The 68224-nt window shown below is 45.9% G+C and overlaps 5 protein-coding genes and 5 long non-coding RNA genes across 11 annotated transcripts; all 10 read left to right on the forward strand.

The window, feature by feature from the left end:
- The first annotated feature begins 7529 nt into the window (after positions 1 to 7529).
- Positions 7530 to 9666, forward strand: LOC146756125 (obscurin-like protein 1). Its single transcript, XM_085524940.1, has 3 exons — positions 7530 to 7849; positions 8494 to 8662; positions 9400 to 9666. Coding segments are annotated over exons 1-3 (420 nt in total). The 5' UTR covers positions 7530 to 7599; the 3' UTR covers positions 9401 to 9666.
- Positions 9667 to 13998: 4332 nt separating this feature from the next.
- On the forward strand, positions 13999 to 18641 carry LOC146756126 (GTPase-activating protein CdGAPr-like). The gene is made up of 5 exons (XM_085524805.1): positions 13999 to 14068; positions 14253 to 14334; positions 14605 to 14731; positions 14929 to 15074; positions 18613 to 18641. The coding sequence occupies exons 1-5, from the start codon at positions 14018 to 14020 to the stop codon at positions 18639 to 18641; spliced, it is 435 nt and encodes a 144-aa protein (XP_085380931.1). The 5' UTR covers positions 13999 to 14017.
- A 5983-nt stretch (positions 18642 to 24624) lies between these two features.
- LOC146756127 (uncharacterized) lies at positions 24625 to 28925 on the forward strand. The gene is made up of 3 exons (XR_014937608.1): positions 24625 to 24878; positions 26156 to 26348; positions 28402 to 28925. It is a non-coding gene; the product is annotated as an uncharacterized LOC146756127 (long non-coding RNA).
- Positions 28926 to 31376: 2451 nt separating this feature from the next.
- On the forward strand, positions 31377 to 33591 carry LOC146756128 (obscurin-like). The gene is made up of 3 exons (XM_085524938.1): positions 31377 to 31476; positions 32370 to 32638; positions 33331 to 33591. Exons 2-3 carry the CDS (start codon positions 32440 to 32442, stop codon positions 33576 to 33578), a joined length of 447 nt encoding a protein of 148 aa, XP_085381064.1. The 5' UTR covers positions 31377 to 31476; positions 32370 to 32439; the 3' UTR covers positions 33579 to 33591.
- A 1449-nt stretch (positions 33592 to 35040) lies between these two features.
- On the forward strand, positions 35041 to 36141 carry LOC146756129 (obscurin-like). The gene is made up of 2 exons (XM_085524806.1): positions 35041 to 35324; positions 35969 to 36141. The coding sequence occupies exons 1-2, from the start codon at positions 35075 to 35077 to the stop codon at positions 36139 to 36141; spliced, it is 423 nt and encodes a 140-aa protein (XP_085380932.1). The 5' UTR covers positions 35041 to 35074.
- A 2996-nt stretch (positions 36142 to 39137) lies between these two features.
- On the forward strand, positions 39138 to 41081 carry LOC146756130 (uncharacterized). Its single transcript, XR_014937624.1, has 3 exons — positions 39138 to 39481; positions 40613 to 40685; positions 40813 to 41081. It is a non-coding gene; the product is annotated as an uncharacterized LOC146756130 (long non-coding RNA).
- A 659-nt stretch (positions 41082 to 41740) lies between these two features.
- Positions 41741 to 42580, forward strand: LOC146756131 (uncharacterized). The gene is made up of 3 exons (XR_014937621.1): positions 41741 to 41845; positions 42116 to 42242; positions 42440 to 42580. It is a non-coding gene; the product is annotated as an uncharacterized LOC146756131 (long non-coding RNA).
- A 2105-nt stretch (positions 42581 to 44685) lies between these two features.
- Positions 44686 to 46686, forward strand: LOC146756132 (uncharacterized). The gene is made up of 2 exons (XR_014937622.1): positions 44686 to 44778; positions 46391 to 46686. It is a non-coding gene; the product is annotated as an uncharacterized LOC146756132 (long non-coding RNA).
- Positions 46687 to 49060: 2374 nt separating this feature from the next.
- On the forward strand, positions 49061 to 51692 carry LOC146756133 (uncharacterized). Its single transcript, XR_014937620.1, has 3 exons — positions 49061 to 50032; positions 50734 to 51036; positions 51526 to 51692. It is a non-coding gene; the product is annotated as an uncharacterized LOC146756133 (long non-coding RNA).
- An 8154-nt stretch (positions 51693 to 59846) lies between these two features.
- LOC146756134 (uncharacterized) lies at positions 59847 to 68051 on the forward strand. 2 transcript variants are annotated; one of them, XM_085524847.1, is made up of 19 exons: positions 59847 to 59972; positions 61068 to 61140; positions 61268 to 61388; positions 61574 to 61653; positions 61859 to 61984; positions 62255 to 62334; positions 62603 to 62714; positions 63025 to 63114; positions 63355 to 63459; positions 63643 to 63795; positions 63953 to 64104; positions 64372 to 64519; positions 64685 to 64822; positions 64942 to 65118; positions 65375 to 65530; positions 65682 to 65783; positions 65901 to 66003; positions 66242 to 66301; positions 66568 to 68051. In XM_085524847.1, the coding sequence occupies exons 3-19, from the start codon at positions 61286 to 61288 to the stop codon at positions 66714 to 66716; spliced, it is 2034 nt and encodes a 677-aa protein (XP_085380973.1). In that variant the 5' UTR covers positions 59847 to 59972; positions 61068 to 61140; positions 61268 to 61285; the 3' UTR covers positions 66717 to 68051. The 2 variants fall into 2 exon arrangements, with proteins under 2 accessions (XP_085380973.1, XP_085380972.1); XM_085524846.1 differs by lacking the exon at positions 59847 to 59972 and adding an exon at positions 60417 to 60695.
- Positions 68052 to 68224: the final 173 nt, after the last annotated feature.

Below are 68224 nucleotides of genomic sequence, written 5' to 3' on the forward strand. Positions count from 1 at the left end.
ACTGAAAGCCTTTTGCTGTGTATGCTCATGCTGCAGTACAGCGCTTGTGACCTTTAACAGCACATTCACATTCCTCTGATCACAGGCTCCTTAAGGTTGATTAATACCCTCTAGTCCAACTGCTCACCCATCACCACCATTATGCTCACCATCAGCAGGCTAAAAACTTAGCAGAGATGATAGATCAAGCACAACACTGGATTTGGGATGGCTAGAGATTCCTAAGATATTGAAGGGTTGCTTGCAGGTGGTGTTGGCTCAGGTATTCACCCTGCATCCCACCTCCTGTTCTGTTTGGTTGAGAATCATGCATTCTGCAATTTCACTTTGTAATTCAAAGACCCTGGCTTTATCTGTTGAAAAACTGATCTAAAACAAGCCAAGAAGACTCCGTTGGAACTGGTGGATGCAGAACAAAGGCATCCCCAAAGGACAAGTTGCACTGTTTGATGAACATTATTGGATGAGAGTTAAGCTAAGATTTAAAAAGTTCTGGGGCTGTCTCTGAGCATCAAATACAGAGGAAGCCTGCATGATTCCCTGAGAATGGATACCTCCTACTTTGGTGTAGGGTGAAGGGAACACTAGCAGTAACTCCTATCACAAAATGTCACGTGGCTCAGACAAAAATGCCATCAAGAGGGGGCTTAATTAGGAGCAACAAATGGTCACAAGATGGTCTTAGGGCAGGGAAGTAATCTACCTATGTGATACTGATTGATGCTATTAGTTCTTAACAGCTTGACTCTAGAGGGGCTGTTCTTCTTTGGTGACCTAGTTTTAAAAGAATAGATGGCTCCTGTCTATTACAATTTTTAATGCATTATTTGTTCACTGATGCCATAAATGTGCCTGGCATAGCAATTGGCCTTGGTATATCCAGTGACTGAAAGCAACAGTTGTTGCTGTAAGAAATGCAATACTAAGCTTGGTCTGCCTGTAGCTGACAGCCATCAGCTTGCTCCTCAGGCAGGTTCTGTCTGGATGGAATGAAGGGCATGAAATACTGATGTGCTCATCAAACGCTGCTTGTTAGCTTAGAGACAAGGTGTTGAATAGGTTTGTTCATGCATTGAAAACACGTTACTTATCTGCCTTCATTTTAGCTTCAGAAGAACACGTGCAGAATACAGAATTGATTAAAAGAAATAAGAACTGTCTGCATAGAACTTACTCTTTCCTTACACAGGAGAATCAAGCACACGTTTGTATGTGAGTATCTCCAGAGGTGAAACTCGATCACCCAAATGTAATGAGCAGAGACATTACAATCAGTTCTAACTGTATCTTCATGCTGTGCTGAATAAGCCTGAGTCAGGATGTAAACCACTTTCTCTTTTTTTCTTCAGATGAAGCCATTAATGTTGTCAACAAGCCCAAAATGACTCCAGAAATATCAGTCAGTCCTTCTGAAGACCTGGAGCTGGTGTGTGAGGTGTCAGCTGCAAGCGGAGCTGTCGTATGGAAGAAAGATCAAACAGAGGTGAAGCAGGACCAGAAGACAACCATCATCTCCCAGGGGACGCACCGCAAGCTCATGGTCAAAAATGTGACCCTGAAAGACCAAGGGAGCTACAGCTGTGAAACAAAAGATGACAAAGCAACATTCCAAGTGAAAGTCAGAGGTGAGAAAATGCTTGGAATCCCAGAGATAAAGTAACGCTTCATTTGGTGTGTCTTGCATTTGGAGGATCAACTGACAGCCTCTCTGGTGCAAAACATTTTGGCTCTAGGACTTTCTTTGTCATCTAGTCTCATAGCAACACTTTCCTACATGTGCTTTTCCATCCAGGAATGAATTACTGCAACAAACCATAGGCAAGGAGGGTAACTTGTGCAGCTCTTGTAGTCAGCTGGTGTCTGCAGGGTTACAGTGCAAGAGCACACCAGGCATGCAAGGAGTGAGAAAAGGGGAGGTGTTTGAAGAGATCTGGTTACAAAATTTGAATGACACAATGAGGTGGAAAATGCCACTAATCAGACTCATAAATGGCCTGGGTTGCAAAGGCCCACAGTGCTCATCCAGTTCCAACCCCCTTCTTTCTATGTGCAGGGTTGCCAACCAGCAGCCCAGGCTACCCAGAACCACATCCAGCCTGGCCTTGAATGCCTGCAGGGATGGAGCATCCACAGTCTCCTTGGGCAACCTGTTCTAGAGGGCCGTTCCCTTCTGATTTACTGGAAATGTAGAGAGACATCAGAAGAAAAAAAGATAAGATAGGAGGTTCAGCAGTGCATGCAGGTGTTCTAAATCTCATGTCCAAATCTGCTATCAGACTGCAAAATGTTTAGCTTTGTGATATGATGTGATATGATATGATATGACATGAAATGATATGTCTATCATTTCCCAAGGCAAAATAGAGGGGAAAGTATTTTCCTGTCTTAGTGAGGCATCACGATGCTCCCTGTGAAGTGCAAGTATAATGAAAACGGGCAACTGGAGTAAGCTCTGCAGCAGACTACAGCAAAACTGTGTGACTCTTGTGATGTCCCTGCAGAGAAAGAAGACGTGTTTACAGAGAAGGACAAGATACAAAAGGAGATGAAGGCTGCACCAACAGAAAATGCCACGCTGAGCTGCGAGGTGGCCCAGGAGAAGATGGAGGTGAAGTGGTACAAGGAGGGGAAACTGATCACCTGGAGCAAGAAGTTCAAGGTGGAGTCAGAGGGCAAACAGCGTCGGCTGGTGGTGAGCCAGGTGGAGAAGAAAGATGCAGGGGAGTACAGCTGCGAGGCTGCTGGCCAGAAACTCACCTTCAAGATTCATGTCACAGGTGAGACAGGTGTTGTCTGAAATACAGCAGAAAACAGTAAAGTAAAATCTAGTTTCTATTATACAGTGATCCAGTTGCAGTAGTCTGTGCTGAGGTTTTTTCCCTAGACTTGATTGCCTGGGTTTGTAGAAAGTATTTGGTTTTAGTATGGCACAAAGACCTGTTTCAGTCTGTCTGTAGAATAATAATTACTGATATATGTACAATGGAAGCAATATTCAAGATATTATTCAAATCTCTCCTGTGCCTGAGATCCCAAACTGTAATTCTTGTTCACCGAAACATTTGACTAAGATAAGTATGTGCAGTGAGGCTGGAGTGCATGTTCTACGTGCAGCCTTTTGTGGCAGGAGAAGCAGGAACTTCTCCTAGTAGTACACTGCCTTTTTCCTATGCCTTTATGTTGGAGGCTGCATCTGGATAGGTGAGTCTGCTACTCACAGTAAGAGACCTGGTAGAGCTGACTATTCCCAGAGCTCAAAGTAAAATAGATATCTGCAAATCACACACAAAGAACAAAGGACTGCATTGGTGAGCATATTTCCTTTGTGTCTTTGACAGTCACAGTTGTGGCAATGGTAGATGCCATGAGGAGTCTGTTCAGGAAGCCAGGAGTACTGTTCTGGGTCATGAAAAGGCAGCCAGTGGTTTGACTATCACACGTTTATGTGTTTTGATGTTTCACAGTGGGTCTGAAGTAAAAGGAACTCAGGTTTTGGTTGCCTGCAGGACAGATGTTCTTTTGGGTTCAATATGTTTGCATAGTGACTTGCAACCATGGGACTGGTGTTCAAGGACCCTCTTGGTTCCTTCAGTTCCTAGGTTCTTTCTTGCCTAGATTTGACACTTAGTTTCAACAGAAGAGCTGATATTCTCTAGTGAAGGCTATTAGTTTGGGCACAAGTGGTAACCTAAACCTGTTCCAACCTGTACATACAAACCTGCAAGATGGTCTCATTTCAGTCCCTCAGTCAATACTTTTTCTTTTCTTCCCTCAGAGCCAAAACCTGTGTTTATAAACCAGGAGAAGGTGCAGAAAGAGGTGCATGCTGCCCTGGCAGCAAGTGAAGTAGCTGTGAAGTAGCACAGGATCCAACCGAAGTAAAATGGTACAAGGATGGAAGACTGCTTGCCTCCTCCAGAAAGTTCAGAATGGAATCTGTGGGCAAAACACGGCGTCTGGTTGTGGAGCAGCTGGAGAAGAAAGATGCTGGAGAATACATCTGCGAGGCTGCTGGCCAGAAGATGACCTTCAAGTTGGAAACAACTGGTGAGCATTTGCTTTGGGAACACTAAGCAGCTTTGGTGGGATGTGGATGTGGGGGAATGGGTGGTTTCATTGACATGAGAGAACAGGCAGTGATGCTGTGAAACCAGATGGATGATGCTCAGCCTGGCCATGTGCCTCAGAGCTGTTTGCTCAAGGAAGCCAAGTGTAGTTGTGGGTTTGCTCTCAAGAGCACAGTTTGGTAGGGATGAGTTGGCGGTTGGACTAGATGACCTTAGTGGTCTTTTCCAGCCTTAGTGACTCTGTGGTTCTCTGCTTCAGGAAAGACCTACTCGCTGACTTACACACGTGTCCAAGTCAAGGATGCCGCAGAAATAAAATCTGTAGCAGAAAAGGCAGAATCTCGTGCCCATCTTACAGTGAAAGGTAATTATGCTTCTGATGATGATTTTGCTTAAATTATCTTATGTTATAAACCAGCTAACATCCTTTGCTTGAATGTCAAGGAAGTTAAACACCACCATGACCTTTCACAGAAATAAAAGCTCCAACCTACCTGCCTTTCTGCCCACAAAATATCCAGCTTGTCTTTTGGGATTTACTTTGCTAAGTAAAACAGGCGATTTTCTTAGGAAGTTGATTTTCTACCTTTAGACTTCAGATTTGTGTTTGAACGTTGAGGGATAAAAACATAGCTTGAATTTTTCTTCATCTTCTCTGTATGTTTGAAATGAGCACAGGTTGTGTTTTTTTTTTAATATATACAATGTTAGGGTATATATATGATGTTAAGTGTGGTAAAGAAAAGGGAGACATTTGAGTTAGCACAGTACTCAAGAGTTCAGTCCCCAGCTTTGCCACTGTTACAATTATAAGGGCAAGAACATCCTGGAAAATGAATTTCTCCTAAGTAGAGTCATTACATTTGAGCTACAGAGACCTTTACTAGGAGAAAACTTGTTGTTCAGAGCTACGTTGCTGTATTTAACCAAAGTAATTATCAATGTCTGTGTTTCACTGATCCTCTATTCCATTTCGTAATGCGAGGAGTTTGATATCGAGTTGGGAAGGTCATGATTTGATTTGGATGTTGGACTGGGAATCAGAAGATCTGGGCTCTCTTCAGGTTGTCAGTCTTATTGTCTGACTTCTTAACAACTTTCCTTTCTTTCTACTACTTTTTTAATGATGTTTTAAGGCATTTTGAGCTGATAGGTGTAGTGTTCATGTGCAGTAATGCTGACATGAGTAAGTAGGGTGATAATGTATGGGTTTTTTATATTCCTTCTAAATCTCTGCTTTCTCTTGTTCCATCCTTCTTAAAGAGCAATCCATTAATCTAGTAAAGGAGCTGTGTGATGAGGATGTGACTGAGCCTGAAGAAGCCAAATTTGAATGCGAGATATCCATTCCTTCTATGAAACCTCCCAAGTAGTATCTGCGTGAAGAAATCTTACAGGCTGGCAGAAACTTGATTATGCAGCAAGAAGGCACCATCCACCGGCTGACCATACCGAAAACCACCACTGATATGACAAGCACCATTCAGTTCTCAATTGGCAAATCCAAATCCACAGCCAATCTGCTCATCAGAGGTAACGTATCCTGGCTTGATTTACATCATGAAGATGAAGAATTAATTACCGTACAGTCTTCCTTCACTGGAGTCTTTGAAATATTGTGTGTTTTCTGGAGGGTCTGCTCCATTTCCTTTTAAAAGTCGTTGGACACTAAATGAGACAGCTGCATCTCAGTAAAAGATCTGTTTGAATAGTTGTGATGTGCTTACTATTCAGACCTACAGAGCTGAGGTTTTGTCCTTGGCTATACCAAAGAAGTCAAATCAGGTGGAATTAATTGTATTTCTGAACTAGACAAGTTTAAGTTTGGTAGCACCTAAATTTGATGCAGTTTGTCATTGATTTCATCTGAAGGAAACTTCCAGGCTTCTTATCTGCTGTTGTCCCCAGCGTAAGAGTCTCCATTCACATCCTAAAGTACTTGTTATATTTTCAACTCACTCTTATTTGAAAAAAAGCCTCAACTGGGAGCAATTTAATAAGCACAGAACAAGAGCTGGACCTTGCATTTAGTAGATAATATACAGTATTACTTTATAGAAATGTAGTCAATGGCATTCCCTATAGGCAATCGTTTGTTTTATCTTTAGAGTGGTTCAAAGAACAATTGTGAACATGGAATTAATTGGAATGGAATACACGCAAGAGACTTTCCTCTTCTTCCAATTGTCCTCATCCTTTCTTCTCTTCCACCCCTGTTTTTCAGATTACCATTTACAAATCACCAGGAAGTTGGAGGACAAGACAGCTTTGGAACGTCATTCTGTCATCCTGTCCTGTGACTTCAGGCCTTCTCCAAAGGTTGTGAAATGGTTCAAGGGCCACCCACCCATCGAGCCCTCTGAGAAGTACAAGATCAAGAGGGATAAGCATTCAGCAGAGCTCAAGATTCTGAAGCTGAAGCCCGATGATGCTGGTGTGTACAAGTGCAAGGCAGAAATTGCAGAGACTTAGGCCACGCTGACAGCTGAAGGTATGAGCATGGAGGGTGGCCTCTTCCATGTCCTATTTCACCTCAGATTTCTCTTCTTAAGGTTCTTATTTTTGTAACAGTTCACCTTGTTTCCCCACAGCTCGCAATGTAGAAGTGACGAAGCACCTGCATGATGTGGAAACTGAAGAAGAGAGCTCTGCTGTCTTCTCCTGCGAGCTGTCCCATGATGACGAGGACGTGGAATGGTTCCTGAATGGCAACCTCCTTTACACCAACAATTACAATGACATCAAGAACGTTGGCAGTTGCTGCACACTGACAATGAGTCAGGTTAAGCCTGAAGATGCTGGCACAGTGACAGTGAAGTCAGACAAGGTGTCAGAAATCGCGCGCCTGAAGGTGATAGGTGGGTCTGGTCACAACCCTCCTGGATGTAAGAGATGCTAAGGAGCTCCAGTTCATTCTATTGTGAAGCAATCCTGCTTCTAAAGCTCACCTCTCTGGGGTGACAAGTTATCAGGGGCTTTCTTCTAGTGGAAGGTTCCATTGCAGCAGATATCAACGAAGGAGGATGGTTTTGGTGTCCTGCCAAAGCATTCCATTGTTTTATCATCATTTTACTTAACACAAGAAGAGTTACAGGAGCAATTTTTTTACTGCTTCAGTGCCATGCAGTGTCAATGCTGTTGTCTCCAAGGATTTATGACTGCAGGGAGAGATCAGCTTATCCTCTTAATCCTGTGGCCTGCTGTATGAGCTCTGCTCCATGTGAGGGCAATGCCAGCTCTCCAGCTTTAGAAGAGCTGCATCCCAATTTTTTCATATGATATCAGTCCCACCCAGAGCAATGCAGGCTGTCCCTCCTGTTCCCTGTATTCTCCTACTGATTAGTTCAGAATTCCTTAAAGCGCATTCTGTCAAGAGACATGAAACCGCTTTAGGTTCTATATTGGTGTTGTCAGTACTGGTAAAGATTTATTGATCTCTCCTTAAAAAGCTGAAAGCAACTGGAAATGTCTCAACTTCTGTATCACGTTGTTCTGTTTTGCCTGTTTAATTGCAGAGAAGCCTGCTGTCTTCATGAAGTCCTTGGATGATGTTTTTGGTGAGGAGCGGGGTGTGATTAAATTGGAATGTGAAGTCTCTAAAGAGAAGGTCAAACCAGTGAGGAAAAAGGACGGTGATGTGCTCACTTCTGGCAACAAGTATGAGCTGGTACAGTCTGGGAAGACCCTATGTCTCCTTCTCCATGACCTCGAGAAGCCAGATGCAGGTTTCTATACCTGTGATATTGGCACTGATGTTGCCAAGTCAAATGTCGGCGTTCAGGGTAAGTACTGTGGAAAGTGAAGGAGTGCTAAAAGCACATTCAGTGTGGTCACTATGTCTTACACCTATTCCCCCACGAGCCTTAATAGTTTCTACAATAGAACTGTATTTCTGCAATTTAGCGCAGTGATGTCTGGAAAATTCCCATTGCTTTTGAAGTAAATGTATCTCCTTTTGCCATGAAAATCACAAAAAACGTCAAGAATGTCCTGGAAATGTTTCCTTTCTAAACGTCCCTAAAATGGAGAAATGGTTTGAACACCAGTAGGGGTAGGATGGTAACAAATTAGCTAATAGAAACATTTAATGTCTTGTCGTAGGCAAAACCCTTTTTCTCACGCAGCATCCTAGAGTTGTCCTCTCTGTTAGGTTTTTCCCTCTGTAGCTCATTGAATCTTCATTGTGCTCCATGGACTGAGCTGCTCTCCTTGTAGTTCTTCCAGAGCAAAGCCAAGAGATTCACGTCTCTTTTTTTTTATAGCTTTCTGGTAATTCTGAGAGGAGAATGTCTTAGAGAATACATCAGTGAGGAACGCAGCCATGATCTGCAAATCCTGAGTTCAAACACCAGTACTGCTACTCACATTGGTCACGAATGCCTTTTCTCCATCTAAACCTCATACTAACCTATCTCTTATCTTCCAGAGCTGAATATTGGCATTAGCAAATGGCTGAAAAACACTGAAATCCAGGAGGTAGAAGATTGCACTTTTGAATGCATTCTGTCCCATGAAAGCATTGATGAGTTCAAGTGGACACTGAATGGAAGCAGAGTGGAAAGTGGTGGGCGATTTAAAGCTTCTAACGTGGGTTGGTAAGAGACTCTCCTTATCAAAAGTGTGACTCCTACTGACTCTGGGGAAGTTGTTTTTATTGCCCGTGGTCTAACCTCCAAAGCCTCTCTGTCTGTGAAAGGTAATGAGATGGGAGAGATTCTGGGGTCTGATTCCTTCAACTGTCTTCTGATAAGATTGTCATGAGAGCTAACTCATAATATGGTTAAAGTGAATAGCAACCTTCTACTTGAACCTTGAAGCACTGAGAATTTCTCTTAAAAATAAGTAAAAGGAGGAACCATTTTACACAAATGTGAGAAATACCCAAAGCACTGGGGTAGTGTTGGCAATGAGCATCTCACTACAGCTTGTTCCATTACCAGTAAATCAGGAATGATCTGTTGAGGCAACTGTGGGAGCAAATATCCTCTAAGTATAAGCTGAAGGGATGGCCTTCACATCATCTAGCTGTACAACAAATTCCTATCTAGAACATGTGCATCTGAGAGCATCATCTGAGGCTCCCAGTGTGATCAGTGGAGAGAAGGAAGAGGCAGTTTTCAGACATGGTTCATCATCCTCAATGGGGTAGATTTAAGAGAGAATTAATGGTGCCTGGAATTCTATTGTCTGTACTTTACAGATTACTGCTGGCTGTAGGATGGCGTCTGTTGCAAGTGCCTCTCTAACTTATCTCCAGCATGTAGATGCGTGTATTTTGAGAGAGGCATCCTACCCTAAGTGTATGTTACTCAAAAAGCATGTTTTCTTTCAGAAAAACCTACGGAGGTAACAAAACAGCTGGAGGATAAGACAGCAGCAGCAGGGCAGGACATCAGCCTGAGCCGTGAGCTGTCGAAACCAGATGTGAACATCAGGTGGTACAAGGATGGCAAAGCAATCAGAAAAAGCCAGAAGTACGACTTGCAGCAGGAGGGAACTGGGGCCATTCTGATCATCCATGACTCTACTGCCAAGGACAGCGGGGAGTACACCTGTGAGACAGAGGACTCTGAAACAAAAGCCAGGGTCACTGTGCAAGGTGAGTTGAAAAGCACACTGGGGATGGCATGTAGAGAAGTCGAGGTAAATATCTGCAGCCTGTGGGTGATGTTTTTCTCTTCTGTTTCCTTGAGCGGGATCAATTCTTAGTTTTCAGAAAATATGGTGGATTAAAATATTTTAGTTAAAATAATCTCTAAACTGAATGATAAATGGCATGAGAAAGCAAAGCTGAGAACTAAGCTCCAGAAGAGAAAACAAAGTCAAGTATGGCATATTTAGAGACAGGTGAAGAACCCTTGAGCGCACTGAGGAGTACTAGCATACTCTGGAATGTCTCTTGGGCTCCCTACAGCACACATACTTGCTCTGGGGCATGTCTGGATGTCTGTAGAGCTAATTGCAGGGCCCTGAGAAACCTCTGGGGCACATTAGGGGGCACTGGTTTCCATGTGAGTGTTTCCAGGTTCCCAGAAGTCAACAGGGAAGCCTTTGGAGACCCCTTGGGAAGACTCAGTGGGGCCCTAGAGTGATGTAGCAGCTTGTGTTGGTTGCATCTGCTTGGCAGGGAAGCGATTTCCCTGGTGGGAGCTGACTGACTGGGAGGTGATTCCCTTGGTTTAATTAATTTAATTACCTGGATTATAATTAAAGAACACTGTTCAGCGTTCAATCAAGATTATATTTTTCCAAAGTACTGCAGTCGTGCATCTGTAGCAGCTTTCCTAAAATATATCGAGTTTATTCAAAATTCCAGTGATGCTCCTAAAGCACTTGAAGTGCATTTTCGGTGGCGAGTGACAAAACAGCTCTGAGAGAATCATCATCAAATCAGAACATTGGAACGGTAACTAATAGCAGAGATTCTGATAAGAATATTTAAATTTTCAAATTGCCTTTTTCTATAGTTGTATTTCACCAAGTTTCATCAATATGCACACTGAAGAGCTGACTTGCTATGTTTCTTTTTATAAAAAATCATGTGTTACAATTGAGAAAAGAAGGTATAGCATGTAACATCCTCCAAGTAATGTGCAAAAAACATTTCTTCACAGTTCCAATTAATGTCTTATGTTTTGTTCAGACTCACTAAATGATGTATTTCAGGGTACATCACATGGGAATATAAGAAGATTATTCAGAACAGGAGCTGCAGAGCAAGATGAACAGCATGTGAAGGTAAGGCCGGGAACCAAGGACACAGCTTTTGTGTCACTCAGCCACCTGTGGCAGAGGTCAGGATTTCAGCAGGGATTTCTGCAGACGTTCCTTGAACACCCCCAGGGTGGGTGACTCCACCACCTCCCTGGGCAGTCCATTCCAGTGCCTGGCCACCCTTTCTGAGAAGTAATATTTCCTAATGTCCAGCCTGAACCTCTCCTGCCGCTGCTTGAAAACATTCCCTCTAGTTCTATCAGTAATGACACGAGAGAAGAGGCCGACCCCCAGCTCACTGCAACCTCCCTTCAGGAAGTTATAGAGAGCAATGAGGTTTCCCCTGAGCCACCTCTTCTCCAGGCTGGACATTCCCATCTCCTGCAGCCTCTCCTCATATGGCCCCATTGTGCTCCAGACCCCTCACCAGCTTTGTTGCCCTTCTTTGAACACGTTCCAATGCCTCAGTGTCTTTTTCTCAGTGAGGGGCCACAAACTGGACAGAGAATTCGAGTTGTGGCCTCACCAGTGCTGAGTACAGGGGGACAGTCACCTCTCTTCTCCTTCTGGCGTCACTGTTTCTGATGCAAAATGTATGTAAGTGTCACATGTGTGACATCCTTTTTGATGGAGTTCTGTGACTGGAGTTCAATGGATTTGAGAGCTGACTTGAAGCCTGTGGGCATCACCCAGGAGTTGGGGTGAGAGGATGAGGCGTAGGAACAGGAACCTCTTTGGTCGTTATTAACTCCCAACTTTTTGGTCAGGAATCTCTGTGTGTTTCTTTATCATGTAAAGAACAGAGTCATTGTGCAGCTTGTGAATGAATTGATTCACGCCTGCTGATTGGTGCTGTTCTCTACAGGGAGCTGTAATGGAAATGGACACTTGTGGTCCACTGTCCAGCCCCCTCCCGTGTTGGATTTTCTGGGCTTTGAGACACGTCTTCCAGATGCACTTTGTGTTATTTCTGATGTGTTGACCTGTTGAGCTCCAGCCCCAAAGGAGGATTCAAGTACTACCATTGGGAATGTAGTATTTCTTGCTAAACAGAATTCGTGTGCACCCTTGTCTTTCGTCTGCACAAAGGATCTTGTAATCATCTCTGTCTGTGTTTCTTTTAGACCCAGAGATGGAGCAGAGAGGAACACAGACTTGGGTGAATCTTCATTCAGGAGCAGGGACACGTCATGCTCATCTGAGGTGTCTGGCTGACAGCAAGAGCAGAGAGGTAAGTTTCATAGGGTCGTGTGCCCATTTTATTTTATTTTTCATTCATGATGCATAGAGGCGTTCCCCAGACAAAGTGAGCATTTCTCAACTGGACTTTCTAGAAATGAGCTAGGCAGTGAAAATGGGTTTGAAGCATTCCTAAGAGCCCCGCAAGAGAATGCTGAGAGTTAATCTGGCACCCTCCTTTGGAAACGTCCGTTGTCTGTCAGCTCTTCAGCTGTGCCCTAACACCTCCCATTGCGCTGCCACACCAGGATAGAATTCCAAGCCCACACTGAGTCCTGGAATGTTGTGGTGCCATGTTGGAATCAGATGTGACCACGTGGTCTTGGCTCCCCGCCTTGTGGGGGGTCATGGTGGACCAGGCTGTTGGCCGTTGGTGATGTCATAAGCAACTGGAATGAGGGGAGGAGCGGTGCGTTCTGTGTTCCTTTGTGGGTGAGCTAGTGGTCGGAGTGGTTGGTTGTCTTGTTGTTCTTGTGCCTTTTGTGCCGTTAGTTAGTTAGTTTTGTTAGTTAGTTAGTGTTGTTAGTTAGCGTTGTTAGTTAGTTAGCGTTGTTAGTTAGTTACTGTTGTTAGTGCCGTTAGTTAGTTAGTTCCGTTAGTTAGTTAGTGCCTTTAGTTAGTTAGTGCCGTTAGTTAGTTAGTGCCTTTAGTTAGTGGCTTTAGTTAGTATCTTTAGTGCTTTTTCTTCTCACCGTCGTGTGCAGCAGCTTGTAGGTAAGCTGAGCTGACGTGGGATGGATGGGTGGGCAGTGAGGTGTTGAGAACTGCTGGCTGTTTGAGCTCACAGCACCGTATTGCTTACTCTTGACCATCAGACGTAATTTTCCCAGGTACACACGTTCCAAAGGGGGTATCAGTAAAGTTGGCACCTGTCCCGTGCTTCTTCCATTGTCTTTGCTCAGTAGTGGAAGCATTGTAAAGTTGCTGGGCGGACAGGCATCACGTAGCCTGAGACTCAGCATGTCTTGCAGCAAGTGGGTGGGACAGTTGTGCTGTGTGTGTTATTCCATGACTGTCTTAGCCCTGCTCACTGACCTGCTCTTTCTCTCTCCTCTCCTCACCCTCCGCCCACTGCCTCGGTGCAGCTTTTGCTCTCATTCCATCCGAGCAAAGCGACAACTGCTGCAGATAGCTTGAGGTGATCTCACTGCCAGGTACGTGCCATTTTTTGTCCCCCCGCATGGTTTTGCCGCAGGGTATGCGCGGGTAGCTCTGAAGAAGTCTGTCCATACTGTGCTGTGTGAATAGAGAAAACAGAAGTGTGTTTCTGCTCTGTTCCAGCTGTTCACACTTGCTGTGATGGGTGCTGCGTGCAGTGGGATCAGCCGTGAGCCTGAGTTGGCGGCGACGGAGGTACAGTATGAAGCTCTGGCCGGTCTTTTTTCCCTGTGTTGAGCCATTAGAAGGAGCTGCAGGTGTACTCTCCTGCAGGAAAGAATGGGCCAAAAAGGGCCTGGCCACTTGTCTGTGCCAGTGCCATTGCTGATTAGTCTGGGTAGAGAGAGATACATCTTTGCATGGCCTGGCAATGCACGCCAGAAAGGGAAATAACTGTGATGAGACGTGCAGCTCCTTCTGAAGTGCTCCTGATAAGGACGGAGCGCATTTGCTGCAGCTTTCTTTGCAGATGTGCTCCTCACCTTGAAATCCTCCTGGTTTGTCCTCATCTCCTGACCACGGCCTGTGCTCTGTTTTGCAGGCTGATAACATGCGGGAGCCGCAGCTGGTGCGTGCTATGTCATCTTTAAACGTACCAGCGATTGCGGCAGCCCATGTTATTAGGAGCTACGTCGCCCAGGGGCCGGATGAGCTCTCTCTGGAGGTAAGCAGTTCCAGGCGTTCCTTGTTGTTGTGCACAGAATTAGTATAGAGTGTGAACGCCTCGGGAATACTCTCATATTTTGTGTCGTAGAAGAAGGCTTTTGTTTTAGCTGTGCTGAAGCTGGGATTGATGTTTCAATCTTTTGCAGGTTGGAGACATCGTGTGCATTGTTGATATGCCACCAAAGGAGATGAGCCCCTTTTGGAGAGGCAAGCGTGGCTTTGAGGTAGGCACACATTTTTGACTAGAGAGCACAGCTTCAGTAGAGTCGGGAATCTCCGGTTGGAGCTGCTCTGCCTGCACAGGATGGCTTCTGGATGCAAACAGTTGCCCTGTGTCGGTGTCAGAGGACCTTCCCTTTGGCTCTGGGCTTGGGCTAATGCCCACCTGTCTTTTTGTTCTTATTACAGGTTGGTTTTTTCCCTGGTGAGTGCGTGGAACTCATCAGGGGAAAACTGCCCAAGTCCATCCTACATTCATTGCCAAAGCCAGGTGCGTATTTTACATTTGACAATGCGGGTTAGTAAAATGGGGTCTGAACGTGGCTTTCAGGGGGTTCATTAATGCCCGAGTTGAGCAAGCTTAGAAAGAGAACTGCATTAAGCTCCTTGGGCACCTCCAGGGATGGGGAAAATCCGTTCTTGCGTGTCTTTGTTGGGAACATGCTTTCTGTTGTTACGTGTTCTGTTGAATGTGTTGCACTCGGCCTCGTCCAACCGAGCCAGGGCTGAAATGAACTTGTTTTTTTGTTTTGTTGCGCAGAGCCAAAGAAACGGGGCAAGTTCATCTCCTGCCTTCGTTCCCTGTTGAAGGCCTGCCCCAGGAGAGCGAAGCAGCCTGAGCCTCCAACATTCTCGGGATCCATGTCCCTGCTTGACATCGTTGAGAGGTATTTAGCCAGCAGGACTTGAGGGCTGAGCTGTAGGAATGGAAGCATCCTCTGCTGTTTGAAACAGAGAGCTTTTCTAAGCTGTGTTTCAGCAGAAACCAGGCATTGCCAGGAACAGGCAACTATTGGCAAGGGTTCGGTGCAGCTCTTCCCTCACCCTGCACCACGACTGACAGCATGCTCTGTTTTCTCTGCAGAATGAGTTCTCCCAGTAAGAGGGCAGAGTCAGCAGCTTGCAGTTTGCGTTCCTGCTTCTGCCTGGGCAAACCATCCCCTGTGGCCAAACGCCAACTGCAGAGCAGTGCCAGGGAGCCCTCTGAAGCTGAAGTCTTGGTCCTGGCAGGTAAGCATGCAAATCCAGCTTTCAAAACACTGCTTGTCAGCAACACAGGTAGAATTCATGCTTTCAGTGGGCTTGTACATCCTTCTGGCATTCAAGCCTGTGCCTGACATCTTCAGTTGACCCCTCTCTTTCCCAAATGAGTCTCTTGTCAACACAAGAGCTGGACCTGCACGAGGATCACTTTCAAGACAGTGACACTGTTGCTAGAAGCCTATTTGCTTCTGCCCACCATCACTGCATAGCCAAATGTCAAGAACCTGTTTCATGATTCATCTTGTGAAACTTTGACACTAACTGCTGTGCGTCTACTCCTTCCTAGGTGACCCGAGCCCTTGTATATCTCCAAGACGCCAGGCATGTTACGATGCAGCATCCTGTGATTCCATCAATGAAGAACTGTTACTAAGCACAGGATGCTGCAGTTCAGATGAAAGCCTTCCGTATAACATCAGTTATAAAGAGAAGAATGCCATCATCGTTGAAGCTCTCGTTCATCCCATACCTGTTGAAGCTGCTGACCTGAGCCTGCCAGACTCCTCAGGCACCAGCCTGAACCGAGTGCCTTTCGAGGACAGCCCAGCCCAAGCACAGCACGAGTGCCCCGACAGCAGCACAACCATGCAGGCTCAGGTCAGCATTACAGAGGAGAAGCCAAACATCTTGGAGGGGGAGGTAGAATCAGGCCAAGAGTCCCAGGCTCCGGGCAACAGCACGACTTCTGAGACACTCTCGTCAGACAACAGAGAATGAGTCCCATCTTTCCTCCAGACCTCACACCCCCTCCTTTTTCCTATTGAATAAAGGCACGCTCGTGCTCAATCAACGCCTTGACTGAATTCTGAGTTTTCATTCGCAGAGATTGGGATGAGTACAAGAAACAGCAAGACAGCTCAGCTTGCAACGCTCTGGCTGTGGGGTGCGTGCAGGGACACTGTAACCATACAGGGAAAGGCTTCCACTGCTTCCTCAAGCTGTAGTCCAGCCCTGCTACTGCTCTGTGGCACAAAGCCCTGAGGGATGTTCCATATTGTTAACCTAAGTGAAGCCAGCTTCATGCACTGTGTTTTGTTGTTGCTGGGTGAGAGGGGGATGCACGTTGGTGAGAAGATGAGCATTGCTGGATCTGCCACGAGTGTCCCTTCTGCCTCTAAGAATATGTCCTAAGTAGGATGTGAGCACTGCTGGCCCTTCCTCATTGCACGTGCTTGGAGGATCTTCAGTTCTTGCACATTTCAGGATGTCTGTCAGTGACTACGAGGAAATTCTCAAGTACTAGGAATTCCATGAAACAGTTGGAACGGGTAAGTGTCATCTTTGTACAGAAACAGCACGCCTAACAGTCTGTCTCACCACTCTAGAATTAATCTGAGAATAGATTAACAGCTCTTGTCAGTTCTCTAAGTCAGGTTTCATTTGTATAAATTTGAAATTCGTTTTTTAAACCAGTTGGAAATTGTAATGTTATATTAGAGAAGAATTCACACTCAACTTTAAGCATCTGTGTTTTGATTTGTAGCTGGTTTTGCCAAGGTAAAACTCGGGCGGCATCTTCTTACTGGTGAAAAAGTTGCACTAAAAATCATGGAGAAAGTTACTGTAGGGGTAAGCCAAAAGGCATTTAAATATGAGAATATCTTCTGTTGGAGTTGTGGAGTTCTCAAGAACACGGGGGCAGGTGGGGTGGTACATACGAATGCAGCCTACTGGTCCCATTGCCTTTTGAAAGATGCTGTAGAGCTGGAAAAAGTTTAACAGAGCACCACAAATCTTGTTGCTGGTTGTTCAGAGGGCAGAATTCTCTGGCTTTAAAATGGAGGAAGTTATTACATCATTACATTACATTACATTATTGTTACATTATTACAGCAACTTTACCAAAATGCCAATGAAAATGCTGAATGTTTTACTTTTCATTTTTCACAGCTCTGTTTCAGAATTTCTATGGGAGTGATGTCAGTCATTGCTGAGTTGATGTTGAATTGTGTACTGTCCCGTGTGTGCTTGTTCTGTTCCACAGCAGTCAGATGTGGTACCTGGTATGTCACAGTAGTTAGCGATTTCATCGCTTGCTTTTATGGTCTCTTAAGGATGACTTGCCTCATGCTAAAACAGAAATTGATGCCATGAAGAACTGAAGTCATCAACATGTTTGCCCATTGGATCACGTAAGAGAGACATCAAAGAAATATTTATAGTCATAGAGGTAAGAAATAGTTTCTGCTTTCTGTGCTGTCTTTCTTACTTATCTTTCTCTGATACTCTCTAAATGCATTTTCAGATAACCTTATCTTACAGGGAAGCTGTTTGATTGCATTGTTTCTAAGGACCGCCTTTTGGAAGAGGAAGCTCCAGTCTTTTTTTGACAGACTGTTTCAGCAATTGCTTCTGTTCGCAGTCAGGGTTATGCCCAGAGACCTCAAACCAGTGAGCCTGAACTGCAGTCAGTCTTCCATAAATAATAATGAATGTGTTTTTATTTTTCTGTTGGCAGAGAGAGTTACAGTACTCCACTCCATTCCAGTGGACTGCAGGAGAGAACTGAAGGGGGGAGAAGTAACACAAAGTAGAACTCATGGGTTGAGATAGAATTATGTACTGAGATAGAGAAAAGGATAATAGTTATGATGAATGCAAAAGCAATTGCTCACCACCTACCAATCAGTGTCCAGTTAGCCTCCTAGTAGTGGAAGAGATTTACATGAAGTTATACCCCCTTCAAAACTCCTTCCACAATATGTCATATAGTATGGAATATCCTTTGGCCAGTTTAAGTCAGCTGTCCTAGTTCTGTTCCTTCTCACTTCCTTGGGCTCTCAGCTGAGATTGACTGTGGCTCTGTACAACGCTGCCTGGCAGCAACTGTAAGCATCACTGCACTATCTCCATTGTTTCTCTAGAATGAAAACGTAGTATTATATCAGACACTGAAGAAGATAATTCAGTCCCAGCTGAAACTCAGACAATAACTTGTGCTTAGGATTCTTTCCCTACAGGAAATGTTAGATATTTATTGCTATGTGGTACTCTGTTCTGTAGCTGAGCTGGATTTTGTTATCCTTGAAGAAGTATCTTCCTCTGAAAGGGGAGTAAAACATGATGCTCCTAATGAGCGGAGCAGAGACACAGATCTGATCTGAGTGTTGGTTTCACATTTTTGTGATGCTCTTTGCTGCAGTTTGTATCTCGAGAGAAGCCCTTGTGGTGTCAGTCTGTTGTGTAACCTGCTCTAGTTTTGTGCCTCAAGGAAGAGTGATCCTTTAAACAAATGGTGGCTATACAGAGGGTATGGGGTGAGATGCATTCCTCTGGCCCCATCCAATGGATTTTCTGTCACTGAAGTCTTGAAGCACAGGTTAGGTACTGGAAGGCTTGAATATTTCCTCACCAATAGGTTAGAGCTTGGCATTTTGTAAGCTGCTGGTATCACTCAGTAAAGCAAATCATTACAGCACGAGCATTTTCCTAGGCATCTTATGAAATCCCTCTATCTAAGGAACCTTTCCCCTCTGAAAAATGAATCATTGTCTGTATGTTTTAGAAGCAACTGGCTTCCAGCTGAGAAGCTAATGGATTTATGGGCTTGGACAGGAACTGGGTGTGGAGGTGACTTGTAGAGATTTGTGCCTGAACCTGCTGCTCTGGGAATCGTGAGACCAAGTTTCTCAAGAGCTTTTCCCACTCTCATCATCACTTTCTGCGAGGGATGAGGCTGCATGTTCTCTCTGGGTAATATGTTCAGTGCTTGGAAAGCTATTTCCTTCTATCTAGTCTGCTGTTTAGGTGTATGACTGTTTCCTGTCACAATCCCATCGTGACCTGCTGGCCAGAGCCTCAGTCAATCTTCATACGCACCCCCTCTCCCCACCCCGTAGGCATTGAGAAGCTGCCATGAGGTTCCTCTGCACCCTGAACAAACATCTTTCTCCCCAGCTTCTCTTCTCTGAGTGGGAGCTTCAGACCCCTGCACAGGCTGGATGTCATCCACAGAGTTTGTTTCAGGTTGTTATCCTTCCTGGCCAAAAACCAGATACAGTATTGTAGATGTGGTCCAGTGAGTGTTGAAGCAGGAATGACTTGTCCTGGTCTGGTTGTGCTGCTTTTTAATGCAGCTGATGATCTTGTTGTACTTCTTTTCTGTCAGAGCACACTGCTGGCTTGCATTCAGCCTGTGGTCTCTCACCACTTGTCCTCCTAGTCCCCAGGTCCTTTCCAACAGATACAAGCTAGTATTTCCCACCTGGGATATTGGAAGATGGGAACTTGCCAGCAGTCAGTGAAGATCTCTGAGACAGCGAGAGCGAGCGAGCTTTGAGTAGACTGGGAACCACTGTCCACAGCAGGAAATAAGAGAATAGAAAAGATGTTTCCTTGGGCACTTGGGTGGAAATCATTCCTGACTGCTTTCTCATCCACCGGGAAAATCTGCTGATTGACAATTTGAAGCTGATAGACTTTGGACTCTGTGCAAAGCCAGAGGTAAGAGGATGTGTTAAATCAAATACAATGTGCCCCCAAGTAATGCATGTTTGACCACCGTATGCAACAGGGGCTTGTCCAAACAAACTCCTTAAAATCAAGCTGTTTCTGTGGCTGACATGTCATTGCATCTTGTTTGGATTGGCCTGAACTGTATGAGAGTGGTTAACAGATTGCTCAGAAGCACAGGTAGATAATTTTCTCTAGCTAGACTCCCTGTTTTTGTAGTCTAAGCTGTAGATAATCTTGTAGGTATATCACCTGTCTTATGCAAGGGTCTGTAATAGGAGCATGGGGTTGGTGTGCCTAAGGAACCCTCTAAGGAACTGCATGTAGGATGAGATTGTGGATAGAATAAAATGACTTTTGCAGGTGACGTACAAATCCTGTGATTGCATATGCTTGAACTGAATTGTTTCTTGATCTTCAAACTGATTTCCAGAATCCTTTATTAACATGTAAGATGGGTGCTGGTAAGAAAGAATGGGAAGACTGCCTTACTGATTCCAAGAGAATTACTTGTCCTCAAATGATTTTTCCTGGCCAAAGTTAGAGCCTCTCACAGGTAATCGAGACCAACAGGCTGTTGTTGCACAATCAACAGGCACAATCTAGATGATCAGCCGAGGAAAATAAAGCATCATGCCAAGGGTACTAGATAAGTGAGCAGCTTGAGATCTGCACATTTATGTGATACTCATGGTCTTAGACAATATTTGTTTAGTGAGGTCGCATTGAATGAAAACAAAATCTAAGATTAATGAAAATATACAAAGGAGAAGAAGCCTCTGAGGCTTCTGAAGTGTTATGACCAGAAGACATAAACTCTGTTTTTGAAAGAGCAATTTGCTCTGTTAATTATCCATCATTTTTGTGCAGTCTGTTTTGTCAGACTTGTCTTTAGCTTCCAAGTTGTATGTGAAGACTTGTTTGCACTGTAATGCACAATGTACGAAAAATTGAGAGATGAAAATGTGAAGAGTTTTTCTATCTTTGATTTCATGTCTGGAATTTTGGAACCCACTACTTGCAGTTGTTAATCTGTCCAAACTGGTCTGGTTTGCAATGCCCTCATACTTCTTGAAAAGCTCTGCTGTTAAAGGCAGAACAATTCCTACAAGTGCCATGGCCCCACTGTTGTTCTAATTCTTGTTTCTTTGTTTTCCACACGCTGCTTTTCAAGCCTCCTTTTTCTTTACAGTCCAAGTGAGAATTGCACTGTGAGGTGTCTGAACCTTGTTGTGCCTCTACATAAAGAGAACAGCAGCAAAGCCTGACAGGTGACTGTGCTGACAGCTCTCGTAGCCAGTAACACGTAACTGTGCTAAATCCCTTGTGATGGCTTTGATTTCATTTTTGCCAGTGAAATCCTTGTAAAAGGAACTGCAGCAGTGTGATGAGCTAAGGTGAAGATGCTGGTTTTAGCAGTGCTCTAAGCTGAGTGGAAGGGCAATTGAATGAGGGTTATATGCTTTCTGTGGACAATAAGGTTGTGGTGCTGTTGGGGTGGGTCCAGAGGAGGGGCCACTGTGATGATCAGAGGGTTGGAGCAGCTCTCCTATGAGGAAAGGCTGGATTGTGGCTCTGGGCAGCCTGGTCTGGTGGTTGGCGACCCTGCACATAGCAGGGGGTTGGAACTGGATGATCTTTGAGATCCTTTTCAACCCAGGCCATTCTATGGCTGTACAGTTCCATACTGGAACAAATATAAAATGCTAACTATGTAAAACATGGAGTCAAACCTGTGTGATTTGTCCACACCAGGAGGTGATTAGAAAACAATTTTTTAAGCTACAAAGCTGCTTGCATGAAAGGAAAAGAAAATAAAACTACAAGAAAAAGGGAAAACCTTTCTTCCTGAAAATAGGAAGAATAATGGACCTGACATGAAATTTGGGTGAAGCTGCCTGATTTTATGAAGCTATTCCCATTATTTTCTTGGTGCTGTGTTTCCCAAATGAGTGGTTTCTGGCTGTGCTGCAGCACCAGTCTGCATGTGAACATCAGCTCTATTCACCATCTGGGAAGATTAGGACTTCCCTTCTCCCACCAGCACCACTGAATTACAGTTACTCAGTGGTTAAACAAAGGAATCCTTAAAGAAGGGTTTACAGCTGTCGTGTTATCTGAAGTGCTTGGGGCATTCTGATGCTATTAAGCTCTATGTATTAACAAGTTCAAAAAGAAAAGGTAGGCATCTGATTGTTGTGACAGTTTCTAAGTTTCTAAGTGATTTGGAAAGCTGTAGAACCCAACCACTCCTTCTGTTTGATGGAGGTGACAAAGCTCAGTTTAATTTCTGACTGCTGTTTAAATCCTGAAGCTGGAGCTGGTTCCTGGAGCAGAAAAAGCTCGGAAGCTGTCCCTCCTACAAGCAGGCACCTCTGAGCAAAATATGACATCTCGATTTCTGATGGTAAGGTCAGGAGATCTGATTCCAGCGTCTAGCTTTCGGATTCATGCTATGTTAGTGGGACCTTTGGAATCTAGCACTGACCAACAGCAACTGACAGGCTGGTAACAGTGCACCCCAAAACAGTTATGTGTCTATTTATGTTATGAGGGAAAATTGCATTGCATTGAGATTTCCTATTTTTACACTTTGCAGATCTAACTCGCTGCTGGAAGAATCCTGTACGCCTTGTTCACACCATTTTCAATGAGCTGGATGAGTCTGTTGTTGGCATTTTAATACCATTGACCAGGCAGGCAGTATGTATGGAGTATTTGGCTCTCTCTACAGTCATGAATGTTTGAGTATCTTCAACATGTGGCTCATTGCTTCCATTTCAGGCTGCCCAGAGAAGCTGTGGGTGCCTGTCCTTGGTGTTGAAGGCGAGGTTGGATGGGTGATGGGCAGCCTGAGCTGGTTAGTGGGCAGCCAGCCCATGGCAGGGTGTTTAGAACTTAATGATCTTGAAGGTTCCTTCCAACCCAAGCCCTCCCGTGATCCTATGATTCTGTGATTTCATTCAGGTTTATTAAGATGAGATGAGTTCTCCTAAATGCGCTGTTCTCCATATGATTATAATTGGAGTCTAGATGGATGACTTAAACCAGACTCCAAACTTTTTGATGGCCAAAATGAAATGAAATCAATCCTTTACTGTGTCAGTAGACTGTAACTAGAGCCCATCAGGTAACTCCCAGCCTCCTGCCTGTATCAGTGGCTGCACACAGTGAAAAAGTCTGATGGGATTTTAACCTCTAAAATGTTCCAAAGCAACCAGAGGGTGAATATATTCACTATGCAAATACCTGCAGGAATAAGCTTGTCATGTATGTCCTCAGGTAGCACAGTAGTTAATGGTGGGACTCAGTAGGTCATGCTGAAAGTTGAGTCTGCTGATCTTGAAGGTCTTTTCCAGCCTACATGACATTATGCTAATATTTCTGAATTTATTTCTTTTCAGCTCCCAGAAAACCTCCCACCCAGCCCCCAACTGACCCCGTGGTGAAAAATAAAACAGAAACGTCAGTGACGCTGGCATGGTCCCCTCCGAAGATGCAACGCCCCATTCCAATCGATGGCTACATTGTGGAACGCAAGAAACTAACTGGCTTCACGTGGGTGAGGTGCCACGAGTCTCATGTCCCCGTCCCAGAGTTCACGGTGAGCAATCTGTCTGAAGAGGCTGATGATCAGTTCCGAGTGTCTGCAGTCAATGCGCATGGACAGAGCCCGTCTCTGGATTTCCCAGGGAGCGTGCACCTTGGTAAGCACAAAAACCCCAGTGGAAATGTGTCAGTGTGTGCTGAGCAGCTGTGTTGGTTCCCTAAAGATGTTTCCTTTGACTTTAAGGATAGCAGTGCATTAACACACCAAAGGCTTTCCTTTATTACTAGTTCTCCTGTCAACCTCCAGCTACCACTGAAGTGATACAAGTTCTGTTTCTGTGAGAGAGACATGAATATCCTTATCTTTTGATATCTCACATGTGCAAGAGGCAGAACTTTCTGTAACAGATCTTAAGCACAGAAGTGCTTCTTCCAGCACTCATGCAAAGGGAGAAGTAGAAATGTACCTATGATTTAATCTTCCATCTCTAAATGAGATACCAGACTTGCATCTAAAGAGCATTCCATGTTCTTCCTCAGGACCAGTCCTGGTTGTGAAATCCCCCCTAACAACTGGTGAAGCTGTACCTGGAGGGGATGCCATGTTTACTACTGATCTTACAACAATGTGTTGCAGCACTTGGTACCTCAGTGGTAAAGTCTTACAGGAAAGCGAGACCTGCATCATCAAGAGAACCCAAACTACTCACAGCCTAATCATAAAGAACATCACCAAGAATGATGGTGGACCAGAAGTGAAATTTGTTGCCGAAAATGTTGATGTCAGCAGCAAGATGAGAGTGAGAGGTGTTTGCTTTGATCCTTCTCCTTTCCTCTTACAGTCAAGGCATAGTTGCTTTGATCTGATGATTAGAACTGGGGCTGTAGGCATTCACTGACTGTACCAAATACCTGAAATTGCATCCCATGGACTGACGTGAGTCCTGGTTTTGCCCTAAACATGATAGCACTGAGTGTAGGGTAAGCCAGTCTACCCAGCTGCTTGGTATCTGAACCAGATTGCTTCATGCCAGCTGATGAATGTCTGCAGTTCACAGCTCTTGGCCAGTGCATTCAGTCACCAGGTTTACCACTGCATCACCATAGAGCAGTACTTTCAGCTCCAGGTTCAGACAGCCTTTCTGATTGCACTGGAATAGTTTAGAAGTAGGGGAGCAATCATTCCAATAATATCTCTGTCAATCAGCTTTGCATGACAAAATAGAACAAAGATTCATGATGTGAGGACCTGTTTGTCATTGGGTGGAAACCTCTGCAGAAGCATGTTTAGAGCATTCTTAATCAGTAGATGTTTGGTTGATTTTTACTTAGTAAATCCGGCAAGAAGACCAAATGAAATATCTTGAATTGCTCAGCACTGACACAATGATGAGTGCAAGAACAGAAGGTGATACTTTTTTAGGGATCTTGCAGCAAACATTGACCACGTTAGCCTGATCTAAATTGAAATAATGAGGCCTTTGCTCCTGACAGGTGCTGCAGTGAGATTTACCAATAAGAGCAAAGATGTAGAAAAGATCTCCGCTCGGCTGCGTGAGGAAGCCAAACTGCAGGCTGAGCTTTCAGACACAGGCGCTACTGTGGAGTGGATGAAGGATGGGAAGGAGCTCAAGGCCAGTGAAAAATAGGAACTGCACATTGTGGGGAAGAAACACACCCTGAAAATTCACAGCGTCTCAGTGGATGATGCTGGAAGTTGTCAGTGCATGTGTGAGGGGGATAAAATGCTCTATCAGCTTTCAGTGAAAGGTATGTGACAGTCTGGGCTGTCCTCTTCCTGCCCAGGGCCAGCAGACTGCATTCACCTGACTCCCCGACAGTCCAGCTGTTGTCAGACAGCATCTGGGGTGTTTTCAGTGGCTGTTTTGACTTGAACTGGCCAATCTGCTTTGTAGAGCCATTTGATTTCTGTGTTCTGTCCTGTGATTCGTCCCTAAGATATAGAGGAAGTCAAGGGAAAGATAGGAAAAAGAGCATCCCAGCCTTCCTGCTCTTCTCTCAGGGTGGCCATGAGAGATGATGTCAACAGCTCTTTTTGTAGCAGTGATCCAAAATGTAGAAAACACCTGTGAAGAGTCACAGGGACTAAATTGATGGAGAGCAGAACTTCCTGCCAAGGCTTGTCAGCTAGTCTTAATTTTGCTTTTCTTCTCTCTCTTTGTCATGTTAGCATAATATTTCATACTGGCAGGTCTGCCCCCAGAATTAACCGGCACAGGCTGCTCAGGGAGGTGGTGGGATCCCTGGAGGTGTTCAGGAACTGTGGAGATGTGGCCCTGATGGATGTTATCAGGGGGCATGGTGGGGTGGGTTGGGGTTGGAATCAAAGGAGGACCCCCATGTATTTCAGCAGGAAGCACTACTGGTAATAAGACCTTTGGAGCAAATCCTGGTAGGGCCACGCTCAGCTGGTCCAGTCCGGAGGCTGTTCCTCCTTCCTGCAGTATCTGCAGTGAAAACCAGCAGCTGCTTTTGTGTGGCTGGGCTCACATCCAGCAGTGGTGAGGGGACTACAATGATAAGAGACAGTTCCTGAAAAAATGAATGAAATTTGACTGTATGATAGGATGGAGTTAAATGTATTGACAGGATCTCAGTGATCCCAGTGTCCATCAGCTGGCTCTCGAGCTCCTAAAAGACAGGCGTTCTGTAGAATGTTGTTGAATTTGTATTATCCATCTGTGTTCTTGGAACTGCAGAACAAATGCATGCAAAATCCAGACTTGATTTTAGCAGCTCTGACTGCGCTGTCTCAACAGACCCAACTCAGCTGTGTGCGCTGTTTTGAAATGATATGTTAACAAGAAGTTGGAAAACAAACTCCATTACCCTGTGTAAAATAGGACCGTGGCCTTAGGCTTAAACTTTTGGCTAAGACAGTGGTGAGATTTTGAATCTTTGAAGTCAATTATTCCAGTGTGTGTTAATAGGGGCCAGTTTCATCATCTAACTTTTGAGCTCCAATTAATTTCCATAAAGGAATTCTTTTTTTCTTTTCGATCCTGAATGATATCTCCATCTTTTAGGCTCAATTTGTTTGCAATGTCCTGGTGAAGTGGTACAAAAATGGCAAAGAAATCATGACTAGTAACAAGTTCACAATGGAAGATAAAGGGAAACTGCATAATCTTCTGGCTTCACCTGTAACGAAAGAAGACGAGGAAACATACATCTGCAAAACTGGAGATGACACTCTGATTTTTGATTGGAAAGTCTCAGGTAAGTTTGTGAGGCAAACATGGGATCACAATCCATGTAAAGCACTTCAGACTTAATTCATTTGATTTGTCCAACCCTGTGGGTTTCCAGTATTTAGGACAAAGATTGCATAGCTCTATTGAAGCAATTCTGACCTTCCTGTTGTTCCTATGCAAATCCACAGTATGAGCAAATAATGTAACTGTGTTGTGATGAATTCAAGACAGCCTTAGCTGCAGCTGGGGCTGGAGTCACGACTTGAGCCCTGACATCTGGGCTTCATTCTTCTAGTTCATCTATTGCCTCAGCACTTACATCATCTTTAAACCTATGACTGAAATGGTCCTAAGTTCTTAGCATGGGAATCCTGTCTCCTCTTTTGACAAATTAAACTCCACATTTGGAGAGTTGAGTGTCTCCTGCTGTACCCGAAGGACGTTGTGATCTCTGAGGTGTCTCCCTGAGGTGCTGTAAGCACAGCCATTAGCTCATAGTACAAGTAAAGCACTGTCAGGTCAAGCCTGGAGGAGTAATGCTTGTCACTGACATGTTCCTGTTCAGGGTGGAGCTGGTGGGTAAAATAACACAAGAAATTGTCATTGAAATTCAATATCTGTGAAATTCAGCTGGCTGCATTCACAGAACCTGGCGTTAAGATCTGTTTTCTGGTTTATTTCTTGAGCCTATTTTCCATAACCCAGTCCTCATTTATGAACCGAAGCTCTACTGAAAACCTTTCGCTGTGTATGCTCATGCTGCAGTGCAGCTCTTGTGATCTTTAACAGCACATTCACGTTCCTCTGATCACAGGCTCCTTAAGGTTGATTAAGACCCTCTAGTCCGACTGCTCACCCATCACCATCATGATGCTCACCATCAGCTAGCTAAAAACTCAGCAGAGATGATAGATCAAGCCCAACAGTGGATTTGGGATGGCTAGAGATTCCTAAGATATTGAAGGATTGCTTGCAGGTGGTGTTGGCTCAGGTATTCACCCTGCATCCCACCTCCCGTTCTGTTTGGTTGAGAATCATGCATTCTGCAATTTCACTTTGTAATTCAAAGACCCTGGCTTTATCTGTTGAAAAACTGATCTAAAACAAGCCAAGAAGACTCCGTTGGAACTGGTTGATGCAGAACAAAGGCATCCCCAAAGGACAAGTTGCACTGTTTGATGAACATTATTGGATGAGAGCTAAGCTAAGATTTAAAAAGTTCTGGGGCTGTCTCTGAGCATCAAATACAGAGGAAGCCTGCATGATTCCCTGAGAATGGATACCTCCTACTTTGGTGTAGGGTGAAGGGAACACTAGCAGTAACTCCTATCACAAAATGTCACATGGCTCAGACAAAAATGCCATCAAGAGGGGGCTTAATTAGGAGCAACAAATGGTCACAAGATGGTCTTAGGGCAGGGAAGTAATCTATCTATGTGATATTGATTGATGCTATTAGTTCTTCACAGCTTGACTCTAGAGGGACTGTTCTTCTTTGGTGACCTAGTTTTAAAATAATAGATGGCTCCTGTCTATTACAATTTTTAATGCATTACGTGTTCACTGATGCCATAAATGTGCCTGGCATAGCAATTGGCCTTGGTATATTCAGTGACTGAAAGCAACAGTTGTTGCTGTAAGAAATGCAGTACTAAGCTAGGTCTGCCTGTAGCTGACAGCCATCAGCTTGCTCCTCAGGCAGGTTCTGTCTGGATGGAATGAAGGGCATGAAATACTTATGTGCTCATCAAACTCTGCTTGTTAGCTTAGAGACAAAGTGTTGAATAGGTTTGTTCATGCATTGCAAACACGTTACTTATCTGCCTTCATTTTAGCTTCAGAAGAACGTGTGCAGAATACAGAATTGATTAAAAGAAATAACAACTGTCTGCATAGAACTTACTCTTTCCTTACACAGGAGAATCAAGCAGACGTTTGTATGTGAGTACCACCAGAGGTGAAACTTGATCACCCAAATGTAATGAGCAGAGACATTACAGTCAGTTCTAACTGTATCTTCATGCTGTGCTGAATAAGCCTGAGTCAGGATGTAAACCACTTTCTCTTTTTTTCTTCAGATGAAGCCATTAATTTTGTCAACAAGCCCAAAACAACTCCAGAAATATCAGTCAGTCCTTCTGAAGACCTGGAGCTGGTGTGTGAGGTGTCAGCTGCAAGCGGAGCTGTCGTATGGAGAAAGATCAAACAGAGGTGAAGCAGGACCAGAAGACAACCATCATCTCCCAGGGGACGCACCACAAGCTCATGGTCAAAAATGTGACCCTGAAAGACCGAGGGAGCTACAGCTGTGAAACAAAAGATGACAAAGCAACATTCCAAGTGAAAGTCAGAGGTGAGAAAATGTTTGGAATCCCAGTGAGAAAGGAACGGTTCATTTTGTGTGTCTTGCATTTGGAGGATCAACTGACAGCCTCTCTGGTGCAAAACATTTTGGCTATAGGACTTTCTTTGTCATCTAGTGTCATAGCAACACTTTTCTACATGTGCTTCTCCATCCAGGAATGAATTACTGCAACAAACAATAGGCAAGGAGGGTAACTTGTGCAGCTCTTGTAGTCAGCTGGTGTCTGCAGGGTTACAGTGCAAGAGCACACCAGGCATGCAAGGAGTGAGAAAAGCGGAGGTGTTTGAAGAGATCTGGTTACAAAATTTGAATGACACAATGAGGTGGAAAATGCCAATAATCAGACTCATAAATGGCCTGGGTTGCAAAGGCCCACGGTGCTCATCCAGTTCCAGCCCCCTTCTTTCTATGTGCAGGGTTACCAAGCAGCAGCCCAGGCTGCCCAGAACCACATCCAGCCTGGCCTTGAATGCCTGCAGGGATGGAGCATCCACAGTCTCCTTGGGCAACCTGTTCTAGAGGGCTGTTCCCTTCTGATTTACTGGAAATGTAGAGAGACACGAGAAGAAAAAAAGAGAAGGGAGGAGGTTCAGCAGTGCATGCAGGTGTTCTAAATCTCATGTCCAAATCTGCTATCAGACTGCAAAATCTTTAGCTTTGTTATATGATGTGAAATGATATGAAATGATATGCCTATCATTTCCCAAGGCAAAATAGAGGGAAAAGTGTTTTCCTGTCATAATGAGGCATCACGATGCTCCCTGTGAAGGGCAAGTATAGTGAAAATGGGGAACTGGAGTAAGCTCTGCAGCAGACTACAGCAAAACGGTGTGGCTGTTGTGATGTCCCTGCAGAGAAACAAGACGTGTTTACAAACAAGGACAAGGTACAAGAGGAGGGGAAGGCTGTACTGACTCAAAATGCCAAGCTGAGCTGCGAGGTGGCCCAGAAGAAGACGGAGGTGAAGTGGTACAAGGAGGGGAAACTGATCACCTGGAGCAAGATGTTCAAGGTGGAGTCAGAGGGCAAACAGCGTCGGCTGGTGCTGAGCCAGGTGGAGAAGAAAGATGCAGGGGAGTACAGTTGCGAGGCTGCTGGCCAGAAACTCACCTTCAAGATTCATGTCACAGGTAAGACAGGTGTTGTCTGAAATACAGCAGAGAACAGTAAAGTAAAATCTAGTTTCTATTATACAGTGATCCAGTTGCAGTAGTCTGTGCTGAGTTTTTTTCCCTAGACTTGATTGCCTGGGTTTGTAGAAAGTATTTGGTTTTAGTCTCACACAAAGTGCTGTTTCAGTCTGTCTGTAGAATAATAATTACTGATATATGTACAATGGAAGCAATATTCAAGATATTATTCAAATCTCTCCTGTGCCTGAGGTCCCAAACTGTAATTCCTGTTCACCGAAACATTTGACTAAGATAAGTATGTGCAGTGAGGCTGGAGTGCATGTTGTACGTGCAGCCTTTCATGGCAGGAGAAGCAGGAACTTCTCCTAGTAGTACACTGCCTTTTTACTATGCCTTTATGTTGGAGGCTGCATCTGGATAGGTGAGTCTGCTACTCCCAGTAAGAGACCTGGTAGAGCTGACTATTCCCAGAGCTCAAAGTAAAATAGATATCTGGAAATCACACACAAAGAACAAAGGACTGCGTTGGTGAGCATATTTCCTTTGTGCCTTTGACAGTCACAGTTGTGGCAATGGTAGAGGCCATGAGGAGTCTGTTCAGGAAGCCAGGAGTACTGTTCTGGGTCATGAAAAGGCAGCCAGTGGTTTGACTATCACATGTTTATGTGTTTTGATGTTTCACAGTGGGTCTTAAGTAAAAGGAACTCAGGTTTTGGTTGCCTGCAGGACAGATGTTCTTTTGGGTTCAATATGTTTGCATAGTGACTTGCAACCATGGGACTGGTGTTCAAGGACCCTCTTGGTTCCTTCAGTTCCTGGGTTCTTTCTTGCCTAGATTTGACACTTAGTTTCAACAGAAGAGCTGATATTCTCTAGTGAAGGCTATTAGTTTGGGCACAAGTGGTAACCTAAACCTGTTCCAACCTGTACATACAAACCTGCAAGATGGTCTCATTTCAGTCCCTCAGTCAATACTTTTTCTTTTCTTCCCTCAGAGCCAAAACCTGTGTTTATAAACCAGGAGAAGGTGCAGAAAGAGGTGCATGCTGCCCTGGCAGCAAGTGCCTCCCTCAGCTGTGAAGTAGCACAGGATCCAACCGAAGTAAAATGGTACAAGGATGGAAGACTGCTTGCCTCCTCCAGAAAGTTCAGAATGGAATCTGTGGGCAAAACACGGCATCTGGTTGTGGAGCAGCTGGAGAAGAAAGATGCTGGAGAATACATCTGCGAGGCTGCTGGCCAGAAGATGACCTTCAAGTTGGAATCAACTGGTGAGCATTTGCTTTGGGAGCACTAAGCAGCTTTGGTGGGATGTGGTTGGGGTGGAATGGGTGGTTTCATTGACATGAGAGAACAGGCAGTGATGCTGTGAAACCAGATGGATGATGCTCAGCCTGGCCATGTGCCTCAGAGCTGTTTGCTCAAGGAAGCCAAGTGTAGTTGTGGGTTTGCTCTCAAGAGCACAGTTTGGTAGGGATGAGTTGGCGGTTGGACTAGATGAGCTTAGTGGTCTTTTCCAGCCTTAGTGACTCTGTGGTTCTCTGCTTCAGGAAAGACCTGCTCTCTGACTTACACACGTGTCCAAGTCAAGGATGCAGCAGAAATCAAATCTGTAGCAGAAAAGGCAGAATCTCGTGCCCATCTTACAGTTAAAGGTAATTATGCTTCTGATGACGATTTTGCTTAAATTAACTTATATTTTAAACCAGCTAACATCCTTTGCTTTAATGTCTAAGAAGTTAAACACCACCAGGACCTTTCACAGAAATAAAAACTCCTACCTACCTACCTTTCTGCCCACAAAGTATCCACCTTGTCTTTTGGGATTTACTTTTGCTAAGTAAAACAGATTATTTTCTTAGGAGGTTGATTTTCTACCTCTAGACTTGAGATTTGTGTTTGAACGTTGAGGGATAAAAAACATAGCTTGACTTTTTCTTCATTTTTTCTGTCTGTTGTAAAAGAGCACAGGGTTCTTTTTTTAATATATACAATGTTAGGGTATATATATGATGTTATGTGCGATAAAGAAAAGGGAGACATTTGAGTTAGCACACTACTCAAGAGTTCAGTCCCCAGCTTTGCCACTGTTACAATTATAAGGGCAAGAACATTCTGGAAAATGAATTTCTCTTAAGTAGAGTCATTACGTTTGAGCTACAGAGACCTTTACTAGGAGAAAACTTGTTCAGAGCTAAGTTGCTGTATTTAACCAAAGTAATTATCAATGTCCGTGTTTCATTGAACCTCTTTTCCATTTTGTAATGCGAGGAGTTTGATATCGGGATGGGAAGGTCATGGATTGATTTGGATGTTGGAGTAAGAATCAAAAGATCTGGGCTCTCTTCAGGTTGTCAGTCTTATTGTCTGACTTCTTAACAACATTCATTTCTTTCTATTATTTTTTAATGATGTTTTAAGGCATTTTGAGCTGATAGGTGTAGTGTTCATGTGCAGTAATGCTGACATGAGTAAGTAGGGTGATAATGTAAGGGTTTTTTACATTCCTTCTAAATCTCTGCTTTCTCTTGTTCCATCTTTCTTAAAGAGCAATCCATTAATCTAGTAAAGGAGCTGTGTGATGAGGATGTGACTGAGCCTGAAGAAGCCAAATTTGAATGCGAGGTATCCATTCCTTCTGTGAAACCTCGCAGGTGGTATCTACGTGGGAAGTCTTACAGGCTGGCGGAAACTTGATTATGCAGCAAGAAGGCACCATCCACCGGCTGACCATACTGAAAACCACCACTGATATGACAGGCACCATTCAGTTCTCAATTGGCAAATCAAAATCCACAGCCAATCTGCTTGTTAGAGGTAACATATCCTGGCTTGGTTTACATCATGAAGATGAAGAATTAATTAATGTCCAGTCTTCCTTCACTGGGGTCTTTGAAATATTGTGTGTGTGTCTGGAGGTTCTGCTCCATTTCCAGTTCAAAGTCATTGGACACTAAATGAGACAGCTGCGTCTCAGTAAAAGATCTGTATGAATAGTTGTGATGTGCTTACTATTCAGATCTACAGAGCTGAGGTTTTGTCCTTGGCTATACCAAAGAAGTTAAATCAGGTGAAATTAATTGTATTTCTGAAGTAGACAAGTTTAAGTTTGGTAGCACCTAAATTTGATGCAGTTTGTCATTGATTTTATCTGAAAGAAATTTGCAGGCTTTTTATCTCCTGTTGTCCCCAGTGTAAGAGTCTCCATTCACATCCTAAAGTACTTATTATATTTTCAAGTCACTCTTATTTGAATAAAAGCCTCAACTGGGAGCAATTTAATAAGCACAGAGCAAGAGCTGGAGCTTGCATTTGGTAGATACTATACAGTATTACTTTATAGAAATGTAATCAATGGCATTCCCTATAGACAATCATTTGTTTTATCTTTAGAGTTGTTCAAAGAACCATTGTGAACATGAAATTAATTGGAATGGAATAGATGCAAGAGACTTTCCTCTTCTTCCAATTGTCCTCATCCTTTCTTCTCTTCCACCCCTGCTTTTCAGATTACCATATACAAATCACCAGGAAGTTGGAGGACAAGACAGCTTTGGAATGTCATTCTGTCATCCTGTCCTGTGACTTCAGGCCTTCTCCAAAGGTTGTGAAATGGTTCAAGGGCCACACACCCATCGAGCCCTCTGAGAAGTACAAGATCAAGAGGGATAAGCATTCAGCAGAGCTCAAGATTCTGAAGCTGAAGCCCGATGATGCTGGTGTGTACAAGTGCAAGGCAGAAATTGCAGAGACTTAGGCCACGCTGACAGCTGAAGGTATGAGCATGGAGGGTGGCCTCTTCCATGTCCTATTTCACCTCAGATTTCTCTTCTTGAGGTTGATTTCTGCCGTTCTCTCCTGCTAACTTTGCAAATGTATAAACTTCACTGAGAAGATTACACAAAGATTATCTAGTCCAGCCATTCTACCACATCCCAGTATGCTTTATAGTAACAGTGGTAACAGTTCACCTTGTTTCCCTACAGCCCACGATGTAGAAGTAAGGAAGCACCTGCAGGATGTGGAAATTGAAGAAGAGAGCTCTGCTGTCTTCTCCTGCGAGCTGTCCCATGATGACGAGGATGTGGAATGGTTTCTTAATGGCAACCTCCTTTACACCAACAATTACAATGACATCAAGAACGTTGGCAACTGCTGCACACTGACAGTGAAAAAGGTTAAGCCTGAGGATGCTGGCCCAGTGACAGTGAAGTCAGACAAGGTGTCAGAAAGCGCGCGCCTGAAGGTGATAGGTGGGTCTGGTCACAGCCCTCCTGGATGTAAGAGATGCTAAGGAGCTCCAGTTCATTCTATTGTGCAGCAGTCCTGCTTCTAAAGCTCACCTCTCTGGGGTGACAAGTCATCAGGGGCTTTCTTCCAGTGGAAGGTTCCATTGCAGCAGATATCAACGAAGGAGGATGGTTTTGGTGTCCTGCCAAAGCATTCAATTGCTTTTTATCATCATTTTACTTAACACAAGGAGAGTTACAGGAGCAAATTTTTTTACTGCTTCAGTGCCATGCAGTGTCAATGCTGTTATCTCCAAGGATTTATGACTGCAGGGAGAGATCATTCAGTGTGTGTTTTGCCTCTGGAATGACTAATGACCAGGCTGTGAGCAACCCGATCTAGCTGTGAATGTCCCTGTTTATTGCAGGGGAGCTGGGCTAGATGGCCTTTAAGGGTCTCTTCCAATTTTAAGGATACTGTGATTCTAATCTGCTCTCCCCAGTAATTAAGCTCTTTTACTCTACGCGCTCAGAGTTTGAAGGATTTCCTCTTTCTCCTTTCTTTTGCATTTGGTGGATCTTTTTTCCCCAGTGTAAACCTCTGATGTGTGAAATAGAAGATAGATAAAAGGAGTCAATAAAGAGGAAAATCAAAAGTGTTCAGCAGCTTATCCTCTTAATACTGTGGCCTGCTGTATGAGCTCTGCTCCACGTGAGGGCAATGCCAGCTCTCCAGCTTTAGAAGAGCTACATCCCAATTTTTTCATATGGTATCAGTCCCACCCACGGCAATGCAGGCTGTCCCTCCTGTTCCCTGTATTCTCCTACTGAATACTTGAGAATTCCATAAAGCGTATTCAGTCAACAGACATGAAACCACTTTAGGTTCTATATTGGTGTCGTCAGTGCTGGTAAAGATTTATTGATACCTCTTTAAAAATCTGAACACAACTGGAAATGTCTCAACTTCTGTATCACGTTGTTCTGTTTTGCCTGTTTAATTGCAGAGAAGCCTGCTGTCTTCATGAAGTGTTTGAATGATGCTTTTGTTGAGGAGTGGGGTGTGATTAAATTGGAATGCGAAGTCTCTAAAGAGAAGGTCAAACCAGTGTGGAAAAAGGACGGTGTTGTGCTCACTTCTGGCAACAAGTTTGAGCTGCTACAGTCTGGGAAGACCCTATGTCTCCTTCTCCATGACCTCGAGAAGTCAGATGCAGGTTTCTATACCTGTGATATTGGCACTGATGTTGCCAAGTCAAATGTCGGCGTTCAGGGTAAGTACTGTGGAAAGTGAAGGAGTGCTAAAAGCACATTCAGTGTGGTCACTATGTCTTACACCTATTCCCCCACGAGCCTTAATAGTTTCTACAATAGAACAGTATTTCTGCAATTTAGCGCAGTGATGTCTGGAAAATTCCCATTGCTTTTGAAGTAAATGTATCTCCTTTTGCCATGAAAATCACAAAAAACGTCAAGAATGTCCTGGAAATGTTTCCTTTCTAAACATCCCTAAAATGGAGAAATGGTTTGAACACCAGTAGGGGTAGGATGGTAACAAATTAGCTAATAGAAACATTTAATGTCTTGTCGTAGGCAAAACCCTTTTTCTCACGCAGCATCCTAGAGTTGTCCTCTCTGTTAGGTTTTTCCCTCTGTAGCTCATTGAATCTTCATTGTGCTCCATGGACTGAGCTGCTCTCCTTGTAGTTCTTCCAGAGCAAAGCCAAGAGATTCACGTCTCTTTTTTTTTATAGCTTTCTGGTAATTCTGAGAGGAGAATGTCTTAGAGAATACATCAGTGAGGAACGCAGCCATGATCTGCAAATCCTGAGTTCAAACACCAGTACTGCTACTCACATTGGTAACGAATGCCTTTTCTCCATCTAAACCTCATACTAACCTATCTCTTATCTTCCAGAGCTGAATATTGGCATTAGCAAACGGCTGAAAAACACTGAAATCCAGGAGGTAGAAGATTGCACTTTTGAATGCATTCTGTCCCATGAAAGCATTGATGAGTTCAAGTGGACACTGAATGGAAGCAGAGTGGAAAGTGGTGGGCGATTTAAAGCTTCTAACGTGGGTTGGTAAGAGACTCTCCTTATCAAAAGTGTGACTCCTACTGACTCTGGGGAAGTCGTTTTTATTGCCCGCGGTCTAACCTCCAAAGCCTCTCTGTCTGTGAAAGGTAATGAGATGGGAGAGATTCTGGGGTCTGATTCCTTCAACTGTCTTCTGATAAGATTGTCATGAGAGCTAACTCATAATATGGTTAAAGTGAATAGCAACCTTCTACTTGAACCTTGAAGCACTGAGAATTTCTCTTAAAAATAAGTAAAAGGAGGAACCATTTGACACAAATGTGAGAACTACCCAAAGCACTGGGGTAGTGTTGGCAATGGGCATCTCACTACAGCTTGTTCCATTAACAGTAAATCAGGAATGATCTGTTGAGGGAACTGTGGGAGCAATATCCTCTAAGTATAAGCTGAAGGGATGGCCTTCACATCATCTAGCTGTACAACAAATTCCTATCTAGAACATGTGCATCTGAGAGCATCATCTGAGGCTCCCAGTGTGATCAGTGGAGAGAAGGAAGAGGCAGTTTTCAGACATGGTTCATCATCCTCAATGGAGTAGATTTAAGAGAGAATTAATGGTGCCTGGAATTCTATTGTCTGTACTTTACAGATTACTGCTGGCTGTAGGATGGCGTCTGTTGCAAGTGCCTCTCTAACTTATCTCCAGCATGTAGATGCGTGTATTTTGAGAGAGGCATCCTACCCTAAGTGTATGTTACTCAAAAAGCAATGTTTTCTTTCAGAAAAACCTACTGAGGTAACAAAACAGCTGGAGGATAAGACAGCAGCAGCAGGGCAGGACATCAGCCTGAGCCGTGAGCTGTCGAAACCAGATGTGAACATCAGGTGGTACAAGGATGGCAAAGCAATCAGAAAAAGCCAGAAGTACGACTTGCAGCAGGAGGGAACTGGGGCCATTCTGATCATCCATGACTCTACCGCCAAGGACAGCGGGGAGTACACCTGTGAGACAGAGGACTCTGAAACAAAAGCCAGGGTCACTGTGCAAGGTGAGTTGAAAAGCACACTGGGGATGGCATGTAGAGAAGTCGAGGTAAATATCTGCAGCCTGTGCGTGATGTTTTTCTCTTCTGTTTCCTTGAGCGGGATCAATTCTTAGTTTTCAGAAAATATGGTGGATTAAAATATTTTAGTTAAAATAATTTCTAAACTGAATGATAAATGGCATGAGAAAGCAAACCTGAAAACTAAGCTCCAGAAGAGAAAACAAAGTCAAGTATGGCATATTTAGAGACAGGTGAAGAACCCTTGAGCGCACTGAGGAGTACTAGCATACTCTGGAATGTCTCTTGGGCTCCCTACAGCACACATACTTGCTCTGGGGCATGTCTGGATGTCTGTAGAGCTAATTGCAGGGCCCTGAGAAACCTCTGGGGCACATTAGGGGGCACTGGTTTCCATGTGAGTGTTTCCAGGTTCCCAGAAGTCAACAGGGAAGCCTTTGGAGACCCCTTGGGAAGATTCAGTGGGGCCCTAGAGTGATGTAGCAGCTTGTGTTGGTTGCATCTGCTTGGCAGGGAAGCGATTTCCCTGGTGGGAGCTGACTGACTGGGAGGTGATTCCCTTGGTTTAATTAATTTAATTACCTGGATTATAATTAAATAACACTGTTCAGCGTTCAATCAAGATTATATTTTTCCAAAGTACTGCAGTCGTGCATCTGTAGCAGCTTTCCTAAAATATATCGAGTTTATTCAAAATTCCAGTGATGCTCCTAAAGCACTTGAAGTGCATTTTCGGTGGCGAGTGAAAAACAGCTCTGAGAGAATCATCATCAAATCAGAACATTGGAACGGTAACTAATAGCAGAGATTCTGATAAGAATATTTAAATTTTCAAATTGCCTTTTTCTAAAGTTGTATTTCACCAAGTTTCATCAATATGCACACTGAAGAGCTGACTTGCTGTTTCTTTTTATAAAAAATCATGTGTTACAATTGAGAAAAGAAGGTATAGCATGTAACATCCTCCAAGTAAAGTGCAAAAAACATTTCTTCACAGTTCCAATTAATGTCTTATGTTTTGTTCAGACTCACTAAATGATGTATTTCAGGGTACATCACATGGGAATATAAGAAGACTATTCAGAACAGGAGCTGCAGAGAAAGATGAACAGCAAGTGACGGTAAGGCCGGGAACCAAGGACACAGCTTTTGTGTCACTCAGCCACCTGTGGCAGAGGTCAGGATTTCAGCAGGGATTTCTGCAGACGTTCCTTGAACACCCCCAGGGTGGGTGACTCCACCACCTCCCTGGGCAGTCCATTCCAGTGCCTGGCCACCCTTTCTGAGAAGTAATATTTCCTAATGTCCAGCCTGAACCTCTCCTGCCGCAGCTTGAAACCATTCCCTCTAGTTCTATCAGTAATGACACGAGAGAAGAGGTCGACCCCCAGCTCACTGCAACCTCCCTTCAGGAAGTTATAGAGAGCAATGAGGTCTCCCCTGAGCCACCTCTTCTCCAGGCTGGACATTCCCATCTCCTGCAGCCTCTCCTCATATGGCCCCATTGTGCTCCAGACCCCTCACCAGCTTTGTTGCCCTTCTTTGAACACGTTCCAATGCCTCAGTGTCTTTTTCTCAGTGAGGGGCCACAAACTGGACGCAGAATTCGAGTTGTGGCCTCACCAGTGCTGAGTACAGGGGGACAGTCACCTCTCTGCCCCTGCTGGCGATACTGTTTCTGATGCAAAATGTATGTAAGTGTCACATGTGTGACATCCTTTTTGATGGAGTTCTGTGACTGGAGTTCAATGGATTTGAGAGCTGACTTGAAGCCTGTGGGCATCACCCAGGAGTTGGGGTGAGAGGATGAGGCGTAGGAACAGGAACCTCTTTGGTCGTTATTAACTCCCAACTTTTTGGTCAGGATTTGTGTGTTATTTTTATCATTTAAAGAACAGAGTCATTGTGCAGCTTGTGAATGAATCGATTCACGCCTGCTGATTGGTGCTGTTCTCTACAGGGAGCTGCAATGGAAATGGACACTTGTGGTCCACTGTCCAGCCCCCTCCCGTGTTGGATTTTCTGGGCTTTGAGACACGTCTTCCAGATGCACTTTGTGTTATTTCTGATGTGTGACCTGTTGAGCTCCAGCCCCAAAGGAGGATTCAAGTACTACCATTGGGAATGTAGTATTTCTTGCTAAACAGAATTCGTGTGCACCCTTGTCTTTCGTCTGCACAAAGGATCTTGTAATCATCTCTGTCTGTGTTTCTTTGAGAGCCAGAGATGGAGCAGAGAGGAACACAGACTTGGGTGAATCTTCATTCAGGAGCAGGGACACGTCATGCTCATCTGAGGTGTCTGGCTGACAACAAGAGCAGAGAGGTAAGTTTCATAGGGTCGCGTGCCCATTTTATTTTATTTTTCATTCATGATGCATAGAGGCGTTCCCCAGACAAAGTGAGCATTTCTCAACTGGACTTTCTAGAAATGAGCTAGGCAGTGAAAATGGGTTTGAAGCATTCCTAAGAGCCCCGCAAGAGAATGCTGAGAGTTAATCTGGCACCCTCCTTTGGAAACGTCCGTTGTCTGTCAGCTCTTCAGCTGTGCCCTAACACCTCCCATTGCGCTGCCACACCAGGATAGAATTCCAAGCCCACACTGAGTCCTGGAATGTTGTGGTGCCGTGTTGGAATCAGATGTGACCACGTGGTCTTGGCTCCCCGCCTTGTGGGGGGTCATGGTGGACCAGGCTGTTGGCCGTTGGTGATGTCATAAGCGGCTGGAATGAGGGGAGGAGCGGTGCGTTCTGTGTTCCTTTGTGGGTGAGCTAGTGGTCGGAGTGGTTGGTTGTCTTGTTGTTCTTGTGCCTTTTGTGCCATTAGTTAGTTAGTTTTGTTAGTTAGTTAGTTTTGTTAGTTAGTTAGTGTTGTTAGTTAGTGTTGTTAGTTAGTTACTGTTGTTAGTTAGTTACTGTTGTTAGTTAGTGCCGTTAGTTAGTTAGTTCCGTTAGTTAGTTAGTGCCGTTAGTTAGTTAGTGCCTTTAGTTAGTTAGTGCCGTTAGTTAGTTAGTGCCTTTAGTTAGTGGCTTTTGTTAGTATCTTTAGTGCTTTTTCTTCTCACCGTCGTGTGCAGCAGCTTGTAGGTAAGCTGAGCTGACGTGGGATGGATGGGTGGGCAGTGAGGTGTTGAGAACTGCTGGCTGTTTGAGCTCACAGCACCGTATTGCTTACTCTTGACCATCAGACGTAATTTTCCCCGGTACACACGTTCCAAAGGGGGTATCAGTAAAGTTGGCACCTATCCCGTGCTTCTTCCATTGTCTTTGCTCAGTAGTGGAAGCATTGTAAAGTTGCTGGGCGGACAGGCATCACGTAGCCTGAGACTCAGCATGTCTTGCAGCAAGTGGGTGGGACAGTTGTGCTGTGTGTGTTATTCCATGACTGTCTTAGCCCTGCTCACTGACCTGCTCTTTCTCTCTCCTCTCCTCACCCTCCGCCCACTGCCTCGGTGCAGCTTTTGCTCTCATTTCATCCAAGCAAAGCGACAAGGAACTGCTGCAGATAGCTTGAGGTGATCTCACTGCCAGGTACGTGCCATGTTTTGTCCCCCCGCATGGTTTTGCCGCAGGGTATGCGCGGGTAGCTCTGAAGAAGTCTGTCCATACTGTGCTGTGTGAATAGAGAAAACAGAAGTGTGTTTCTGCTCTGTTCCAGCTGTTCACACTTGCTGTGATGGGTGCTGCGTGCAGTGGGATCAGCCGTGAGCCTGAGTTGGCGGCGACGGAGGTACAGTATGAAGCTCTGGCCAGTCTTTTTTCCCTGTGTTGAGCCATTAGAAGGAGCTGCAGGTGTACTCTCCTGCAGGAAAGAATGGGCCAAAAAGGGCCTGGCCACTTGTCTGTGCCAGTGCCATTGCTGATTAGTCTGGGTAGAGAGAGATGCATCTTTGCATGGCCTGGCAATGCACGCCAGAAAGGGAAATAACTGTGATGAGACGTGCAGCTCCTTCTGAAGTGCTCCTGATAAGGACGGAGCGCATTTGCTGCAGCTTTCTTTGCAGATGTGCTCCTCACCTTGAAATCCTCCTGGTTTGTCCTCATCTCCTGACCACGGCCTGTGCTCTGTTTTGCAGGCTGATAACATGCGGGAGCCGCAGCTGGTGCGTGCTATGTCATCTTTAAACGTACCAGCGATTGCGGCAGCCCATGTTATTAGGAGCCACGTCGCCCAGGGGCCGGACGAGCTCTCTCTGGAGGTAAGCAGTTCCAGGCGTTCCTTGTTGTTGTGCACAGAATTAGTATAGAGTGTGAACGCCTCGGGAATACTCTCATATTTTGTGTCATAGAAGAAGGCTTTTGTTTTAGCTGTGCTGAAGCTGGGATTGATGTTTCAATCTTTTGCAGGTTGGAGACATCGTGTGCATTGTTGATATGCCACCAAAGGAGATGAGCCCCTTTTGGAGAGGCAAGCGTGGCTTTGAGGTAGGCACACATTTTTGACTAGAAAGCACAGCTTCAGTAGAGTCGGGAATCTCCGGTTGGAGCTGCTCTGCCTGCACAGGATGGCTTCTGGATGCAAACAGTGGCCCTGTGTCGGTGTCAGAGGACCTTCCCTTTGGCTCTGGGCTTGGGCTAATGCCCACCTGTCTTTTTGTTCTTATTACAGGTTGGTTTTTTCCCTGGTGAGTGCGTGGAACTCATCAGGGGAAAACTGCCCGAGTCCATCCTACATTCGTTGCCAAAGCCAGGTGCGTATTTTACATTTGACAATGCGGGTTAGTAAAATGGGGTCTGAACGTGGCTTTCAGGGGGTTCATTAATGCCCGAGTTGAGCAAGCTTAGAAAGAGAACTGCATTAAGCTCCTTGGGCACCTCCAGGGATGGGGAAAATCCGTTCTTGCGTGTCTTTGTTGGGAACATGCTTTCTGTTGTTACGTGTTCTGTTGAATGTGTTGCACTCGGCCTCGTCCAACCGAGCCAGGGCTGAAATGAACTTGTTTTTTTGTTTTGTTGCGCAGAGCCAAAGAAACGGGGCAAGTTCATCTCCTGCCTTCATTCCCTGTTGAAGGCCTGCCCCAGGAGAGCGAAGCAGCCTGAGCCTCCAACATTCTCGGGATCCATGTCCCTGCTTGACATCGTTGAGAGGTATTTAGCCAGCAGGACTTGAGGGCTGAGCTGTAGGAATGGAAGTATCCTCTGCTGTTTGAAACAGAGCGCTTTTCTAAGCTGTGTTTCAGCAGAAACCAGGCATTGCCAGGAACAGGCAACTATTGGCAAGGGTTCGGTGCAGCTCTTCCCTCACCCTGCACCACGACTGACAGCATGCTCTGTTTTCTCTGCAGAATGAGTTCTCCCAGTAAGAGGGCAGAGTCAGCAGCTTGCAGTTGGCGTTCCTGCTTCTGCCTGGGCAAACCATCCCCTGTGGCCAAACGCCAACTGCAGAGCAGTGCCAGGGAGCCCTCTGAAGCTGAAGTCTTGGTCCTGGCAGGTAAGCATGCAAATCCAGCTTTCAAAACACTGCTTGTCAGCAACACAGGTAGAATTCATGCTTTCAGTGGGCTTGTACATCCTTCTGGCATTCAAGCCTGTGCCTGACATCTTCAGTTGACCCCTGTCTTTCCCAAATGAGTCTCTTGTCAACACAAGAGCTGGACCTGCACGAGGATCACTTTCAAGACAGTGACACTGTTGCTAGAAGCCTATTTGATTCTGCCCACCATCACTGCATAGCCAAATGTCAAGAACCTGTTTCATGATTCATCTTGTGAAACTTTGACACTAACTGCTGTGCGTCTACTCCTTCCTAGGTGACCCGAGCCCTTGTATATCTCCAAGACGCCAGGCATGTTACGATGCAGCATCCTGTGATTCCATCAATGAAGAACTGTTACTAAGCACAGGATGCTGCAGTTCAGATGAAAGCCTTCCGTATAACATCAGTTATAAAGAGAAGAATGCCATCATCGTTGAAGCTCTCGTTCATCCCATACCTGTTGAAGCTGCTGACCTGAGCCTGCCAGACTCCTCAGGCACCAGCCTGAACCGAGTGCCTTTCGAGGACAGCCCAGCCCAAGCACAGCACGAGTGCCCCGACAGCAGCACAACCATGCAGGCTCAGGTCAGCATTACAGAGGAGAAGCCAAACATCTTGGAGGGGGAGGTAGAATCAGGCCAAGAGTCCCAGGCTCCGGGCAACAGCACGACTTCTGAGACACTCTCGTCAGACAACAGAGAATGAGTCCCATCTTTCCTCCAGACCTCACACCCCCTCCTTTTTCCTATTGAATAAAGGCACGCTCGTGCTCAATCAACGCCTTGACTGAATTCTGAGTTTTCATTCGCAGAGATTGGGATGAGTACAAGAAACAGCAAGACAGCTCAGCTTGCAACGCTCTGGCTGTGGGGTGCGTGCAGGGACACTGTAACCATACAGGGAAAGGCTTCCACTGCTTCCTCAAGCTGTAGTCCAGCCCTGCTACTGCTCTGTGGCACAAAGCCCTGAGGGATGTTCCATATTGTTAACCTAAGTGAAGCCAGCTTCATGCACTGTGTTTTGTTGTTGCTGGGTGAGAGGGGGATGCACGTTGGTGAGAAGATGAGCATTGCTGGATCTGCCACGAGTGTCCCTTCTGCTTCTAAGAATATGTCCTAAGTAGGATGTGAACACTGCTGGCCCTTCCTCATTGCACGTGCTTCAGTTCTTGCACATTTCAGGATGTCTGTCAGTGACTACGAGGAAATTCTCAAGTACTAGGAATTCCATGAAACAGTTGGAACGGGTAAGTGTCATCTTTGTACAGAAACAGCACGCCTAACAGTCTGTCTCACCACTCTAGAATTAATCTGAGAATAGATTAACAGCTCTTGTCAGTTCTCTAAGTCAGGTTTCATTTGTATAAATTTGAAATTCGTTTTTTAAACCAGTTGGAAATTGTAATGTTATATTAGAGAAGAATTCACACTCAACTTTAAGCATCTGTGTTTTGATTTGTAGCTGGTTTTGCCAAGGTAAAACTCGGGCGGCATCTTCTTACTGGTGAAAAAGTTGCACTAAAAATCATGGAGAAAGTTACTGTAGGGGTAAGCCAAAAGGCATTTAAATATGAGAATATCTTCTGTTGGAGTTGTGGAGTTCTCAAGAACACGGGGGCAGGTGGGATGGTACATACGAATGCAGCCTACTGGTCCCATTGCCTTTTGAAAGATGCTGTAGAGCTGGAAAAAGTTTAACAGAGCACCACAAATCTTGTTGCTGGTTGTTCAGAGGGCAGAATTCTCTGGCTTTAAAATGGAGGAAGTTATTACATCATTACATTACATTACATTATTGTTACATTATTACAGCAACTTTACCAAAATGCCAATGAAAATGCTGAATGTTTTACTTTTCATTTTTCACAGCTCTGTTTCAGAATTTCTATGGGAGTGATGTCAGTCATTGCTGAGTTGATGTTGAATTGTGTACTGTCCCATATGTGCTTGTTCTGTTCCACAGCAGTCAGATGTGGTACCTGGTATGTCACAGTAGTTAGCGATTTCATCGCTTGCTTTTATGGTCTCTTAAGGATGACTTGCCTCATGCTAAAACAGAAATTGATGCCATGAAGAACTGAAGTCATCAACATGTTTGCCCATTGGATCACGTAAGAGAGACATCAAAGAAATATTTATAGTCATAGAGGTAAGAAATAGTTTCTGCTTTCTGTGCTGTCTTTCTTACTTATCTTTCTCTGATACTCTCTAAATGCATTTTCAGATAACCTTATCTTACAGGGAAGCTGTTTGATTGCATTGTTTCTAAGGACCGCCTTTTGGAAGAGGAAGCTCCAGTCTTTTTTTGACAGACTGTTTCAGCAATTGCTTCTGTTCACAGTCAGGGTTATGCCCAGAGACCTCAAACCAGTGAGCCTGAACTGCAGTCAGTCTTCCATAAATAATAATGAATGTGTTTTTATTTTTCTGTTGGCAGAGAGAGTTACAGTACTCCACTCCATTCCAGTGGACTGCAGGAGAGAACTGAAGGGGGGAGAAGTAACACAAAGTAGAACTCATGGGTTGAGATAGAATTATGTACTGAGATAGAGAAAAGGATAATAGTTATGATGAATGCAAAAGCAATTGCTCACCACCTACCAATCAGTGTCCAGTTAGCCTCCTAGTAGTGGAAGAGATTTACATGAAGTTATACCCCCTTCAAAACTCCTTCCACAATATGTCATATAGTATGGAATATCCTTTGGCCAGTTTAAGTCAGCTGTCCTAGTTCTGTTCCTTCTCACTTCCTTGGGCTCTCAGCTGAGATTGACTGTGGCTCTGTACAACGCTGCCTGGCAGCAACTGTAAGCATCACTGCGCTATCTCCATTGTTTCTCTAGAATGAAAACGTAGTATTATATCAGACACTGAAGAAGATAATTCAGTCCCAGCTGAAACTCAGACAATAACTTGTGCTTAGGATTCTTTCCCTACAGGAAATGTTAGATATTTATTGCTATGTGGTACTGTGTTCTGTAGCTGAGCTGGATTTTGTTATCCTTGAAGAAGTATCTTCCTCTGAAAGGGGAGTAAAACATGATGCTCCTAATGAGTGGAGCAGAGACACAGATCTGATCTGAGTGTTGGTTTCACATTTTTGTGATGCTCTTTGCTGCAGTTTGTATCTCGAGAGAAGCCCTTGTGGTGTCAGTCTGTTGTGTAACCTGCTCTAGTTTTGTGCCTCAAGGAAGAGTGATCCTTTAAACAAATGGTGGCTGTACAGAGGGTATGGGGTGAGATGCATTCCTCTGGCCCCATCCAATGGATTTTCTGTCACAAAGATCATTCTCCCCAGCTTCTCTTCTCTGAGTGGGAGCTTCAGCCCCCTGCACAGGCTGGAGGTCATCCATAGAACTTGCTTCAGAGTTTGTTTCAGGTTGTTATCCTTGTAATAGGAGCACAAGGGAGAGAAGCCCTTGTGGTGTCAGTCTGTTGTGTAACCTGCTCTAGTTTTGTGCCTCAAGGAAGAGTGATCCTTTAAACAAATGGTGGCTATACAGAGGGTATGGGGTGAGATGCATTCCTCTGGCCCCATCCAATGGATTTTCTGTCACTGAAGTCTTGAAGCACAGGTTAGGTACTGGAAGGCTTGAATATTTCCTCACCAATAGGTTAGAGCTTGGCATTTTGTAAGCTGCTGGTATCACTCAGTAAAGCAAATCATTACAGCACGAGCATTTTCCTAGGCATCTTATGAAATCCCTCTATCTAAGGAACCTTTCCCCTCTGAAAAATGAATCATTGTCTGTATGTTTTAGAAGCAACTGGCTTCCAGCTGAGAAGCTGATGGATTTATGGGCTTGGACAGGAACTGGGTGTGGAGGTGTCTTGTAGAGATTTGTGCCTGAACCTGCTGCTCTGGGAATCGTGAGACCAAGTTTCTCAAGAGCTTTTCCCACTCTCATCATCACTTTCTGCGAGGGATGAGGCTGCATGTTCTCTCTGGGTAATATGTTCAGTGCTTGGAAAGCTATTTCCTTCTATCTAGTCTGCTGTTTAGGTGTATGACTGTTTCCTGTCACAATCCCATCGTGACCTGCTGGCCAGAGCCTCAGTCAATCTTCATACGCACCCCCTCTCCCCACCCCGTAGGCATTGAGAAGCTGCCATGAGGTTCCTCTGCACCCTGAACAAACATCTTTCTCCCCAGCTTCTCTTCTCTGAGTGGGAGCTTCAGACCCCTGCACAGGCTGGATGTCATCCACAGAGTTTGTTTCAGGTTGTTATCCTTCCTGGCCAAAAACCAGATACAGTATTGTAGATGTGGTCCAGTGAGTGTTGAAGCAGGAATGACTTGTCCTGGTCTGGTTGTGCTGCTTTTTAATGCAGCTGATGATCTTGTTGTACTTCTTTTCTGTCAGAGCACACTGCTGGCTTGCATTCAGCCTGTGGTCTCTCACCACTTGTCCTCCTAGTCCCCAGGTCCTTTCCAACAGATACAAGCTAGTATTTCCCACCTGGGATATTGGAAGATGGGAACTTGCCAGCAGTCAGTGAAGATCTCTGAGACAGCGAGAGCGAGCGAGCTTTGAGTAGACTGGGAACCACTGTCCACAGCAGGAAATAAGAGAAGAGAAAAGATGTTTCCTTGGGCATTTGGGTGGAAATCATTCCTGACTGCTTTCTCATCCACCGGGAAAATCTGCTGATTGACAATTTGAAGCTGATAGACTTTGGACTCTGTGCAAAGCCAGAGGTAAGAGGATGTGTTAAATCAAATACAATGTGCCCCCAAGTAATGCATGTTTGACCACCGTATGCAACAGGGGCTTGTCCAAACAAACTCCTTAAAATCAAGCTGTTTCTGTGGCTGACATGTCATTGCATCTTGTTTGGATTGGCCTGAACTGTATGAGAGTGGTTAACAGATTGCTCAGAAGCACAGGTAGATAATTTTCTCTAGCTAGACTCCCTGTTTTCATAGTCTAAGCTGTAGATAATCTTGTAGGTATATCACCTGTCTTATGCAAGGGTCTGTAATAGGAGCATGGGATTGGTGTGCCTAAGGAACCCTCTAAGGAACTGCATGTAGGATGAGATTGTGGATAGAATAAAATGACTTTTGCAGGTGACGTACAAATCCTGTGATTGCATATGCTTGAACTGAATTGTTTCTTGATCTTCAAACTGATTTCCAGAATCCTTTATTAACATGTAAGATGGGTGCTGGTAAGAAAGAATGGGAAGACTGCCTTACTGATTCCAAGAGAATTACTTGTCCTCAAATGATTTTTCCTGGCCAAAGTTAGAGCCTCTCACAGGTAATCGAGACCAACAGGCTGTTGTTGCACAATCAACAGGCACAATCTAGATGATCAGCCGAGGAAAATAAAGCATCATGCCAAGGGTACTAGATAAGTGAGCAGCTTGAGATCTGCACATTTATGTGATACTCATGGTCTTAGACAATATTTGTTTAGTGAGGTCGCATTGAATGAAAACAAAATCTAAGATTAATGAAAATATACAAAGGAGAAGAAGCCTCTGAGGCTTCTGAAGTGTTATGACCAGAAGACATAAACTCTGTTTTTGAAAGAGCAATTTGCTCTGTTAATTATCCATCATTTTTGTGCAGTCTGTTTTGTCAGACTTGTCTTTAGCTTCCAAGTTGTATGTGAAGACTTGTTTGCACTGTAATGCACAATGTACGAAAAATTGAGAGATGAAAATGTGAAGAGTTTTTCTATCTTTGATTTCATGTCTGGAATTTTGGAACCCACTACTTGCAGTTGTTAATCTGTCCAAACTGGTCTGGTTTGCAATGCCCTCATACTTCTTGAAAAGCTCTGCTGTTAAAGGCAGAACAATTCCTACAAGTGCCATGGCCCCACTGTTGTTCTAATTCTTGTTTCTTTGTTTTCCACACGCTGCTTTTCAAGCCTCCTTTTTCTTTACAGTCCAAGTGAGAATTGCACTGTGAGGTGTCTGAACCTTGTTGTGCCTCTACATAAAGAGAACAGCAGCAAAGCCTGACAGGTGACTGTGCTGACAGCTCTCGTAGCCAGTAACACGTAACTGTGCTAAATCCCTTGTGATGGCTTTGATTTAATTTTTGCCAGTGAAATCCTTGTAAAAGGAACTGCAGCAGTGTGATGAGCTAAGGTGAAGATGCTGGTTTTAGCAGTGCTCTAAGCTGAGTGGAAGGGCAATTGAATGAGGGTTATATGCTTTCTGTGGACAATAAGGTTGTGGTGCTGTTGGGGTGGGTCCAGAGGAGGGGCCACTGTGATGATCAGAGGGTTGGAGCAGCTCTCCTATGAGGAAAGGCTGGATTGTGGCTCTGGGCAGCCTGGTCTGGTGGTTGGCGACCCTGCACATAGCAGGGGGTTGGAACTGGATGATCTTTGAGATCCTTTTCAACCCAGGCCATTCTATGGCTGTACAGTTCCATACTGGAACAAATATAAAATGCTAACTATGTAAAACATGGAGTCAAACCTGTGTGATTTGTCCACACCAGGAGGTGATTAGAAAACAATTTTTTAAGCTACAAAGCTGCTTGCATGAAAGGAAAAGAAAATAAAACTACAAGAAAAAGGGAAAACCTTTCTTCCTGAAAATAGGAAGAATAATGGACCTGAAATGAAATTTGGGTGAAGCTGCCTGATTTTATGAAGCTATTCCCATTATTTTCTTGGTGCTGTGTTTCCCAAATGAGTGGTTTCTGGCTGTGCTGCAGCACCAGTCTGCATGTGAACATCAGCTCTATTCACCATCTGGGAAGATTAGGACTTCCCTTCTCCCACCAGCACCACTGAATTACAGTTACTCAGTGGTTAAACAAAGGAATCCTGAAAGAAGGGTTTACAGCTGTCGTGTTATCTGAAGTGCTTGGGGCATTCTGATGCTATTAAGCTCTATGTATTAACAAGTTCAAAAAGAAAAGGTAGGCATCTGATTGTTGTGACAGTTTCTAAGTGATTTGGAAAGCTGTACCACCCAACCACTCCTTCTGTTTGATGGAGGTGACAAAGCTCAGTTTAATTTCTGACTGCTGTTTAAATCCTGAAGCTGGAGCTGGTTCCTGGAGCAGAAAAAGCTCGGAAGCTGTCCCTCCTACAAGCAGGCACCTCTGAGCAAAATATGACATCTCGATTTCTGATGGTAAGGTCAGGAGATCTGATTCCAGCGTCTAGCTTTCGGCTTCATGCTATGTTAGTGGGACCTTTGGCATCTAGCACTGACCAACAGCAACTGACAGGCTGGTAACAGTGCACCCCAAAACAGTTATGTGTCTATTTATGTTATGAGGGAAAATTGCATTGCATTGAGATTTCCTATTTTTACACTTTGCAGATCTAACTCGCTGCTGGAAGAATCCTGTACGCCTTGTTCACACCATTTTCAATGAGCTGGATGAGTTTGTTGTTGGCATTTTAATACCATTGACCAGGCAGGCAGTATGTATGGAGTATTTGGCTCTCTCTACAGTCATGAATGTTTGAGTATCTTCAACATGTGGCTCATTGCTTCCATTTCAGGCTGCCCAGAGAAGCTGTGGGTGCCTGTCCTTGGTGTTGAAGGCGAGGTTGGATGGGTGATGGGCAGCCTGAGCTGGTTAGTGGGCAGCCAGCCCATGGCAGGGTGTTTAGAACTTAATGATCTTGAAGGTTCCTTCCAACCCAAGCCCTCCCGTGATCCTATGATTCTGTGATTTCATTCAGGTTTATTAAGATGAGATGAGTTCTCCTAAATGCGCTGTTCTCCATATGATTATAATTGGAGTCTAGATGGATGACTTAAACCAGACTCCAAACTTTTTGATGGCCAAAATGAAATGAAATCAATCCTTTACTGTGTCAGTAGACTGTAACTAGAGCCCATCAGGTAACTCCCAGCCTCCTGCCTGTATCAGTGGCTGCACACAGTGAAAAAGTCTGATGGGATTTTAACCTCTAAAATGTTCCAAAGCAACCAGAGGGTGAATATATTCACTATGCAAATACCTGCAGGAATAAGCTTGTCATGTATGTCCTCAGGTAGCACAGTAGTTAATGGTGGGACTCAGTAGGTCATGCTGAAAGTTGAGTCTGCTGATCTTGAAGGTCTTTTCCAGCCTACATGACATTATGCTAATATTTCTGAATTTATTTCTTTTCAGCTCCCAGAAAACCTCCCACCCAGCCCCCAACTGACCCCGTGGTGAAAAATAAAACAGAAACGTCAGTGACGCTGGCATGGTCCCCTCCGAAGATGCAACGCCCCATTCCAATCGATGGCTACATTGTGGAACGCAAGAAACTAACTGGCTTCACGTGGGTGAGGTGCCACGAGTCTCATGTCCCCGTCCCAGAGTTCACGGTGAGCAATCTGTCTGAAGAGGCTGATGATCAGTTCCGAGTGTCTGCAGTCAATGCGCATGGACAGAGCCCGTCTCTGGATTTCCCAGGGAGCGTGCACCTTGGTAAGCACAAAAACCCCAATGGAAATGGGTCAGTGTGTGCTGAGCAGCAGTGTTGGTTCCTTAAAGATGTTTCCTTTGACTTTAAGGATAGTAGTGCATTAACACACCAAAGGCTTTCCTTTATTACTAGTTCTCCTGTCAACCTCCAGCTACCACTAAAGTGATACAAGTTCTGTTTCTGTGACAGAGACATGAATATCCTTATCTTTTGATATCACACATGTGCAAGAGGCAGAACTTTCTGTAACAGATCTTAAGCATAGAAGTTCTTCTTCCAGCACTCATGCAAAGGGAGAAGTAGAAATGTTCCTATGATTTAATCTTCCATCTCTAAATGAGATACCAGACTTGCATCTAAAGAGCATTAAGACATCCATGTTGTTCTTCCTCAGAACCAGTCCTGGCTGTGAAATCCCCCCTAACAACTGGTGAAGCTGTACCTGGAGGGGATGCCATGTTTACTACTGATCTTACAACAATGTGTTGCAGCACTTGGTACCTCAGTGGTAAAGTCTTACAGGAAAGCGAGACCTGCATCATCAAGAGAACCCAAACTACTCACAGCCTAATCATAAAGAACATCACCAAGAATGATGGTGGAGCAGAAGTGAAATTTGTTGCCGAAAATGTTGATGTCAGCAGCAAGATGAGAGTGAGAGGTGTTTGCTTTGATCCTTCTCCTTTCCTCTTACAGTCAAGGCATAGTTGCTGTGATCTGATGATTAGAACTGGGGCTGCAGGCATTCACTGCCTGTACCAAATACCTGAAAATGCATCCCATGGACTGATGTGAGTCCTGGTAATGACCTAAACATGATAGCACTGAGTGTAGGGTAAGCCAGTCTACCCAGCTGCTTGGTATCTGAACCAGATTGCTTCATGCCAGCTGATGAATGTCTGCAGTTCACAGCTCTTGGCCAGTGCATTCAGTCAGCAGGTTTACCACTGCATCACCATAGAGCAGTACTTTCAGCTCCAGGTTCAGACAGCCTTTCTGATTGCACTGGAATAGTTTAGAAGTAGGGGAGCAATCATTCCAATAATATCTCTATCAATCAGCTTTGCATGACAAAATAGAACAAATAAACATTCATGATGGGAGGACCTGTTTGTCATTGGGTGGAAACCTCTGCAGAAGCATGTTTAGAGCATTATTAATCAGTAGAAGGAGATGTTTGGTTGATTTTTACTTAGTAAATCCGGCAAGAAGACCAAATTAAATATCTTGAATTGCTCAGCAGTGACACAATGATGAGTGCAGGAACAGAAGGTGATACTTTTTCAGAGATCTTGCAGGAAACATTGACCACGTTAGCCTGATCTAAATTGAAATAACGAGGCCTTTGCTCCTGACAGGTGCTGCAGTGAGATTTACCAATAAGAGCAAAGATGTAGAAAAGATCTCCGCTCGGCTGCATGAGGAAGCCAAATTGCAGGCTGAGCTTTCAGACACAGGCGCTACTGTGGGGTGGATGAAGGATGGGAAGGAGCTCAAGGCCAGTGAAAATTATGAACTGCAAATTGTGGGGAAGAAACACACCCTGAAAATTCACAGCGTCTCAATGGATGATGCTGTAAGTTGTCAGTGCATGTGTGAGGGGGATAAAATGCTCTATCAGCTTTCAGTGAAAGGTATGTGACAGTCTGGGCTGTCCTCTTCCTGCCCAGGGCCAGCAGACTGCATTCACCTGACTCCCCGACAGTCCAGCTGTTGTCAGACAGCATCTGGGGTGTTTTCAGTGGCTGTTTTGACTTGAACTGGCCAATCTGCTTTGTAGAGCCATTTGATTTCTGTGTTCTGTCCTGTGATTCGTCCCTAAGATATAGAGGAAATCAAGGGAAAGATAGGAAAAAGAGCATCCCAGCCTTCCTGCTCTTCTCTCAGGTTGGCCACGAGAGATGATGTCAACAGCTCTTTTTGTAGCAGTGATCCCAAGTGTAGAAGAGACCTGTGACGAGTCACAGGGATGTTTACTTAGCTGTCATTCCATGGTGGGCTTTTTCTTACACAGATGTAGAGAGAAACTGAACTTTCCCACGCAGGTCTCTGTTTTGCTGCAGGGTGTAGGTCTGATCTCTGAGATCCACACGCTGGGCCTTGATTGCAATAAATGAGAGCCCTTTGTTTGCTCCAGTGGAAGACTTTCCATTTCTGCAGTACCCTCTGCAGATGACACAAATGCAAATGCACCTTCTTCCCAGCAACAATTGCCTTTTTTTTTTTTTTACACTGAGTATGCATGAGGCTCTTCATCATATTCTGCTGGCTTGTCACCCTTGTTGATCCATGGAGAGACGAGAAAGCCCTAGAGTAGTGTATGCACTTTGGCATTGGAGAGCTTACTTAATTGCTTCTTCTCAAAGAACAAACTCCAGAGAGGCATGGAGACAGCTCCAAAGAGAATTGAATAATGGGTATAAATTTAAGGAGAGCAGAACACCCTGCCAAGGCTTGTCAGCTAGTCTTAATTTTGCTTTTCTTCTCTTTCTTTGTCACGATAGCATAATATTTCATACTGGCAGTTCTGCCCACAGAATTAACTGGCACAGGCTGCCCGGGGAGGTGGTGGGATCCCTGGAGGTGTTCAGGACCAGTTCTTGGGACCAGTGCTTTTTTACATGGTTATCAGTGACACCAATGATGCAATGGAGTGCACCCTCTGCTGTTTGCTGAGTGGTGCGGCTGATGCAGTGGAAGGAAGGGATGCCATTCAGAGGGAGCTCAACTGAGAGGTTGGCCTAGGTGAATCTAATGAGGTGGAACACAGCAAAGTGCAAGTTTTGCACTTGGGCTGGAGGAATCCCAGGCATTTCTACAGCCTGGGAGGAGCAGTCCTTAAGAGAAGCCCCGCAGAGAAGGACCTGGGGGTCCTGGTGGATGAAAAACAGAACGTGAGCCATCAGCGTGCTCTTGCAGCTCAGAGAGCAAATGGTCCCCTGGGCTCCATCAGAAGAGGGGATGGCCAGCAGGGACAGGGAGGTGATTGATCTTCATGATCCTTGAGGTCCTTTCCAACCCGGGCCATTCTATGATTCTATGATTACACTCGCTGTCAGAAATAACGGCAGCTGTACAGAAGCTGGATATATTGTGGGACAGTTCTTGTAACCAGCTGATTTTAAGACCTTGCCCAAGTCGTGAGTCTTAATTGCATGTCAGAAGAAAACTGGGAAAGTGGTTATTGCTCATTCTTTTTCATTTGCTGATTCTTTCTTTAGGGATCCTTTTCCAAAGGAGATTCTGGTGCTGGAAGCAGTTGAAGAAAGAACCAAAGCAGCTCTTGCCAAGAGTGCTTGAAGTCCCTGTGGAGAGAAGCAAAGAACTTGGGCTTCCTCTGGGATGCTCCCCACCATGTCTCAGGAAGGAGACAACTGCTGTTCCACTTTCTGCTCTGTGTGTGGAAAGGTACGTCTGGGTTTCTTCTGCTTGTTTTTTCTTTCTTTTTCTGGCTTTGAAGGAGAAGGGGTGGAGCAAGGGGAGACCCACTGGTCATTAGTTACTTCAAGAACAGGATGGATTCTGCATTCACTGTGAAAAACCTGGGCTAGTAGCATGGGCATGTTTCAGGCTGGACTCATCTTTTGCTGCTTGGTTTCCTTTTGGCTACAGGGAGACAGCTGTCTAAAGGTGTGTTTTCAAACCCACTCTCCAAAACCATGTTTCACTGTTGCAGGTGGTTCAGTGTGCTCTTGCAGTGCAGATGCTGTAGTTTGCTGTAGAATCTGAATGGTTTCTGTTCCTAGGGAAGGACTGGGAGGAGGTAGTGAGAAGAGAATTCAATGCCTGAGGTGTATCTTAGTGAGAAATGTTGGCATGAGGTGCTGAAAGTCTTGAGCTGTCAAAGGCCAGTGATGCTCAGACTCCTTAACCTGCTGGAGCAGGGTGGAAGCAAGGAGTGGGCACTGCCGTCCCACAGGCTGCACTTGGTTCTGGTCTGCCAGGTCTGTGCTGGCCTGGATTTCTTCTGAGAAGTTTGTTGGAGCTGCTTGGAGTAGTGAAGGGTGGGGAAGAAGTGCTGCTCAAGAGCTAAGGCTCCGCTTGATCATTTTGGACGGATTTAACCATGGTATCTGAAGACATAGTTTCCATCAGAATGATCCCAGCATTGTGCAAGTGTCTCAGCTGAAGCCCCTGAGCAGATGTGTGAGAGCACCCGCCTCCTCCAGCTGAGCCATAGGAAAGCTGACTGTGCCCAGTAATTACAGCTTCTGCAGATTGAATGTGCTTCCAAGTGTATTCCTTAGTGATCAATCATGTCCCAGCACTCTGAGATTCCATCTCTGGCACAATCTGGAGCATCTCTGCAATCCTTGGGTGCCCATTCCCACCAGCATTTCTTCCTTTCTCTCTTTAGAATCAGTGTGGTGCAGTTCCCTGTGTTTGTGAGCAGCAGCCAGCAGGCTGCAAGAGATCCAATGGCAGCTTTCAGCACACAGAGGGATGTGATGGGGACAGACTGTCCTTAGTGCCATGCAGAAGGGAGTTTTTACTGTCCTCTCTCAAGAAGTATGAAAGAATAGAGTTTGAATGATACTTGTGAGCAGGTGCTGTGCTGTAGGGGATGTCAGGTAACCATTAATTTGGGGGTGCAGGAAGGAGCAGTGAAAGTGATGTATTAGTTTGTGTTTTGACTGTTGGAGTGCAGTTCCATTTTTGGGAGCAAAACTATGGGCTAAGATGGAAAACAGAAGGGAGAAGGCTGATACCTGGATAGTGGGCTGAGCTTTGGTGACTGCAGCCATCTGCAGTAGAAGTTAGAAGTTTTGCACAGTGGGGTTCAGAATGGGAGCTGATGATGAATGGGAGCTGCTCAAGGGACAGACTTCCACATACAAGTTCCAGTGCTTCAATGACTTTCTTGTAGCGAGGAGCCCAAAACTGAACATAAGACTTGAGGCACAGCCTCTCCAGTGTTGAGTCCAAGGGGATGATTACCTCTCTGCTCCTGCTGGCCACACTATTTCTTATACAGGCCAGGATGCCGTTGGCCTTCTTGGCCACCTGGGCACACTGTTGGCTCATGTTCAGCTGAGCATCGACCAACAGCCCCAGGTCCATTTCCTCTGCACAGTCCTGCAGCCACTCAGCCCCAGGCCTATAGCGCTGCATGGGGTTATTGTGGCCAAAGTGCAGGACCTGGCATTTGGCCTCACTGAACCTCATCCCATTCACCTCAGCCCAGTGAGGTTGATCCAGCTTATCTAGATCCCTCTGAAGGGGCCTCCCTTCCCTCAGGCAGATTGACACCAGCTCCCAGACAAAAGACAAAAAGAGAAGAAAGCAGAAATGAAGAAGGCTTCTCTGAGAGCTGCCCCTGCACCTGCAGAGGTGAGTCCTTGTTATGGACAGACACAGCTCTTGTTGTCAGGGCCTCCATCTGTCAGACATGAATGAGACTGTAAAATCCTGAGGGAAGTGGCGTCCTGTTTCTGCACTTGCTTTGTTTCTTTGCAGTGTTTGAAGTGTTACACAAAATGAAGGAGAAATCTCTAAAGCAGGTGGTCGGGATGCTGGCATGATGATGTTACTTATGTAATTAGTGCTATTATTTTGTAGTATGTTAGCAGTTTGCTAATAAACAAAAAACAAGGGGGGGTTGGAGGGGTCGGTAACAGAGGAAGGGGTCCTGGTAACAGAGGATGCTGAGAAGGCGGAAATACTGTATGCTTTCTTTGCTTCTGTCTTTAGTGAAAAGGCATTCCCTGAGGAATCCCAGAACCTGGAGGTTAATGAGAGAGTCTGGGGAATGGGAGATTTCCCTTTAGTCAGGGAAGAGGTGGTCCGTGAGTGCCTAGGAAACATTAAGGTCCATAAATCCATGGGACCTGATGGGGTGCATCCACGGGTGCTGAGAGAGCTGGTGGAGGTCATTGCTGAGCCGCTCTCTGTAGTCATTCAGAGGCCTTGGAAACTGGGGAGGTGTCTGAAGACTGGAGGATGACCAGTGTCACTCCGGTCTTTAAAAAATGGCAAGAAGGAGGACCCAGGTAACTATAGGCCAGTCAGCCTCACCTCTGTCCCAGGGAATGTGATGGAACAGCTTGTGCTGGATGCCATCTCCAGAGAACTGGGAGTAAAGCAGGTTATCAGGAGTACTCAGCATGGGTTCACCAAGGGGAGGTCGTGCTTGACCAACCTGGTGGCCTTTTATGAAGATGTCACTGGCTGGGTGGATAGGGGGAGAGTGGCAGATGTAGTCTACCTTGATTTCAGAAAGGCTTTTGATATTGTCCCCCATGACATCCTTATAACAAAGCTGAGGAAGCATGGAATAGATGAGTGTACAGTGAATTGGGTCAAGAACTGTCTGACTGGCAGAGTGCAGAGGGTTGTCGTTGGCGGTGCTGAGAGGGGATTTGATCCAGGTTTATAAATACCTGAGGTGTGGGGGCCATAGTGGCACGGCTGGTCTCTTTTCAGTAGTGCGTGGGGACAGGACTAGGGGTAATGGGGTGAAACTTCTGCATAGGAAGTTCCGCACGAATGTGTGCAAGAACCTCTTTACAGTGAGGGTGACGGAGCACTGGAACAGGCTTCCCAGGGAGGTGGTGGAGTCTCCTTCTCTGGAGATATTCAAGACACGCCTGGACACCTACCTGTGCAACGTGGTGTAGGGAACCTGCTTTGGCAGGGGGGTTGGACTCAATGATCTCTAGAGGTCCCTTCCAACCCCTACAATTCTGTGATTCTGTTGGAATGTGGGAATGCAAGAAAGAATATTCTGAGCAGTAGCTGTGGAGCGAGATAAATGGCATGAGAAAGCAAAGCTGAGAAGTAAGGAAGGCTCCAGAAGAGAAAACAAAGTCCAATAGGGCATATTTAGAGACAGGTGAAGAACCCTTGAGCGCACTGAGGAGTACTAGGGTGCCCTGGAATGTCTCTTGGGCTCCCTACAGCACACATACTTTCTCTGGGGCATGTCTGGATGTCTGTAGAGCTAATTGCGGGGCCCTGAGAAACCTCTGGGGCACATTAGGGGGCACTGGCTTCCATGTGAGTGTTCCCAGGTTCCCAGAAGTCAACAGGGAAGCCTTTGGAGACCCCTTGGGAAGACTCAGTGGGGCCCTAGAGTGATGTAGCAGCTTGTGTTGGTTGCATCTGCTTGGCAGGGAAGCGATTTCCGTGCTGGGAGCTGATTGACTGGGAGGTGATTCCCTTGGTTTAATTAATTTAATTACCTGGATTATAATTAAATAACACTGTTCAGCATTCAATCAAGATTATATTTTTCCAAAGTACTGCAGTCGTGCATCTGTAGCAGCTTTCCTAAAATATATCGAGTTTATTCAAAATTCCAGTGATGCTCCTAAAGCACTTGAAGTGCATTTGAGGTGGGGAGTGACAAAACAGCTCTGAGAGAATCATCATCAAATCAGAACATGGGAACGGTAACTAATAGCAGAGATTCTGATAAGAATATTTAAATTTTCAAATTGCCTTTTTCTAAAGTTGTATTTCACCAAGTTTCATCAATATGCACACTGAAGAGCTGACTTGCTATGTTTCTTTTTACAAAAAATCATGTGTTACAATTGAGAAAAGAAGGTATAGCATGTAACATCCTCCAAGTAAAGTGCAAAAAACATTTCTTCACAGTTCCAATTAATGTCTTATGTTTTGTTCAGACTCACTAAATGATGTATTTCAGGGTACATCACATGGGAATATAAGAAGATTATTCAGAACAGGAGCTGCAGAGCAAGATGAACAGCATGTGAAGGTAAGGCCGGGAACCAAGGACACAGCTTTTGTGTCACTCAGCCACCTGTGGCAGAGGTCAGGATTTCAGCAGGGATTTCTGCAGACGTTCCTTGAACACCCCCAGGGTGGGTGACTCCACCACCTCCCTGGGCAGTCCATTCCAGTGCCTGGCCACCCTTTCTGAGAAGTAATATTTCCTAATGTCCAGCCTGAACCTCTCCTGCCGCAGCTTGAAACCATTCCCTCTAGTTCTATCAGTAATGACACGAGAGAAGAGGCCGACCCCCAGCTCACTGCAACCTCCCTTCAGGAAGTTATAGAGAGCAATGAGGTCTCCCCTGAGCCACCTCTTCTCCAGGCTGGACATTCCCATCTCCTGCAGCCTCTCCTCATATGGCCCCATTGTGCTCCAGACCCCTCACCAGCTTTGTTGCCCTTCTTTGAACACGTTCCAATGCCTCAGTGTCTTTTTTGCAGTGAGGGGCACAAACTGGACACAGAATTCGAGTTGTGGCCTCACCAGTGCTGAGTACAGGGGGACAGTCACCTCTCTGCTCCTGCTGGCATCACTGTTTCTGATGCAAAATGTATGTAAGTGTCACATGTGTGACATCCTTTTTGATGGAGTTCTGTGACTGGAGTTCAATGGATTTGAGAGCTGACTTGAAGCCTGTGGGCATCACCCAGGAGTTGGGGTGAGAGGATGAGGCGTAGGAACAGGAACCTCTTTGGTCGTTATTAACTCCCAACTTTTTGGTCAGGAATCTCTGTGTGTTTCTTTATCATGTAAAGAACAGAGTCATTGTGCAGCTTGTGAATGAATTGATTCACGCCTGCTGATTGGTGCTGTTCTCTACAGGGAGCTGCAATGGAAATGGACACTTGTGGTCCACTGTCCAGCCCCCTCCCGTGTTGGATTTTCTGGGCTTTGAGACACGTCTTCCAGATGCACTTTGTGTTATTTCTGATGTGTGACCTGTTGAGCTCCAGCCCCAAATGAGGATTCAAGTACTACCACAGCAGTCCATTGGGACTGTAGTATTTCTTGCTAATCAGAATTCGTGTGCACCCGTGTCTTTCGTCTGCACAAAGGATCTTGTAATCATCTCTGTCTGTGTTTCTTTTAGACCCAGAGATGGAGCAGAGAGGAACACAGACTTGGGTGAATCTTCATTCAGGAGCAGGGACACGTCATGCTCATCTGAGGTGTCTGGCTGACAACAAGAGCAGAGAGGTAAGTTTCATAGGGTCGCGTGCCCATTTTATTTTATTTTTCATTCATGATGCATTGAGGCGTTCCCCAGACAAAGTGAGCATTTCTCAACTGGACTTTCTAGAAATGAGCTAGGCAGTGAAAATGGGTTTGAAGCATTCCTAAGAGCCCCGCAAGAGAATGCTGAGAGTTAATCTGGCACCCTCCTTTGGAAACGTCCGTTGTCTGTCAGCTCTTCAGCTGTGCCCTAACACCTCCCATTGCGCTGCCACACCAGGATAGAATTCCAAGCCCACACTGAGTCCTGGAATGTTGTGGTGCCGTGTTGGAATCAGATGTGACCACGTGGTCTTGGCTCCCCGCCTTGTGGGGGGTCATGGTGGACCAGGCTGTTGGCCGTTGGTGATGTCATAAGCGGCTGGAATGAGGGGAGGAGCGGTGCATTCTGTGTTCCTTTGTGGGTGAGCTAGTGGTCGGAGTGGTTGGTTGTCTTGTTGGTCTTGTGCCTTTAGTGCCGTTAGTGCTGTTAGTTAGTGTTGTTAGTGTTGTTAGTTAGTGTTGTTAGTTAGTGTTGTTAGTGTTGTTAGTTAGTGTTGTTAGTGTTGTTAGTTAGTGTTGTGTTGTTAGTTAGTGTTGTTAGTTAGTGCCTTTAGTTAGTACCTTTAGTTAGTGCCTTTAGTTAGTGCCTTTAGTTATTGCCTTTATTGCCTTTTTCTTCACACCGTCGTGTGCAGCAGCTTGTAGGTAAGTTGAGCTGGCGTGGGATGGATGGGTGGGCAGTGAGGTGTTGAGAACTGCTGGCTGTCGGAGCTCACAGCACCGTATTGCTTACTCTTGACCATCAGACGTAATTTTCCCCTGGTACACACGTTCCAAAGGGGGTATCAGTAAAGTTGGCACCTGTCCCGTGCTTCTTCCATTGTCTTTGCTCAGTAGTGGAAGCATTGTAAAGTTGCTGGGTGGACAGGCATCACGTAGCCTGAGACTCAGCATGTCTTGCAGCAAGCGGATGGGACGGTTGTGCTGTGTGTGTTATTCCATGGATGTCTTAGCCCTGCTCACTGACCTGCTCTTTCTCTCTCCTCTCCTCACCCTCCGCCCACTGCCTCGGTGCAGCTTTTGCTCTCATTCCATCTGAGCAAAGCGACAAGGAACTGCTGCAGATAGCTTGAAGTGATCTCACTGCCAGGTACGTGCCATGTTTTGTCCCCGCACATGGTTTTGCCGCAGGGTATGCGAGGGTAGTTCTGACGAATTGTACCCATACTGTGCTGTGTGAATACAGAAAACAGAAATGTGTTTCCGTTCTGTTCCAGCACGTCACAGCTGCTGTGATGGGCGTCGCGTGCATGGCCGGGGAGGAGAGTGGGGCTCCCCAGGACAGAAGATCTCCAGCGGAGCCCTACCAAGTTACGGAGGTGATGCCTCTGCATGCTGGTGAGTGAGGTTCTAAAGCGGGGTGGGCAGGGCTGGGGCAGCGAGTGCCCCCTGCTCCACACCAGGAACCCTTGTCACGGGCAGACTGTGCCAGGGGAGCGAGCCCAGGGCCGGAGAGGGCAGAGCTCCTTCTGCTCCCGCCTGCCTTTGGCCCCTCTATAGCACTGGTCTCTCTCCTTGCTCAGATGCTGAATTGCTGCCTCTGTCTGATGTGGAACAGGAGGCAGTGGACTTCATCCAAGCCAACACCATCAGCATGGAAATGGTAAGAGCAGCCATCTCCATCGTGGCTATACCTGCATCTCCAGACGGTCCCTCTGGCTCTGCCTTCAGGCTGCAGGAGGGCTGATGGCCGGGCAGAGCTGCTGCTGTCCTGCAGCTGTCCTGTGCTGCTCCACACCCCGCAACGCCTGGTCCCCCTGGCCATGGCTGTCCCCACTCACACTCCTCGGTCTCTGTGTGCTTGCCAGGATCTGGTGCAGAAGCTGCAGTTCCTCAATTCCATTTGTATACTGTGCAGCATGGCTGGACAGACGAGCCTCACACTGAGCCATGATATCTTCTGCTTGCTGAAAAATCAGTGCAAGAAGATTGAGGTGAGGGGACATGGCACCCAGGTAGCTGCACCCTGTGAGAAGGACAGGACAGGGGGAGAGGGAGGCAGGGAAATGATGCACAGACACCCAAGTGCCCCAGATGGGACTCCAGGTGCTGCTGAGAGCTCAGCAGTGGAGGTGGACAGCAGCACCAGTGTGCCAGTGTTTGTCAAGGGCCACTGGGGCGACTCAGGCCCTAGCGGCCGGTGGCAGGTTTGCTGTTGCTGGGTGCTGGCAGCTGCCAGGTGCCATCCTGATTGTGCTTTGCAGGTTCTGTTGCGTGAGGAGCCCATGGAGCAGCTGAGCACCGGCCTGAGATACTGCTGCATGAACACCATTGCTGCCTTGAGGTACCTGCCCAGCCCCTGCTTTTGCCAGCACATCCCCCAGGCACCATCCTGGTGGCCCTGATGCAGCTCCCCACTAAGTCTTGGCCCTCGCCCCAAAGCTGGTGACATCAGGACTGTCCTCTGACCCAGAGCAGCCCCGTAGGGGAGGAGGCACCTCCTGGCAGGGCTCCCCATCCCTCTCAGGGAGCCTTGCCCAGGGGAGGACCTGTTCCAGCCCTGCCTCAGCACCCAGGCACCGCTCCTAGCATCAGTGTCTCTCTAATTGCAGCACAGTTAATGCAGTTACAGAGGAAGAAATACTCCATCTCTTCAAGGTGTGCTGCAGCATCGTCTTCTATCTTCCTCCAGCCAGGGCCTTGAACATTTCCCTCTACAACCAGGTATGTACTGGGCAGTCTACTGTTGACCCCATGCCTCTGGGCTGCCGCTTGCATTACTTGTGTCCAGAGATCTATCAAGATGTTTGTGGGACAAGGTAGCAGCCTTGCTTGCCCTCACCCCTCTCACTCTTGCCTTGGGCTTGGCAAACACCCTGTGTTGTAGCCTGCTCTGAGTGCAGCAGCCTTGCAGGGTGCCCCTGTGCACAGATCTGTGGGTATCCTTCCTTGGCAGCCAGAGGGGTTCACAGCAGTCTACTGGGTATGAAAGGGAACCCTGAAAGACTTCCACAACCCACTGTTCTCTTTACAGACCCTGGAAGCTATGGACGACATGCTGCAGATTGTGCTAGATGTCTGTCCCATTGCCAGTGTCAAGAGTCGGCTGCAGGGAATCTTGGAGGTCTGTCTATTGTGAAGTTCTGCCCCCACAGCTCCCTTCTAGTAGTTTATCCCACTCCATGGAAACGGCACTGGCAGTAGTTGGAGCCAGCAAGGGACCCTGGCGGCAGTAGCCCCATGATGGGCTTGGCTTAAGCTCAGGGGAAGCCTGGATGGATGCTGTGATTCCAGCTAGGAGCTCAGCAGACCTGCAGTGGGCATCAGCAGCTCCCAGGCTAACCAGCAGCTCCTCTCCTCACAGGTGCTGCTGCCTTTCAGCATCTCCAAGACACAGGCTGTGTGTGAGAGGGCTTTGGGGCGCATCTGGAAGCTTAGTGGCTTCATGACCAGCAGTTTCTGGCAGCAGGTAAGGAGACATGAAAATTGTGTACTTGTGAGAAAAGCTGCGGCTCAGGTGTGAACCCTCAGAATGCTTTTGACATGAAGGGAGGGTCTTTATCCTTCCTTTTGCCTGTGCTCATCCTGCTCCAGATGCTATTCTCTCATTCTGTTTAACATGCCTTCCCTCCTTTTTTCCTTCTTACTGCAGCCCCTTGGAAAAAACCTTGCCCCTTCTCAGAGGACAGACATTGCCCTTGTAACCCTGGAGAAGATCATTGGGAACTATGGTTTTGATGAGAAGAAGTGGGCTGAGACTATGCTGGATGTGCTTCGGAGAAACCCTGGCACCTGGCTGATGGATGTAAGCAGAGTGAGGCAACCCTGCCCGCCACAGCTCTTGGGAACTGAAGCCATTTGAAGGCAGCAATGAGCTGTGGGAAGGGCAGTAATAACACAGCCTGGGAGGCAAATGGCTGCAGTCCAGTGGCAGCAGCAGTCTCCCTGTGTTCTCACAACAGGTGCCAGAGATTCTGGGATTCATCCACGCCAACCTGAAGATCCAGAGCACATCAGTTCAGCAGATCCTGCTCTCAGTGCTGGATATGCTGACCGTCCAGTTTCCCAGGGATGTGCTGAGGAGTGTGTTGACCGACCTCCCACAGAAGGACAGGTATCAGCCCAGACAGCCCCACACATTTGTTCCATGTGAAGAGCAGGGCTCAGAAATGGTCTGGCTGCCAGAGCCAAGGAAAGCTGCAGGACATCCCAAGGAGCAGGCCCTCCATCCCACTGTGCTTTCCAGTGCTGGTGGGCAGCTCAGGGCTGCAGCAGCCAATACCAACCATGGCAGCCCAGAGCCCCCCATCAGGCTCCTGCCTGAGCCATGGTGCTGTGGCTAAGGCAGCCCTGCTGACGCAGCATTGCTCTCTGTTTATAGCACTACCCTGGACATACTGAAGAGTGTGCTGACCCTGCTGGAAGCATCCAAGCGGATCTGGGATGAGCTCAGCAGTGTTCTACAGGACCAACAGCTGTGTGAGATATTGAGCATCAGCACAGAGGAGTTGGGCCTCCTTCGCTTGACTGTGAGTTACTGGACAATGCACCGTGCTCTCCTACAGAGCACTGGTAGCTCAGGCTGGGCTGTGTCTCCCTAGTGCCCTGCCTTGAGCTGCCAGAGCAGCCAGGAGCTGCAGGGTGCAGGATGTCCTGCTGCCTCTGCCTGCCTCTCACTGCTGTGTTGGTTTCAGGCGATGCCTCCCACTGAAGAGCTGGTGAAGGAGCTGTGTAAGCCAGCACTGCTCCAGAAGCTTCTGAATGTGGAAAGCCTGCCAGTGCTCTGGCTGGTGCTCAGATGTCTCGTGCTGCTGTCTGATAGACCTGAGACGGTGAGCAGGACCTTGTCAAACGAAGGCCTCATGTTGACAGCCTGGCGCTGGGGCAATGGGCAACACTGTGCCTTGGCATCTGTCCTCCTGATGGAAAGGAAATTGTGTGTTTTGTACAGGCAATTGAAATCCGGGCCCTGCTTCCAGGCGTCATGGAGAACCTGCTGTTTGCCAACACAGCCATTACTGTGAAGGTGCTGAATATTTTCAGGAATGCAATGCACCATCTGGGGAAGAGGCATGCCAGTCCGTTTGCTCTGGAGCTGGCTGAGAAGATCCTGCCTCTTTTTAATCACGTAAGTCTGTTGTGGGAGGCTGAGCTCTGCGGGTGGGTGCTTGACAGGAGCGTCTTCTCCTTTCTTTCCTTCTCTGGGCTCTCAGGAATGACATGTCCTGTGGGCTCTGTAGCACTGCTGGCCGTGTCCCTGCTAGTGCAGCTTGGTTGTTCTTGGTGATGTCAGGCCCCTGTGCTGGGGCTCAGCCTACACTCATGCTCACCATGGGCAGTGAGAGTGTGCTGCTGAGGTCTGAGGTCCTCCTGTTCTCCCTCAGGCATCATCTGAAGTGCGAGAAAGTTCCATCCGCCTCTTCATGGATGTGATGGATTCTGTGCTGTGGTCTCAGAAGGGAAGCATGAAGAAGATCGTGCGCAGGGCCCTGCACCCTCTGCTCTTTCACATGAGTGACGAGACCCTGAGCGTAGCACAGGTACGAATTTCAGAGCTGAGCAGTGTGCAGGCAGTGGTGTGCTGACAGTTCAGCTGTGATGTGCAATTGAGAGCAAGTTCAGCAAGCATTCAGACACTGGGATGTGTGTCTGTGTGTGTGGTGCCATGTCCCTGCATCTGTTGTTCTGCAGGCATCTGGGGAAGCCCTTGTGTCCTGTGCAAAGTTCCTGAAGTGGAAGGAGCTCAAGCAGCAGACCCAGCAGAAGAACACAGTGGGGATCATGAAGTGTTTGGTGAGGACAATCTCACAGCCCCCACCTTTTTGCTGGGGGAAAGGGGATGCTGGAGGAGGGGTTGCAGCAGCAGCTGTGGCTGCTCTGCAAGCCCCATGCTCTTGTTCTCTTCTTCAGCTGCAGCAGGACAGAAAGGGAGTGGAAGGGTACCTGCAGCAGAGCCTGCCATACCTGGAGGATTCTCAGGCCTCCTTGCGATGCGAGGCTGTCAGATTCATTGGTGAGCCCAACCCCTGCGTCCCTCTTTGGGCCCTGCCCTGGCAGGAAGGCACAGCCCTGAAGCCCCCAGGTACAGCCTGCCCATGCCGGTAGCCACAGTGGGTGCCTTGCTCAGGTCCCCCCTCAGGTGCCGTCCCTGCCTGCAGCATGGAAGGGGAAGCAGCTGGGCTGGCGGGGTTGGGGTCTGAGCTTCTGGCAGCATGTTGGGGAGTGGGTGTCTGACAGAGCTCTTTCCCTAGGGCTGATTGGGAAGCACGCCAGGGAGCAGAGTGAGGAGATGCTGAATGAACTCTGCAGTGGTGAGTGAGGGCAGTGCTGTGTGTGTTGGGGCTGGGGACAGAGCTGGGCAGCATGCAGCTGTGCTTTGCCCTGCTGCAAGGAAATGCTGCAGGGGCAGAGGAGCATTCATGGCAGTCCTGAGCAGTGTCTTCCACTGACCCGTCAGTCTCCCGTGCTCCTCCTGGCCAGGAAAAGCAAGGAGTGGGGCTGGCAAGGCCCAGAGTGGAAGCTGGTGGCTCTCTGTAGACTGGGGGTCCCATCTCTGCTCTGTTTCCTTCTGTTGCAGCCCTTCAGCCTTTGGAAGATGACCCCCATCTGACAGTCTGTTCTATGGCATCTGAGACCATCCAGAAGCTGAGACACCAAAGGCAGAAGGCGGCACCAGCACGGAGAAGGCTCCCAGCACTTTTCCGCTGGTCCTGCATAGCCTTCTGAGGGATAATTCTTGTTCATTAACGTTGCTAGGACACCTGTACAGCAACGTTGCTGGGACATGTGTTCCTGTCACGCAAGACAGACCCCCTGAACAACAGCGGGAGCCTTGGAGCACAGACATCTTGGAAGAAAGAACAGGAACCAAGCTGGTTAGAACTGGGTCTGTAGTTAGCGATTAATTAAATTGAAAAGCACAATTGAAAGCCTTTGGAAGGAAGATCTGGAGAATATGACCACTAGAGAGCAGCACGTATGCACACAGATGCAGAACTGATCATAATTACACTGACTAAATTGTAACTCCTCATATGAGTTCTTGGAACTTAAACAAGCAAGCAGAAAAGTTGTGGTTTATTCTAGCTTTTGCAAAGCCGGAATGCTGGGCAGCAAAGCTCCTGCTTGCTTATAGTGCTGTGTGCCTGGACATAAGTGTCATGTGGAAAAAGACAAAGAAACACATTTTCTTTGCCTATGTCTTGGAGAGCCAGGAATCCAGAATTCAAGATCTTTGCTTTTGAGTTTGCAATTCAAAACCGGATTAGAAAGGATTCTGCAAACTTTCTTTGATGACATTAGACTCTTCATTAACAACAATACTGTTTCTAATACTACTAATAACAGCAACACAACAACAAAATAATGGAAGATGAAGGAAGACATGGGGACAAGAGTCACTGGAGGAAATTTCTCCTTTGAACTGAATTGGTGTTAGTGTCCCCGTGCACAAGAACCAAGGAGAGAGCAAGCATGTTTTGTACTCTTCAGAATGCAGTGTGGTTCATCTTATTGTCATCCAAATGAGACCGGGATTTCACTGCATTGTTGGAAATGGGAAAACAGTGCCAAAGTTGCATGTTTTGAAGCGGAAAAATAGTAATTTTAAAAACCCACAGCAATAGAGTAGAGAAGATCACCAGCAAAGCCTGTATCACTTGACCTCAGAGTAAAAGCAACAGTCAACCAAAGAAGCGGATGCTGATCCATTTCATGCACTTTTGTAAGGATGTGAAAGCGAGCAGACTTACCTGAAGGTGGTGTAACGTTAGTGGTAAACATCACCAAGCTCCCTCCAAAAGTGGACTTGACCTTTTGTCTCTGCGACCATCTGCGTACAGAGGGAGCTACTGGAGAGCTGTGCTCGGATCCTTCAGTTTTCATGTCTCTTACCATCTCTCTTCCAGGAGATCTTGCGAAGAAAGGCTTTTCCTGTGAGGATGAAACACAGATAGGAAATGTTACATCTAGTTTTGCTGTGGGAGTTTACCTCTGTGTGTGACACATTCATTCTTCTGACAGCTGCTAACACTCAGTTTATTAATAAAAATCATACCTTTATTACTTTGTGCCTTGCAGATTAATCTGAATGTAAGAAAATTGGGTTGACTTTGTTTGCTTCGCTCAACACTGGCCACATCAAGATAACAAAGGACATTGTTTTCAAGAATAATTGCAGCTATCTTCCAGTTGGCTTGTGCTTCTGTGTTTCTGAGAAACACCATCTAGCAATT

The sequence above is a fragment of the Coturnix japonica genome, chromosome 28 (assembly GCF_054131305.1).
Source record: "Coturnix japonica strain WE chromosome 28, WE-NBRP24, whole genome shotgun sequence".
In the NCBI taxonomy this organism is placed as follows: domain Eukaryota; kingdom Metazoa; phylum Chordata; class Aves; order Galliformes; family Phasianidae; genus Coturnix; species Coturnix japonica.

Excerpts from the sequence above, each read along its gene's own strand:
- LOC146756125 (XM_085524940.1), top strand. The coding sequence starts at position 7,600 with ATGAAGTCCTTGGATGATGTTTTTGGTGAGGAGCGGGGTGTGATTAAA. Across the intron at positions 7,850-8,493 it reads GTCAAATGTCGGCGTTCAGG|AGCTGAATATTGGCATTAGC; the intron begins GTAAGTACTGTG and ends CTTATCTTCCAG.
- LOC146756126 (XM_085524805.1), top strand. The coding sequence starts at position 14,018 with ATGCCACCAAAGGAGATGAGCCCCTTTTGGAGAGGCAAGCGTGGCTTT. Across the intron at positions 14,335-14,604 it reads ACATTCATTGCCAAAGCCAG|AGCCAAAGAAACGGGGCAAG; the intron begins GTGCGTATTTTA and ends TTTGTTGCGCAG. Across the intron at positions 14,732-14,928 it reads CTGCTTGACATCGTTGAGAG|AATGAGTTCTCCCAGTAAGA; the intron begins GTATTTAGCCAG and ends TTTTCTCTGCAG.
- LOC146756128 (XM_085524938.1), top strand. The coding sequence starts at position 32,440 with ATGCGAGGTATCCATTCCTTCTGTGAAACCTCGCAGGTGGTATCTACG. Across the intron at positions 32,639-33,330 it reads AGCCAATCTGCTTGTTAGAG|ATTACCATATACAAATCACC; the intron begins GTAACATATCCT and ends CCTGCTTTTCAG.
- LOC146756129 (XM_085524806.1), top strand. The coding sequence starts at position 35,075 with ATGAAGTGTTTGAATGATGCTTTTGTTGAGGAGTGGGGTGTGATTAAA. Across the intron at positions 35,325-35,968 it reads GTCAAATGTCGGCGTTCAGG|AGCTGAATATTGGCATTAGC; the intron begins GTAAGTACTGTG and ends CTTATCTTCCAG.
- LOC146756134 (XM_085524847.1), top strand. The coding sequence starts at position 61,286 with ATGGGCGTCGCGTGCATGGCCGGGGAGGAGAGTGGGGCTCCCCAGGAC. Across the intron at positions 61,985-62,254 it reads ATCAGTGCAAGAAGATTGAG|GTTCTGTTGCGTGAGGAGCC; the intron begins GTGAGGGGACAT and ends TGTGCTTTGCAG. Across the intron at positions 64,823-64,941 it reads TGTCTGATAGACCTGAGACG|GCAATTGAAATCCGGGCCCT; the intron begins GTGAGCAGGACC and ends TGTTTTGTACAG.